Below are 72,089 nucleotides of genomic sequence, written 5' to 3' on the forward strand. Positions count from 1 at the left end.
AAGGGATGACTCAGTGAGTCGAGTGTGAAAGGACTCAGAGTTGTTGGACTCGGTGAGTCTCGGGGTGACTCGGTGAGTTGAGTCGCGGATTGGGGAAGTTATGTGCATGGGGACTCGGCGAGTAGAGTCAGTCAGGGGTTGACTTTGACTTTCACTTTGACCAAGGGTTGACCAGTTGATTTCCAGGGGCATTTTGGTAATTGTTGGCTTTTGTTTTGAGTTCAGAGTTTTGGTGTTGGCCAGTGTTGGAGATCGTATAAGTGGTCGGAGCAGCTTGGGTTTATCTGTTCAGTCGGCAGTTGAGAGGTGAGTTATCCTCACTTTATCGACAGGGTCTACGGCACCAAGGTCGGCCCTTTTATCGGATTGTGATCTGGGTATCGTTGTTATGTTTTGTTTGTTGTGTTGCATCCTGGTAGTTAGGATGGTATATGTTAGAGACCTGGTTAAGGTCGGTATCCTGGTATATAGGATGATGCTATGCTAGTGATCGGTTAGGTCGGTATCTTGGTTAGGATGATGTTATGCTATGTGATCTGTTAGATCGGTTTGATTGTATGTGATATGTTATATGATTGAATGTTTATGTGCGCATGGTTGTTGGACTGGGGTTGGGTTGAGGCGGGACCTGCTTTGTGCTGTAGGCCAACATACCCAGGGCGGACCGGTTATCCCGAAGGCCCAGCGAGCGGTCCGGATAGGCTGTAGGCCCCAAGAGGGCGGACCAGACGTGCCGAGGCTCGGAGAGTGGACCAGGCCGACTGAAGGCCCAGTGCGGGCAGACCAGTCATACTGTAGACTCAGAGAGTGGACCAGGTGGATTGAAGGCCCGGTGCGGGCGGACCAATCACACTATAGACTCGATGTATGTGGTTAGACTCGGAGGGTGGACCAGGTGGACTGAAGGCCAGTGCGGCAGACCAGTCACACAGTAGACCCGAAGTGCATGGTTGTTCTGTGTTCTGTTATGATATGGCATGTTATGCGTGTATGGTATATGTGGTTGGTATTTTGGGGATATCTCACTAAGCTTTCGGGCTTACAGTTGTGGTTTAATGTTTTTCAGGTTCTTCAGGAGACCGTGGCAAGGCAAAGGCGTGATCGTACCGCTCCTCATGATTATGTTTTGTGATGTGATTCTAGGAATACTCTGAAATAATTGTATTGAAAACCTTTTTGTAATAATTTTATGAAATCGAGTTGTTTTTGAAAAGTTTAAATTGGTTGGAATTTTATGGTCGTTACAGACACATAGGATTAAGACTGGTCATATCGTTACTTGCATCGTCTTTGTGTAGCTATGTGGTTATTTTAATTTTTCATGGTTGTTAATTAACATTAGAATCACAATTTTTGTAAATACTAACGAAAGAATACTAGCTTTTATAAAGGTTTTATAACTGGATAAAACTGAATGGTTTTAAAATAACAAGTTAAAGTGTTTTAACAAAATAAAGAAAAGAAAAAGAATATTTTATAATTTTTAATTAAAGAGAAACAACAAACCATTTTTCTTAAAACGTAAATCACATGTTACCAATGAAAACACACATTTCTTTATAATCCATTGATGAGGGGAAATTCATGTAGTGAATGCGTCAATCTGATTATATTTGAGGTGATGTGACCCTAGTGAAAACTTAACCGTAACTTGGCCTGAGTATCACGTGCTTTTTACTGATGTGTTTTGAGCACTACAACATTCCTATGGTGCACATGCAACCCTAATGCTTTGGATATAGGTTTTTCTCAAGTTATACATGCAAATTATTATCCAAAGCATAAACCCTAATCTAGCATACAATTTTCGAAATTGATAACTTAAACATGGTTAGAAGAGTACCTTTTCTTGTAGTTTGTTGATCTTGACCTTCAAGAGCTTAGTACCTCAATCGTTGCACCTCTAATGGAGTCACAAACACCAACTAGCAATAGATGAACAAGAGAGAGGATGTAGGCTAGTATTTTCGGCTAGGGTTTCTTCTTAGAATCAAGTGGCCGAAATCCTCATGCCAAGGGGTCTTTATATAGTTGTGCTGCTAGGGTTTTTAGACTGAAACCCTATTTCTCTACTTAGGCCTTAAGCAATCTATGGAACCCTTCTAGAAGGCCCTTTGGAATAATTCTTCTATGGGCTTCCCATAGAATTCGTCCACCCCTTTTATTAGGAGTTCACAGCCCAACTTGCAATTAATAGTAAATTGCAATATCAGTCCCCATTCTTTTAATCAGTCTCTTTTGATCACCAAATCTATTCCAAATCAACTTTTGATCAATACTAATTAAATAATGTGATTTCTCAATTAATATATTATTCTTATAATATATTAATAAATCATTTATCTACCTGTTGCTCATAATTCATCCTGTCAAATTGCTATGGTGAAGGCAACCCAAAAGGACCATGCTACTATCGGGTCAAGTACATACCAATTATAGTTATGGGCTTAGAAACCTAATCCAACAGTCTCCCACTTGGACAAGTCTAATAACTATAACTGCAAATATGACTTCAAAATCCGATTAGCAATCATAACTCTCAAAAGCCATTATCGAACTTTGACCTAGTCAATGACGCATCCTTTAGATAAGGTATCATATAATCCTCCGTTCTGCAAGATATCATATGGAGAATGAAATGGAACATAATCATTCTCAATGTCCAGCAGTTTGTTTCCCGACTTTTGATTTGCTTGACATAGAACTTAATTAATCACATCAATTCAGTCCTGACCGGGCCTGGCACATAAGTCAACACAAAATCATCGAGGGGCCCAAGATATCGCTTTTACCCTCCTAGGATAAAAGGAACAGATAAACTTTGACTTATATGCTTGTACTATTAATTTGTTAAATCGCACACAACAACACGTTTTATAACACCAAGTTACTGATGCGTTTACGCATTATCAATGCACAACCAACTAGTAAACAACAACTCATATATCTCGGTTAAAATATTATATGATATTATCGTCTCACAATCACTCGTAATAAATTCCATGAAGTGATTCATATGAGCATGGGTTTAATCCAATACTAAAATCTTATTTCAAGAGCACTCATGAACGTTGCAGCAAACCTTTGCTATGTCTAAATACTTAGACAATCTACAAACCAATTCATGACAGTCTAACCTCATAAATTACTCCCAAAGTATGAATGATTGTGGATCATTTGAATAATCTAATTATTCTGGAAGTAAAACATGCAAAAGTGAAACAATAGTAAACAATTAACACAAGACAGTAAACTTTACTCATAAATAAAACTCCTTTATTTAATCATCAAATGTCAATTACATTTATCTATTACAAGTTTCTAAATAACTATCTAATGACTAAAACTAATATTGTCCTTTAGGCCAATGCTCCTCGCATGTTGTAAGTGCTTAACCCAACTCAGACCCTTTATGAGGGGATCTGATGGGTTCTCCTCTGACGATACCCTCTTGACTAAGATGAGTCCCTATTCTACCCGATGTCTAATGAAGTGGTATTTTCTATCGATATGTCTGGATCTACCATGATCCCTTGGTTCCTTGGTTAAGGCAACCTCTCCTTCATTATCAAAGAAAACCTCCATAGGTTCATTTATGGTTGGTACAACTCCAAGGTCTCCAATGAAGTTCTTCAACCATATTGCCTCCTTCGATGCTTCGCTCGCTGCTATGTACTCTGATTCGCATGTTGAATCAACCATGGTCTCCTACTTGGAACTTTTCCAAGTAATCGCTACTCCATTCAGGGTAAATACCTAGCCCGACTGAGAGCGAAAGTTATCTCTGTCGGTCTGAAAGCTGGCGTCACTATACCCTGTCACTCTCAAGTCATCACTCCCACCAAGTGTAAGGACCCAGTCATTAGTCCTTCGTAGGTACTTATGAATGTTCTTCACTGTAGTCCAATGAGCTCTACCCGGATTCCCTTGATATCAGCTAACCATGCTTAGCGCAAAAGCCACATCAGGGCGAGTACATGTCATAGCATACATGATCGAGCGAACGGCGGAAGCATATAGCACTCGACTTATTTCCGCTATATTGGCATCAATACTCAGACTTTGAGTCTTACTCAGCTTGGTATTGCTTTGGATTGGTAGTTCCCCTTTCTTGGAATTCTCCATGCTAAAGTGTTTCAACACTTTGTCCAAGTAAGTACTTTGACTAAGTCCTATTAGTCTCTTACTTCTGTTTCTCAATATTCTTATCCCTAGAATATAAGCAACTTCCCCTAGATCTTTCACAGCGAAACACTTCCCAAGCCAAGACTTAACCTCCTGCAAGGTTGGGATGTTGTTTCCTATGAGTCGGATGTCATCAACATACAAAACTAGAAAGCTAACTATACTCCCACTAGCCTTGACATACACACAGGACCCATCCTTGCTTCTCGGAAATCTAAACTCTTTGACTTTCTCATCGAAACAAAGATTCCATCTGTGGGACACTTGTTTTAATCCATAAATGGATTTCTCAAGCTTGCACACCCTATTAGGGTATTTGGAATCCACAAAACCTTCTGGCTGACACATGTAAACATCTTAAGCCAGCTTCCCATTAAGGAAAGAGGTTTTCACATCCATCTGCCAAATTTTATAATCATGAAACGCAACGATGGCCAACATAACCCTAATAGACTTGATCTTGGCCACTAGCGAGAAGGTCTCATCATAGTCAACCCCATGGGTTTGAGTAAAGCCCTTCACAACCAATCATGCCTTGAACGTATCACCTTCCCATCTATGTCGGTCTTCTTCTTGAAGATCCACTTACACCCGTCTGTCTTGCGACACGGTACATTGTCAACCAAGTTCCAAACTTGATTGTCATACACGGACTGAATCTCGTTGTCCATAGCCTCCTTCCATTTTGCAGACTCTGGGCCCGCCATGGCGTCCTTGTAGTTGTTAGTTTCATATAAATTTATTAGTGTACTATTGTTGATAAATGTATCACCTTCAGTTGTTATATGGAAACCATACAACATAGGTGGAACACTAACTCTACCAGAACGTCTTAGAGGTAAGGACTCATCAACTGGTTCAACATGAATCTCTTCCTCAAGTTGAGTGCTAGTGTTAGAGGTTCATTCATCACTTGATTCTTGAAGCTATTCAAGATCAATTTGCCTCCCACTGTCCTCTTGGCATATGAGTTCTCTCTCTCTCGGAAAACCCCTCTCCTCGCTACAAAGACCACGTTGTCACTAGGTATGTAGAAAAGATATCCAAAGGATTTCTGTTGGTAGCCGATGAAAATACACCGCTCACTGCGAGGTTCAAGCTTGTTGTGAGTCTCTCATCTTACGAAAGCCTCACAACCCCAAACCTTGAAATGTTCCAATGAGGGAACGTTCCTTGTCTACATCTCGTGAGGTGTTTTGGAAACCTTCTTAGTTGGGACTAGATTAAGGATATGGGCAACAATCTCTAAGGCATACCCCCAAAATGAGATAGGTAGTGAAGCTCGACTCATCATGGAACAAACCATGTTCAACAAGGTTCGATTGCGCCACTCAGCCACACCATTGAGCTGCGGTGTCCTAGGTGGCGTCAATTATGAAACAATTCCAGATTCCTTAAGATAGTCGTGGAACTCGATACTAAGATACTCACCACCCCTATCAGATTTGCGCATCTTTATCTTCCTGCCCAATTGATTCTCCACTTCTTTTTTAAACTCGTTGTAATTTTCAAAGATTTTTGAATTGTGCTTGATTAAGTAGATATACCCATATTTTCTATAATCTTCGGTGAACGTAGCATAGAAGCGGTTAGCATCCCTTATGGTGGATCTGAAGGGACCACACACATCTGTGTGTATGAGATCCAACAATCCCTCACCTCTTTCACAAGTACCTTTGAAAGGTGATTTAGTCAGCTTTCCAAGCAAACAAGATTTTCACGTGTAATCCGACTTTAGGTCAAACGACTCCAACACTTCATCCTTTTGGAGTTGGGCTATGCGCTTCTTATTGACATGTCCAAGATGACAATGCCACAAGCATGAATTGTCCAAACCATTAGACGAATCGATATGCAACACATTATTCCCTAAGTTGTCTACAACCATCTCAGTTCATATACACCATTACAACCTAATGCTTCAAAATATAAAGTACCATTATAGAAAGCATTAATAGAACTAATTTCATTATTGAATGAAAATCTAAAACCTTGTTTGTACAAAACATGAAAATAAATAATATTACTCGTCATTTCTGACGAGTAGCAACAATGTAGCACCTGGTTCCCGGTACGTACTTCTTGTAATTTTAAATTCTTAATTCTTGCATTTTTGCCTTGGACTCGGCGAGTTGAAGGACCAACTCGCCGAGTAGGAGCGGGATGGGATACGGGGTCCGAGCCGTGGACTCGGCGAGTAGGCCCTGTTTGGGCAAAAACCCTAACCCGAGCATTGTCACCCTATTTAAGCACATTAACTCGGCCCCTTGTCCTTAACACTTCCAGAGAGCTGTAGTGAGAGTCCCTAGTCCCCCAAATTGTGCTTGTGAGTGAGTTCTTGCTTGGTGAAGGGAACTGGAGCTTAGAAGAAGAAAAGAAGAGTTTGAAGAGTGCAAGAGAGGGAGTAGATCCGAAATCTACTTTGGGAGAAGCTTTCATTCAGGTAGTAAAGTCTCTACCTTGATCTTTAGTTCATTAGATCCCATTTTTTTCCCAATTTGGTGGTTTTCAAGCCCTAAAACACCAAACTCCATGTGTTTGTGCTTAATAATCCGAAAGGACTTCAGATCTAGACTTTATGCACTTGTTAGAAGCATAAAGTTGTTGTGGTTGAAGTGATTGAGGACCCCATGGAGTGCATGACCAATTTAAGAGCTTGGAATTGCATTTTTGAGCTTATAGGGCCATGCATGCACGTAAAGTTTGCAACTATACGTCTTAGACATGCCCTAGGAGCATAGATCTGCGGTTTTGAAGAGTTGCATGTCTTAGATTTGGCTCATATGGGAAATGAGTCAAGGGACTCGGCAAGTCCAAAAGTGGAACTCAGCATGTTCTATGAATATGGCCTTAGACTCGACGAGTTGGATGAACAACTCGGCGAGTCCTATGAAGATTGTCTGGTACTTGACGAGTTGTTCTTCAAACTCGGCAAGTTGCATGAACTGTTATTGTGTACGAAGGGTTTAAGTGTCAGAAGTCCAACCCTTCTTGTTTGCACGTAGGATTAGCAATCTAACGTGTTCCGATAGTCCCAGAAACCCCAGATTCTCATGAAGGATGTTCGGATAAGGATCTGGAAGCGAGTGGGAAGTCTGCTCGCATGGACTCGGCGAGTTGTTCATGGACTCGGCGAGTCGGATCGCGAGCCGGTCCTATCGTCCTGAGTAGTGAGTTAAGGACGACTCGGTGAGGGGGAAGAAGGGACTTGTAGAGTGGAACCGGGTTAGTGGAGAAGGACTCGGCGAGTCGGTGCCATGACTCGGCAAGTCCAGTCAACTGGAAGTTGACCTTGACTAAGGAGTTGACCTTGGTCGAAGGGAGGGTCAGTCATCTGACCTAAGGGTGTGAATGAGAGGCTAACCTATGTTTATGATTTATAGCTGGAGGATTTCTGATTCAGCAGTCAGGCGCTTAGCAAGCAGACTTCAGCAGTTACTTTCGAGGTGAGTTACCTTCCAGTAGCGGTGGGTCTACGGCCACAATGCCGGCCCACCACTAGTAGTTGTATGTTAGATGATTGTCTTTGTGATATCATCTAGTTTTGCTACTACCTGATATGTTATATGCTGGCATGGTATGTTATATGTGATAGTGGTGGTAGGAGGGGATTAGTCCCCAAGTTCGGTCGTTAGGACCGAAGGGTAGATCGGACACCCCAGATATGTCTGATAATATGTTATGTTACGATATATGTGATAGTAGTAGTAGGCGGTGAAATAGTCCCCGAGGATCGTTTGTCAGGACCGACGGGTAGTCAGCACCCCAGAACGGCTTGACACGGGTAGGTCGGCACCCCAGAATGGCCGTACCGGGTAGGTCGGGCACCCCAGAATTGTCCGAAAGTATGTATGATATGTGGTTGCATGGTATGTGGTATGTTGGGGGAACTCACTAAGCTTCGTGCTTACAGTTTTTGGTTTTGGTTTCAGGTACCTCTTCTTCGAAGGGGAAGGAGCTGGCGCGGTAGCGGCCCATCACACACACACCTTGTATTCCGCATTATGAGATCCTCCTGGGAATTTGTACTCTGACTTTATTATGTTTTTATAAAATGTTTTCAAGACATGCGATAACTTTTATGAAATGATATGATCAGTGAACGTTTTATTTCTAAGGTTTGCTAAGAATATGTTTTAAAAAAAAAGAAATTTTTGGCTCGTATTTTTGGGATGTTACAAATTGGTATCAGAGCCCTGGTTTGAGGGATTCGGACACACCTTCGGGGGTGTCTGAAATCAAATCGAGGGATTAAAAGATTTTAAAGAAGAAAATGTTTTCTAAAAGCTAAGTAAAGAGTTTTAGGAAGGAACAAAATGTGTGATGTGCGCGACCGGCCGAGCTCAAGTAAGTATTCCCCAAAGTACCAATACAAGCTTATGTTATGTTTATCAGTTTCAGTAGAATAGCATGCTAGAATAGGACTAAGAATCTAGGAGTGATGCCTTATGTGCCTACTTTATGTGCCTCAGTGTATGAAAAATTACATGCTAGAATTGAGTAGACAGCAGTAGGATAGCCTGACTAGGTTATGCCTGATAGTATGAGCTTAGCATCGTATGCTAGTACAGTTCCTGTTATGAGGATAGAGTTGCTTGAGATTGTTTCCTTTTTGTCCGAATGTTGTTGCTTTGTGCTATGAGGGCCTTGAATGATGGGAGTTAGCTGTTAGGTGAATTCGTTAAAGTCACAGGTGATCAGGGTTGAATAATCTCAGAGTGTTGGATTCGACCCTATTGCGTAGCTCTTGTTTGAGTCCTAACCGTTGTAGTGATGAGTCCCTTACTTGAAGGATTATCTGAGCCTCGTTGCATATGATTGTATTCAGGTAATGGCTAATTGGCATTACAAAGAGACCTTTAGCAGTTGAGGACTGGTTGGGTGGAGTCAGAGGTTTCCTAGGGTAAGCCTAGGATGAGTATAGCAGTGATCAGCGGTAGTGAAAGGGACCTGGTGGAGTCAAGACAGTCCTTGGAGAATGTACGAATAGATGTGGAAGGTAGTATGGGCCCGTACTACTGAAAGCAGAGGATCTGTACCCGAACTAAAGAAGGCCAAGATAAGACCAGGGAACTTGTAGTAGGTGTGATCCCTCCAGAGGTATTAGTATCGCTAACGATTATTATGTATGTATTTCAGAATGGTGGTTCTACGCTCGAGGCCCGCAGTTGGCAGTACGGGAGAGGGATCGGGTTCGAGATCAGGTTCCGAGCCAGTAGATGAGGGACTACGCGAGTTCATCGCGTCAGAGATCACCAGAGGCATCCTTGATTCGACCCCCATCATCTTCGGGTCGATCAAGGAAGGGATATTGGAGCTGATGGAGGATCGCCTCAGGGCATTCAGAAGCGATATGGCATCTGGCCAGTCGGGATCTCGCCCACTGTCCTTCAAGGACTTCAGGGGCAGTGGTGCACCGGATTTTCACGGGGCGAAGGACCCCATAGCTGCCAGGAGATGGATTGCAGACATTGAGTCTGCACAGATGATTAGCTTCTGCCCTGAGGGGTCGAAGGTGAGGTTTGCAGCAGGGTGTTTACGAGATCGAGCTAAGGATTGGTGGGAGTCTGTGGGTGACTCATTGGGAGCCTCGGCTGTCGAGGCTATGACCTGGTCGGACTTTGCAACCAGGTTCAGGATAGAGTTTGCACCGGCTGTCGAGCTTTAGCAGCTGGCCAGGGAGTTCTTGGATATGAGGCAGACGACGGAGACTGTGGCGGAGATCACCGCCAAGTTCCGGGAGAGGGCATTGTTGGTGCCCCAGTATGCAGGCGATGAGGACATGAAGAGGACCCGCTACCATGACATGCTCTGAGTTGATATTCGAGAGCATGTCAGTTTTTCAGCTTCCCCTACCTTGGAGTCTATGATTGCCAGGGCGAGGGAGAGGGAGATCGATCTGGAGCACATCTGGAAGAGGAAGACAGAGGAGGGACAGGCAGGAGGGGCTTCGGGGAAGAAGCCCAAGGGACCATATGGTAGGCCGAAAGGCTAGTCAGGACCGAGCCGCTGCAAGAAATGCGACAGGCCTCATGAGGGGGCATGTAGGCTGGGATCATCGGGCTGTTATAAGTGCGGCAAGACAGGGCATTTCAGCAGGGATTGTACCGCCCCTGCACCTGTGATTCAGACATCGGAGTTGCTGTGTTTCCACTGCAACCAGAGGGGCCACAAGAAGGCCAATTTCCCCATGTTAATAGCATCAGCGCCGGTTAAGGCGCCAGCTCCAACTACCCTACGGATTACAGATGGCCGGCAGGGCAAGGCAGAGGCTCCAGTGGTGAGGAGCCGGGCGTTTCAGCTGACTACCGAGGAGGCATGCGCCGCACCCGATGTGGTGACGGGTATGATTCTTTCCCTCTATTTTATTTTTATGATGTTATGATATTGATATGTGCTCTGTGTGTGTGCGTTAGGATCGTTCCATGTGAACGGTATCCCTGTTCAGGTGTTGTTTGATTCGGGTGCCACCCGATCATTTGTTTCCCTTGCGCTTAGCAAGAGGTTTGCTAAGACTTCAGGCATGTTGGATTGCCCTTTAGAGGTAGATATCGCCGATGATCGATTGGTGTGAGCATCATCAGTATTCAGGGATTGTATACTAAGGTTATTTGAGGAGCGCTACTTGGTGGATTTGGTTCTCATTCCGTTGCGGGGGAACAAAGTGATTATAGGCATGGATTGGTTGAGCCCTAATGGGGCGATGATAGATTGCGCACAACAGCTAGTGCGGATTAGAACCCCAAGTGGGGGAGAGTTGGTGATCCACGGTGAGAGGCCACATCGTGGACCCACAGTATGTTCAGCAGCGAGAGCTAGGCGCTACCTTCAGCAGGGTTGCGCGGGATATGTTGTGTACGTTATGGATACCCGGGATGCGGGTAAGGCGACGATGAGCGAGGTTCCAGTGGTGCGAGACTACGCTGATGTGTTCCCGGAGGAGCTTCCTGGAATACCTCCAGAGCGTCAGGTAGAGTTCAGGATCGACCTAGTTCCTGGTGCAGCTCCGATAGCCAAGGCACCCTATCGGTTGGCCCCTTCCGAGATGCAGGAGTTGTCTACGCAGCTGCAGGAGCTGCTAGACAAGGGATTTATTCGACCGAGAAGTTCACCCTGGGGAGCCCCAATATTGTTTGTGAAGAAGAAGGACGGGTCGCATCGGATGTGTATAGATTACCGGGAGCTGAATAAGGTAACGGTGAAGAACCGTTACCCACTCCCGAGGATTGATGACCTCTTTGATCAGTTGCAGGGAGCGTCTTGGTTCTCCAAGATCGATTTGCGTTCAGGATATCATCAGATGATGGTCAGAGAGGAGGATGTACAGAAGACCACGTTTCGAACGCGTTATGGCCATTATGAGTTCGTGGTGATGCCGTTTGGGCTCACCAATGCTCATGCCGCATTCATGGACCTCATGAACCGTGTGTGTAGACCGATGATGGATCGGTCTGTGATAGTTTTCATTGATGACATCTTGGTTTATTCCAAGACGCAGGAGGAGCACGAGGAGCATCTGAGAGACGTTTTGGAGACCTTAAGAAGGGAGAGCTTGTACGCCAATCTCTCCAAATGTGAGTTTTGGTTGCGCGAGGTGCAGTTTCTTGGGCACCTTGTCAACCAGAACGGGATTTCAGTAGACCCTGCCAAGGTGGAGGCCGTGATGAGATGGGAGGTTCCGAAGTCTCCATCCAATATTCAGAGTTTCCTAGGATTAGCGGGCTACTACCGGAGATTCATTCAGGATTTCTCCAAGACAGTCGTACCTATGACGCGGTTGACTAGGAAAGTTGTGGTCTTTCGATGGGGGCCAGAGCAGCAGGCAACGTTCGAGATTCTGAGGCAGAGATTGTGCGAGGCGCCAATCTTAGCCCTGCCTGAGGGTGTAGAGGATTTGGTGGTATACTGCGATGCGTCTATCTCAGGTTTAGGCGCAGTATTGATGCAGAAGGGACATGTCATTGCTTATGCCTCGAGGTAGCTGAAGCCTCACGAGATGAACTACCCGACGCATGATTTGGAGTTGGGGGCGGTGGTCTTCGCCCTCAAGATTTGGCGGCATTACCTCTACGGGGTTCGATGTACCATTTACACGGACCACAAGATTTTAAGGTACCTCATGGATCAGCCGAATCTGAACATGAGGCAGCGTCGGTGGTTGGATGTGGTGAAGGATTATGATTGCGAGATCCTTTACCACCCGGGGAAGACCAACGTGGTGACCGATGCGCTTAGCCGTAAGGCGGCACCGATCAGGGATATGTGTATGAGGATGACGGTGGTGACTCCACTGTTAGAGTGGATTCGGGAAGCTCGGCAGGAGGCTATGAAGGAAGAACATCGGAAGAGTGAGCGAATAGTGGGTCAAGTCACCTCCTTCGATTATGATATCCGAGGGTTATTGACACTACACCGTAGGGTGTGGGTGCCATATCACGGGGGCGTGCGCCAGATCTTGATGGAGGAGGCGCACAAATCCCGATTCTCTACTCATCAAGGGGTGACGAAAATGTATAGGGATCTTCGTCTAGACTATTGGTGGCCCTGCATGAAGCGGGATGTGACGTGGTACGTCGAGCGGTGTTTGACCTGCAGAAAGGTCAAGGCCGAGCATTAGAGACCGCACGGCAAGATGCAGCCGTTGGACATCCCGTTGTGGAAATGGGAAGATATTACGATGGATTTTATCACAAAGCTTCTCAGGACTGCGCGAGGAGTAGATTCGATTTGGGTCATCGTGGATCGATTGACCAAGAGCGCCCATTTTATTCCAATCCAGGAGAGCATCTTGGCCGAAAAGTTGGCCGATATCTATATTAGGGAGATACTGGCGCGGCACGGGGTGCCAGTGTCAGTGATATCAGACCGAGATGTGCGGTTTACTTCCAAGTTCTGGAAGAAGTTTCATGATGAGTTGGGGCACTCTTCTGCATTTTAGCACCGCCTTTCACCCGCAGACGGATGGTCAGAGCGAGCGTACCATCCAGACTTTGGAGGATATGTTGCGGGCATGCGTGCTAGATTTCGGTGGTACCTGGGATACTTATCTTCCCTTGGCTGAGTTCTCGTACAACAACAGCTACCACACGAGTATTGACCGTCCTCCATTCGAGATGTTGTACGGACGGAGGTGCAGGACCCCGATATGCTGGGGTGATGTTGGCCAGAGGGTCATGGGGAGCACCGAGGTGGTGCTCAAGACGACCGAGAGAATCCAGCAGGTTCGGAGCAGGCTTCAGATTGCGCAGAGTCGTCAGAAAAGTTACGCCGACAAGCGCCGATCAAACCTGGAGTTCCAGGTCGGGGATATGGTCCTCCTGAAAGTGTCGCCTTGGAAAGGTGTCATTCGATTCAGGAAGCGGGGCAAGTTGGACCCGAGATACATTGGTCCGTTCAGGGTTGTAGCCCGGGTGGGCAATGTGGCATATAGGCTGGATCTACCAGCCAAGCTCAGACAGATCCACAACACCTTCCATGTCTCCCAGCTGCGGAAGTGCCTAGTGGATGATTCAGCGGTGGTGCCACTAGAGGATATACAGGTTGATGACAGCCTGAATTACATTGAGCGCCCAGTCGCAATCCTCGAACGGAAGTCGAAGGATCTTAGGAACAAGAGGTTGGAACTCGTAAAGGTGCAATGGTAGCATCGGAAAGGATCAGAGTGGACTTGGGAACCGGTGGAAGAGATGAGGGAGCACTACCCCGAGCTATTTCAGGATCGAGCAGTAGACTTCGAGCACGAAGTCTGAAATAAGTGGGGGAGATTTGTAGCACCTGGTTCCCGGTACGTACTTCTTGTAATTTTAAATTCTTAATTCTTGCATTTTTGCCTTGGACTCGGCGAGTTGAAGGACCAACTCGCCGAGTAGGAGCGGGATGGGATACGGGGTCCGAGCCATGGACTTGGCGAGTAGGCCCTATTTGGGCAAAAACCCTAACACAAGCATTATCACCCTATTTAATCACATTAACTCGGCCCCTCATCCTAAACACTTCCAGAGAGTTGTAGTGAGAGTCCCTAGTCCCCCATATTGTGCTTTGTGAGTGAGTTCTTGCTTGGTGAAGGGAACTGGAGCTTAGAAGAAGAAAAGAAGAGTTTGAAGAGTGCAAGAGAGGGATTAAATCCGAAATCTACTTTGGGAGAAGCTTTCATTCAGGTCGTAAAGTCTCTACCTTGATCTTTAGTTCATTAGATCCCATTTTTTTTCCCAATTTGGTGGTTTTCAAGCCCTAAAACACCAAACTCCATGTGTTTGTGCTTAATAATCTGAAAGGACTTCAGATCTAGACTTTATGGACGTGTTAGAAGCATAAAGTTGTTGTGGTTGAAGTGATTGAGGACCCCATGGAGTGCATGACCTATTTAAGAGCTTGGAATTGCATTTTTGAGCTTATAGGGCCATGCACGCACGTAAAGTTTGCAACTTTACGTGTTGGGCATGCCCTAGGAGCATAGATCTGTGGTTTTGAAGAGTTGCATGTCTCAGATTTGGCTCATATGGGAAATGAGTCAAGGGACTCAGTGAGTCCCAAAGTGGAACTCGGCGTGTTCTATGAATATGGCCTTAGACTCGGCGAGTTGGATGAACAACTCGGCGAGTCCTATGAAGATTGCCTGGTACTCGACGAGTTGTTCTTCAAACTCGGCGAGTTGCATGAACTGTTATTGTGTACGAAGGGTTTAAGTGTCAGAAGTCCAACCCTTCGTGTTTGCACGTAGGATTAGCAATCTAACGTGTTCCGATAGTCCCAGAAACCCCAGATTCTCATGAAGGATGTTCGGATAAGGATCTGGAAGCGAGTGGGAAGTCTGCTCGCATGGACTCGGCGAGTTGTTCATGGACTCGGCGAGTCGGATCGCGAGCCGGTCCTATCGTCCTGAGTAGTGAGTTAAGGACGACTCAGTGAGGGGGAAGAAGGGACTTGTAGAGTGGAACCGGGTTAGTGGAGAAGGACTCGGCGAGTCGGTGCCATGACTCGGCGAGTCCAGTCAACTGGAAGTTGACCTTGACTAAGGAGTTGACCTTGGTCGAAGGGAGGGTCAGTCATCTGACCTAAGGGTGTGAATGAGAGGCTAACCTATGTTTATGATTTATAGCCGGAGGATTTCTAATTCAGCAGTCAGGCGCTTAGCAAGCAGACTTCAGCAGTTACTTTCGAGGGTGTGAAATATGTTATGTTACAATATATGTTATAGTAGTAGTAGGGGGTGAAATAGTCCCCGAGGATCGGTTGTCAGGACCGGCGGGTAGTCAGCACCCCAGAACGGCTTGACACGGGTAGGTCGGCACCCCAGAATAGTCGTACCGGGTAGGTCGGGCACCCCAGAATTGTCCGAAAGTATGTATGATATTTGGTTGCATGGTATGTGGTATGTTGGGGGAACTCACTAAGCTTCGTGCTTACAGTTTTTGGTTTTGGTTTCAGGTACCTCTTCTTCGAAGGGGAAGGAGCTGGCGCGGTAGCGGCTCATCACAGACACGCCTTGTATTCCGCATTATGAGATCCTCCTGGGAATTTGTACTCTGACTTTATTATGTTTTTATGAAATGTTTTCAAGACATGCGATAACTTTTATGAAATGTTATGATCAGTGAACGTTTTATTTCTAAGGTTTTCTAAGAATATGTTTTAAAAAAAGAAATTTTTGGCTCGTATTTTTGGGATGTTACAAACAATCATTCAACTCTAAACCTAACCCACTACTAAGCACTATGTGACATCCCATTTTCACGGCTAGAAAAGACCGATTTTGTTTATGCTTTATAAAAATCATAGTACTTCTTTTAATAAAAATGTTGCGGAATTTGTTCCCAGAAAAACATGATAAATACGTTATCAAAACATTTTCGAAGAAATGTATTTTTATTCATTTAAAACATTTGGGATGTCATCGTCAATACAGAAACATAAGCATAAACAAAACTTACATTCATTTACACTAGTGATCTACATCTCTTTTAAATCTCTTAGTGCAAAGTAGCTTCGTATCGACACCTGTGATACAAATAAGCTGGAGTGGGTCAGGTTGGGAAACCTAGTGAGTACATAGGGTTTTCAACACACAATAATATAATTATTATATTTAAACATCAAACAATCAACCCGATTACCCATCCCCGTTATCTTCTTTAATATTCCTTAAAGAATTATCTTAAGGGTCATCTCTTATATCATATTTACCTCTCATCTTTTTACCTCACATTTCCTTATATGCTCGTTCCTAAGGCATGAATACATAGTTATAACGTTGCCTGAACTCGTAATTCATAGTAAGGATTAGAGTATCATCACATGAATATACAGTCGCAACATCACCTGGACTCGTAATTCATCACCTATAGGTTATAAGTCTGCTGGTGTTTCCACGAGTTGTCTAGAATAGTCTGTGGTCACCATCTATACTTTAATAGATGACTACATCTCCAAATTGCCGGACAAGGTTGTAGTATCTTTCATCCTACATCATCGATTCATCATCACCTAATTATTATCACCTTCCTATCATCACATATCTCTCATCATTTTATTTCATCACACACCAACTATTTCATCTACCCATGTTTTATCCCAACATATTTGTAGATATAAAATAAATATATATTTAAATCATTTAAAACATGTATAAAATCATTCATCCATCATAGACAACAAGTATTCAGATAATATGCACACATAGCACGTAATTTATATAAAATACTTCATATCTATGTGTAAGATGAAAAGGACCATGCACTCACTTGAAAAGGTGGTGATTCCGAACTCAAACAGCGTTTCGCTTCTTAAAAATAATTTCCTTCGACGAAACCTAATATTATTATTATTCGCCGAGACTAATTAATAGTCTAGCTATTATTAAAATTATAGAAGCGTTAAACAATACTTATATAACCTATAATAATAGCCCAAGTACTTATTATAAGTTCCTAATAACGTTACTATAATTAAATAAAAGCTATATTAAAGATAGCGTAGGCGTAGCTCACTTACAACGGGTTTTATAGAAAACCGGGCTTTGCTTGGAACAGCATTCCCGAGCCAAAAAGCTCTTCTTCTAGGAGCCGTTGAGCACTCCGGGGCTTCCGCCTCGTGCTAGGGAGGTTCCCTAAGCTTTTCGGGGGGTTTCGGGGCTAGAGAGAGGTTCTAGAGAGAGAGAGAGAGTAAAGAGAAGAAAGAATGGGAAAGGTGTGAAGAAAATGAGGGTGTGAGAGGTTTTATTTATAGGGTGAAAATGGCTGAATTTGGTGCCACATGTCACCATCTAGTGGCAAGACTTGGGGGAAAGCAATGGCCAAGATTGTGCCACATCACCCATTTTCGCACAACACATTTCCGACTTCTAAAATCCGTAACTTTCACATACGACCTCCGTTTTTTACGTTCTTTATATCCACGCGTAGGTAAAAATAAGATCTACAACTTTCATTTTGATTCTGTTGGCTAATTCTCGACCGATCTTAAATTTAACAGTACGAGGAGAATATACTGTTAAATGTCCGCGTAAAATTCATAGCTTCTACATACGGACTTTGTTTTCGTCTGTCTTTTTAACGTTGACTTCCTATTAATAAGATCTTCAATTTTCATTTAGGTCGCATAGGCCAAATACCGTTCGATCTAAAATTCGAGTTTCAGGTTGTGCACTGTTAAGCCAAATCTTAGAAAATTCATAACTTCCTCATACGAGACAGAGCCTTCCTCTTCTTGCCCCTTCCTTGCCCAATTGCCAAAACAAGAGCAGCTGGTGGATTGGGAGTTGGTGCAACAGACTTGTCCTTGAGGTTGCTCTCAGCAACCCTAAGGAGACCTTGGAGCTTACTTAGGGTGACCTCCTCTTTGTTCATGTGGTAGGTCATCCTAAATTGATTATAACACGTAGGCAAGGAGTGAAGCACCATGTCGTTAGCCAAGTTTTCCCCAAAGTCAACATTCAACTTGCGAAGACGATCGACATACCTTTGCATCTTTTGCAGGTGCACGGTTAGAGATTCTCCATGACCCATTTTAGCGGAGATCATGTTAGTGAAGATCTCGTAACGTTCCTGCCTCACGTTTTGATGGTATCTCTCCAACAAGTCTTGGTGCATTTCGTACGGATACATGTCCTCATAGAACTTTTGGAATTCAACGTTCATTGTGGCTATCATGATACAATGAACCTTCGTCGCATCACGTTCATGAGTCTCAAAAGCAGTCATTTCAGCCGGAGTAGCGATTTCTGGGTTGATCTTCTCGAGCTTCTCATCGAGGACATACTCCTTGTCCTCGTAGCGAGCAATCGTGCGAATGTATCTTATCCATTCACTAAATTTCGTCCCATCGAAAGTCACCTTTTGGCAAAGGCTCATCAATGTGAACGAGCTAGCAACAATGTTGTTCGCGTTCGACATCTACAAATAGAAAGGACAAAGATAGATTAGAATTTGAATCCCTAATTATCACCCAATAAGAAAAATTAGGGCTAGGATCCAACAACAATATTTACATATTAGAAAAGGGATGCCGTAATCTAACATGCAAACAATTTGAAGGTAAGTGAATGACGATTCACTAATTCTCCACCATGAAAACATAACTTTAAGTTCTAAATGTATTGAGAATTCCTAGGTTTCGATGAGATTCATTGAACTTTTCAATGGCATGTTTAAATCTCGATATGCCCCTCTCGTTTGTGACTGGGATACCGAGGATAACAAAGTGGGTGTGAATTACCATGCAAATTCACATGGTGCCTTCATTGTAACAATCACCTATTCGATGTGCCAGTAAACCACACACGCTCCATCGAACTATGATAAAAAATGAATCACCCTTTGCCACCTTTGCTTAGAACCAATTAGTGTGCCGATAAACCACACACGCTCCACTAACTTCTTAGCAAGGGTGCAAAGTGTAATTTCATGGGATTGCATCAATTCACTTTTCCTAAAGTAACTAGGATTGGGAATTTTTGAAAACATGTAGTTACTTTGTATTTCATATTATACTTTTAATGAGGAGATGAGGTTGCCCTATCCTACCCGTTCGGCTAACGACCCTCCACCGATCAAGCAAGCGGTGGGTGTGAGTGTACACCCATTAAGCGCCATTTTATAGGCCGCAACCTTATACCCACCTTATAGATCGGCTTCGTGAATGAGGCCTACTAACGGTAAGACTAGCATTTTTAATTATACATACATATATATATATATATATATATATATATATATATATATATATATACATATTAATCTTGTAATATTATATTAGTATAGGGTTGAATTTTAAACTTGTAAAATTCTAGGGTTTGAAATTTAAATTGTCCAAATTAAACTTTTAATCACAAAACAAAAATTTCAAAACTTGAGGGCAGGTTTTAAACTTTTCAAAACATAGGGGATCAAATAACAAATAATCCAAATTAACATTTAATCACATAATTATCCATATTTGATTTATTTAATTATTTCTTGCAAAACAATTTACCAATTTAATTAAAATAATTAATCAATTATCACATAAGGAAATTAATATTCAATTAATTGATAAATATCTTCAATTAGGTCAAGAATATACTCAAATATATCTCAAAATCGGATTTATATTGACCTATTAAGATTAAGGTAAGTTCCCAAAAGATAAACAACAAGAAATCCCGAAATTAGCTCTTTCTGACGCTCGAACTCGCCGAGTACCACAATGGACTCGCCTAGTTGAGGCCTTCTCGACGAGTCCACTATGGAACTCGCCGATGCATCAATTCAATAGAAACCAATCAAGGCTCTGATACCACTGATACCACTGATGGGTTTTGGCCATATGAACATTCCTATGTGCACATACAAACCCTAATGCTTGGATCTGGGTTTCTCTAATTGAACATGCATTGAATCCAAGACTTCTAATGACAATTCTAGTATAATAACATAAGAAATCAGATTTAGATGATTACCTTGAATCACTTGCTTGAATCTTCTTGTCCTTGGAGCTTTAAAGTCACAAGTGTCACTCCTCTAATGGTTTACAAACACCAACTAGCAAGAGGATGATTATAGATAGATGAGAGAGGAGGAAGAAATCGGCCAGGGTTATTTTAGAGACAAGGGTGCCGATTTTCCTTAACCCTTAGGGTCTATTTATACTAGTGAGGCTCCTAGGGTTTCACCCTTAAACCCTAATTGGATAACTTAAGCCCTAAGCAATCCAATCCCTCTATGATAAGCCCTTGGACGAATTCTAGGCTCTTCTAAACCCTAAATTCGTCCAACCCTTATCCTTAATAGATTATAGCCCAAAGTACAACTATCATACAATTGACAGTTTATGCCCTTCTATTTAATTAATCTCTTTAAGTCACCAAATTAATTCCTAATTAATTTATGACTTATATTAATCAAATAATAATATTATTACTCCTTATATTATTCTCATAATATATTAATAATATTTCTTCTCTCATTATAAATCATCCTGTCAAGTTGCTATGGTGAAGGCAACCCAAAAGGACCATGCACAACCGAGTCAAATATTTGCCTAATATAGTTGCAGCCTTAGACACTATTCCAACAGTCTCCCACTTGGATAAGTCTAGTAACTATATACACAAGTATAATCCGATTAGCAATCGTAGCTCTCAAAGACGTTGTCAAACTCTGATCTTATCAATCTTGTCCTTTAGATAAGGGATCGTACAGTCCTCTGTTTAGATATCATGCTGACAGTTCTATGGAACCAATTTGTCCAACAATTGGTTTCTCGATCTCATATTCATTCGACATAGAACCTAATCGAACACATCAATTCAGTTCTGACCGGGCCCGGCACATAAGTCAAATCAAATCATCGAGCGGTCGAGATATCGCTTTTACCCTCTTAGGATAAAAGTAATAGATAAACTTCGACTTATATGCATTTACTTATTCATTAATCAACTATACACAACAATGCTTTCTATAACATCAAGTTACTGATGCGGTTTCGCATTATCAATGTACAACCAATTAACAAATAACAAACCATATATCTAGGTTTTAAGACCATATGATATTATCGTCTTGCGATCACCCTTTTTATCATATTCCATAAGGTGATTCCAGCAAGCGCGGGTTTGTTCCAATGCTCAAAACTAGTTCATAAGCACTCATGAACGTTGCAGCAAACTTTTGCTATGTCTAATACCATTTAGACAATCTACACACCAATTCATGACAATCTTCATTCATACCTACTCCCAACATATGAACGATTGTGGACAATTCGAATAATTCGATTATTCTTAATAAACTCAATTATTCTGGAAGTCAAAACATGCAAAGTGAAACAATAGTTAAGCAATTAACATAAGATAGTAACATTACTCATAAATAATACTCTTTTATTTAATCATCAAATGTTAATTACATTTATCTATTACATGTTTCTAATACTATCTAATCTATACTAATATCATCCTTCAGCCCAATACTCCTAGCATGCTGCAAGTGTTTAACCCTGCTCAGTCCCTTCGTAAGCGGATCTGCTGGGTTATCTTCTGATGATATCCTCTTAACCACGAGTTGTCCTTCTTCTACTTGATGTATGATAAAGTGATATTTTCTGTCGATATGTCTAGATCTACCATGATCCCTCGGTTCCTTGGTCAAGGCAACCGCTCCTTCATTATCACAGAAAATTTCCATGGGCTCCTTTATGGCAAGTACAACTCCAAGATCACCGATGAAGTTCTTCAACCATATTGCCTCCTTCGACGCTTCGCTCGCTGCAATGTACTCTGATTCGCACGTTGAATCAGCTACGGTTTCCTGCTTGGAATTTTTCCAAGTCACTGCTCCTCCATTCAGGGTAAAGACCCAGCTCGACTGCGAACGGTAGTTGTCCCTGTCGGTCTGAAAGCTGGTGTCACTATACCCTCGCACCTTCAAGTCATCACTCCCTCCGAGGACTAAAAACCATTCCTTCGTCCTCCGAAGGTACTTAAGGATATTCTTGACCGCAATCCAATAGGCTCTGCCAGGGTTCCCTTGATATCTACTAACCATGCTCAAAGCAAAGGCTACATCAGGGTGAGTACAAGTCATAGCATACATGATTGAGCCAACTGCGGAAGCGTATGGTACTCGGCTCATTTCTGCTATTTCAGCTTCGGTACTCGGACTTTGAGTCTTACTCAACTTGGCATTACTTTGTATCAGTAATTCTCCCTTCTTCGAGTTTTCCATACTAAAACGTTTTAGTAATTTATCTAAGTGTTCTGACTAAGTCCTATTAGTCTCTTACTTCGTTCTCTCACTGTCCTTATTCCCAGAATATAGGAAGCCTCTCCGAGGTCCTTCATAGTGAAGCACTTCCCGAGCCAGGACTTAACCTCCTGCAGTGTCGGGACGTCGTTTCCTATGAGTAGTATGTCGTCGACATACAAAACGAGGAAGCTTACTATACTCCCACTGGCTTTGACATATACACATGATTCATCTTCGCTTCGTACAAATCCAAACTCTTTGACTTTCTCATCGAAGCAAAGATTCCATCTGCGAGATGCTTGCTTAAGTCCATAAATGGACTTCTCAAGCTTACACACTCTATTCGGATGCTTCGGATCAACAAAACCCTCTGGCTGAGCCATGTAAACATCCTCAGCCAACTTCCCATTAAGGAAAGCGGTCTTGACATCCATTTGCCAAATCTCATAATAATGAAATGCAGCAATCGCTAGCATCACTCTAATAGATTTTATCTTCGCAACTGGTGAGAAGGTCTCATCATAGTCAACTCCGGGAGTTTGAGTAAAGCTCTTCGCAACCAATCGTGCCTTATATGTGTGTACGTTTCCATCCACATCGGTCTTCTTCTTGAAGATCCATTTGCACCCAACGGTCTTACGTCCGGGCACATTATCAACCAAATTCCAAACTTGGTTATCATACATGGATTGAATCTCGCTGTCCATTTCCTCTTTCCATTTCGCAGACTCCGGGCCTGCCATGGCTTCCTTATAGCTATTAGGTTCATATAGATTTATTAGTGTACCATCACTAATATACGTGTCCCCTTCGGTAGTAATATGAAAACCATAAAACTGGGGTTGAACTCTAACTCTTTCGGAACGTCTAAGAGGTAACGACTCGTCAATCGGTTCAACCGGAGTTTCCTCCTCGGGTTGAGCGCCAGCGGTAGAGGTTCCTTCATCAATCGACTCTTAAATCTCTTCAAGCTCGATTTGCCTCCCACTGTCTCCTTGGCTTATGAGTTCTCGCTCTCGGAAAAATCCTCTCCTCGCAACGAAGACAACATTGTCCTTCGGTCTATAGAAGAGATATCCAAAGGATTTCTGCCAGTAGCCGATGAAAATACATCGCTCACTACGAGGTTCGAGCTTTTCGTGAGTATCTCGTCTTACGAAAGCCTCGCAACCCCAAACTTTGATATGTGCTAACGAGGGAGCTTTCCATGTCCACATCTCGTGAGGTGTTTTGGCAACCTTCTTAGTGGGGACCCGGTTAAGGATATGGGCGGCAGTCTCTAAGGCATACCCCCAGAATGAGATAGGTAGTGAAGCACGACTCATCATAGAGCGGACCATGTCTAACAAGGTTCGATTACACCTTTCTGCCACACCATTCAACTGTGGTGTCCTAGGTGGCGTCAATTGTGAAACTACTCCACACTCCTTGAGATAGTCATGGAATTCAAGACTTAGGTACTCTCCTCCTCGATCGGATCGAAGCATCTTGATTTTCCTGCCCAATTGATTCTCCACTTCATTCTTGAACTCTTTGAACTTTTCAAACGTTTCTGACTTTTGCTTGATTAAGTAGATATACCCATATCTACTATAGTCATCGGTAAAAGTCACATATAAGCGGTTCCCATCCTTTGTGGTTGATCTAAACGGTCCACATACATCGGTATGTATGAGGTCCAATAAACCCTCACCCCTTTCACATGTACTAGTGAAGGGTGACTTGGTCATCTTTCCAAGTAAACAAGACTCGCATGTGTCATCTTCCCTAAGGTCGAATGACTCCAACACTCCATCCTTTTGGAGTTGGGCTATGCGCTTCTTGTTGACATGTCCAAGACGATAATGCCACAAGGATGCTCTATCCATACTATTGGAAGAATCCATGCATAAAACATCATTTCCTAGGTTATCTACAATCATAACAGTTTCATATATTCCATTACATGGTATTGCTTCAAAATATAAGACACCGTTTAGATAAGCATAAATAGAACCATTCTCATTATTAAAAGGAAATCTAAATCCTTGTCTAGACAAACCATGAAATGAAATGATGTTTCTTGCCATTTCTGGCGAATAGCAACAATTATTCAAATCTAAACATAAACCATTCCTAAGCACTAGAGAATACACTCCAATCTTGGTCACAGGCGACGATCTTCTGTTCCCCATGATTAGATTTATTCTTCCATGCTCCACATCCATATTTCTTTTTAGTCCCTGCAATTCAGGACAAATGTGGTAACCACACCCGGTATCTAGTACCCAAGAAATAGCATGAGATGAATCATTAGATTTAATTGTGTATATACCTACAAAAGACGGATTGATCTTTCCTTCCCTGATGGCTTTCAGGTATTCTGGGCAACTTCTCTTCCAATGCCTTATTTTGTGGCAATGGTGGCACTCTGCCTCCTTTGGGTTAGGGTTGGGCTTAGCAGGATCAACTTTGGTCCCACTAGAAGAGGAACCATCTCGGGACTTTCCCTTGTGGTAGCTCTTAGACGAAGCCTTCCTCTTCTTCCCCCTTCCTTGCCCAATTGCCAAAACAGGAGCAACTGGTGGATTGGGAGTTGGTGCAACAGACTTGTCCTTGAGGTTGCTCTCAGCAACCCTAAGGAGACCTTGGAGCTTACTTAGGGTGACCTCCTCTTTGTTCATGTGGTAGGTCATCCTAAATTGATTGTAACATGGAGGCAAGGAGTGAAGCACCATGTCGATAGCCAAGTTTTCCCCAAAGTCAACATTCAACTTGCGAAGACGATCGACATACCTTTGCATCTTTTGCAGGTGCACGGTTAGAGATTCTCCATTACCCATTTTAGCGGAGATCATGTTAGTGAAGATCTCGTAACGTTCCTGCCTCGCGTTTTGATGGTATCTCTCCAACAAGTCTTGGTGCATTTCGTACGGATACATGTCCTCGTAGGACTTTTGGAATTCAGCGTTCATTGTGGCTATCATGATGCAATGAACCTTCGTCGCATCACGTTCATGAGTCTCAAAAGCATTCATTTCAGCCGGAGTAGCGATTTCTGGGTTGATCTTCTCAAGCTTCTCATCGAGGACATACTCCTTGTCCTCGTAGCGAGCAATCGTGCGAATGTATCTTATCCATTCGCTAAAGTTCGTCCCATCGAAAGCCACCTTTTGGCAAAGGCTCATCAATGTGAACGAGCTAGCAACAGCGTTGTTCGCGTTCGACATCTACAAATAGAAAGGACAAAGATAGATTAGAATTTGAATCCCTAATTATCACCCAATAAGAAAAATTAGGGCTAGGATCCAACAACAATATTTACATATTAGAAAATGGATGCCGTAATCTAACATGCAAACAATTTGAAGGTAAGTGAATGACGATTCACTAATTCTCCACCATGAAAACATAACTTTAAGTTCTAAATGTATTGAGAATTCCTAGGTTTCGATGAGATTCATTGAACTTTTCAATGGCATGTTTAAATCTCGATATGCCCCTCTCGTTTGTGACTGGGATACCGAGGATCACAAAGTGGGTGTGAATTACCATGCAAATTCTCTTGGTGCCTTCATTGTAACAATCACCTATTCGATGTGCCGGTAAACCACACACGCTCCATCAAACTATGATAAACAATGAATCACCCTTTGCCACCTTTGCTTAGAACCAATTAGTGTGCCGGTAAATCACAGACGCTCCACTAACTTCTTAGCAAGGGTGCAAAGTGTAATTTCATGGGATTGCATCAATTCACTTTTCCTAAAGTAACTAGGATTGGGAATTTTTGAAAACATGTAGTTACTTTGTATTTCATATTATACTTTTAATGAGGAGATGAGGTTGCCCTATCCTACCCGTTCGGCTAACGACCCTCCATCGATCAAGCAAGCGGTGGGTGTGAGTGTACACCCATTAAGCGCCATTTTATAGGCCGCAACCTTATACCCACCTTATAGATCGGCTTCGTGAATGAGGCCTACTAACGGTAAGACTAGCATTTTTAATTATACATATATATATATATATATATATATATATATATATATATATATACATATTAATCTTGTAATATTATATTAGTATAGGGTTGAATTTTAAACTTGTAAAATTCTAGGGTTTGAAATTTAAAATTCCAAATTAAACTTTTAATCACAAAACAAAAATTTCAAAACTTGAGGGCAGGTTTTAAACTTTTCAAAACATAGGGGATCAAATAACAAATAATCCAAATTAACATTTAATCACATAATTATCCATATTTGATTTATTTAATTATTTCTTGCAAAACAATTTACCAATTTAATTAAAATAATTAATCAATTATCACATAAAGAAATTAATATTCAATTAATTGATAAATATCTTCAATTAGGTCAAGAATATACTCAAATATATCTCAAAATCGGATTTATATTGACCTATTAAGATTAAGGTAAGTTCCCAAAAGATAAACAACAAGAAATCCCGAAATTAGCTCTTTCTGACGCTCGAACTCGCCGAGTACCACAATGGACTCGCCGAGTTGAGGCCTACTCGCCGAGTCCACTACGGAACTCACCGAGTTCATCAGGCAGAATGAAAAAATTCGAATTTTGCAAGCAACAAACAAGCAACCAATGCATCAATTCAATAGAAACCAATCAAGGCTCTGATACCACTGATGGGTTTTGGCCATATGAACATTCCTATGTGCACATACAAACCCTAATGCTTGGATCTAGGTTTCTCTAATTGAACATGCATTGAATCCAAGACTTCTAATGACAATTCTAGTATAATAACATAAGAAATCAGATTTAGATGATTACCTTGAATCACTTGCTTGAATCTTCTTATCCTTGGAGCTTTAGAGTCACAAGTGTCACTCCTCTAATGGCTTACAAACACCAACTAGCAAGAGGATGATTATAGATAGATGAGAGAGGAGGAAGAAATCGGCCAGGGTTATTTTAGAGACAAGGGTGCCGATTTTCCTTAACCCTTAGGGTCTATTTATACTAGTGAGGCTCCTAGGGTTTCACCCTTAAACCCTAATTGGATAACTTAAGCCCTAAGCAATCCAATCCCTTTATGATAAGCCCTTGGACGAATTCTAGGCTCTTCTAAACCCTAAATTCGTCCAACCCTTATCCTTAATAGATTATAGCCCAAAGTACAACTATCATACAATTGACAGTTTATGCCCTTCTATTTAATTAATCTCTTTAAGTCACCAAATTAATTCCTAATTAATTTATGACTTATATTAATCAAATAATAATATTATTACTCCTTATATTATTCTCATAATATATTAATAATATTTCTTCTCTCATTATAAATCATCCTGTCAAGTTGCTATGGTGAAGGCAACCCAAAAGGACCATGCACAACCGAGTCAAATATTTGCCTAATATAGTTGCAGCCTTAGACACTATTCCAACAGTCTCCCACTTGGATAAGTCTAGTAACTATATACACAAGTATAATCCGATTAGCAATCGTAGCTCTCAAAGACGTTGTCAAACTCTGATCTTATCAATCTTGTCCTTTAGATAAGGGATCGTACAGTCCTCTGTTTAGATATCATGCTGACAGTTCTATGGAACCAATTTGTCCAACAATTGGTTTCTCGATCTCATATTCATTCGACATAGAACCTAATCGAACACATCAATTCAGTTCTGACCGGGCCCGGCACATAAGTCAAATCAAATCATCGAGCGGTCGAGATATCGCTTTTACCCTCTTAGGATAAAAGTAATAGATAAACTTCGACTTATATGCATTTACTTATTCATTAATCAACTATGCACAACAATGCTTTCTATAACATCAAGTTACTGATGCGGTTTCGCATTATCAATGTACAACCAATTAACAAATAACAAACCATATATCTAGGTTTTAAGACCATATGATATTATCTTCTTGCGATCACCCTTTTTATCATATTCCATAAGGTGATTCCAGCACAACCGGGTCAAATACTTGCCTAATATAGTTGCAACCTTAGACACTATTCCAACAATTCCTTGTCGTCGAATCGAAGGGCCATGCGAATGTTGCAGATCCAATCATTGAAATTGGACCCATCGAAGTAGACCTTCCCACAAATGTTCATAAGAGAAAAGGAGCTTGATGAGTTGGAGTTCGAGCTAGAAGCGTTGTTTGAGCCAGACATATGAAAAAGAAAAGGAACAAAGTTTAGATTAGATAAGAGATCCTTAATATAACACCCAAAATGAAATATTAAGGCTAGGACCCAACACTATAATTCACAATTTGGAAGAGGGACGTCGTAATCCAATTGCAAATTATATGAAGGTAGATAAATGAGGATTTACCAATTCCACCATGAAAAACGAAATGAACAATTATGTTTTAAATGAAATGAAATTCCTAGATTCTTTTGAGATTCATTGAACTTTTCAATGACATGTTTAATCTCAATTATGTCCTTCAAGTTTGTGACTGGGATATCGAGGATCACAAACAAGGTGTGAATAACCATGCAAATTAGCTTGGTACTCTCGAGTCATTTACCACCTAATCAATGTGTCAGTTAACCACACACACTCTATTGATCTATGATAATTCTTGAGCTACCCTTCGCCACCCTTGTTAGTCCAAGTTAGTGTGTTGGTTAACCACACACGCTCCACTGACGACTTTGACAAGATGCAAAGTGCAATTTCATGGAATAACATCATTTTCACATTTTTCCTAAAGTAACTAAGATTGAGAATTTATGAAAACATTTAGTTACTTTATAACTTTCATTATACTTATTAATGAGGAATTAATATCCTATCCTACCCGTTCAGCTAACGACCCTCCACTAGTCAATAGTGCGGTGGGTAAGAGTGGATACCCAATGATGGTCATTTTATAGGGCACTTTCTTAAACCCCCCTTATAGACCAGCTTCGTGAATGAGTCCTACTAACGATAAGACTGACTCATCTTATACATATATGTAAGTATTAAGCTTTTAGTATTATAATAGTATAAGGGTTGTATTTTAAACTTTTAAAACACTAAGGTTTTTGAATTTAATATTTCAAAATTAGAAAAAAAAAGCTTTTAATCAAATTTAAATTCCAAAACTTGAGGGCAAGTTTAGAAACTTTTCAAAACTTCTAGATCAAATTTTAAAACAATCAAATTAATCATATAATTTTATCATTATCATGAAATTTGACCTAATCCATTTATATGGTAAGAAAATTCAAATCAAATTTTACAAATAATTAATTTATCACATCATCTTGTAATTATCTTAAAATTTGACAATTATATTTCAATTAGATGAGGATATACATTACCATATTATAAAATCCAAATTTAATCATTAAAAACAACTTATGGTAATTATCCAAATCTAATTTAGGTCAAAATCCGAAAAAAAAACTACCATTTGACGAACCAACTCGTCGAGTCAGGGCATGGACTCGTCGAGTCCACCAGTCAGAGACCAAAATCGAAAAAAATTAGCGTTGAAAACAATACAATAGCATCATATAACAGACAAACACCCTAATCTCCGATACCATTGATGTGTTTTGAGCACTACAACATTCCTATGGTGCACATGCAACCCTAATGCTTTGGATCTAGGTTTTTCTCGAGTTATACATGCAAATTATTATCCAAAGCATAAACCCTAATCTAGCATACAGTTTTCGAAATTGATAACTTAAACATGCTTAGAAGAATACCTTTTCTTATAGCTTGTTGATCTTGACCTTTAAGAGCTTAGTGCCTCAATTGTTGCACCTCTAATGGAGTCACAAACACCAACTAGAAATAGATGAACAAGAGAGAGAGGATGTAGGCTAGTATTTTCGGCTAGGGTTTCTTTTTAGAATCAAGTGGCTGAAATCCTCATGCCAAGGGGTCTTTATATAGTTATGATGCTAGGGTTTTTAGGCTGAAACCCTAATTCTCTACTTAGGCCTTAAGCAATCTATGGAACACTTCTAGGAGGCCCTTTGGGCAAATTCTTCTATGGGATTCCCATAGAATTTGTCCACCCCTTCTATTAGGAGTCCACAGCCCAACTTGCAACTAACAATAAATTGCAATATCAGTCCCCATTCTTTAATCAGTCTTTTTTGATCACCAAATTTATTCCAAATCAATTTATGATCAATACTAATTAAATAATATGATTTCTCAATTAATATATTATTCTTATAATATATTAATAATTCATTTATCTACCTCTTTCTGATAATTCATCCTGTCAAGTTGCTATGGTGAAGGCAACCCAAAAGGACCATGCTACTATCGGGTTAAGTACATACCAATTATAGTTATGGGCTTAGACACCTAATCCAACATTTACATGGTTGATTTACCATCTAGATTAATGATCCACGACATCCCTATCATGAATTTGGATGAGCGTGAAAGAGATAAAACATGTTATTGACATAAGCTAATAAATCTCGATAGATATATGAGTTTCTAGAGATTGAAATTGGTAATTAGTTTTCCTACCTAAATACCTTCTTGGTGTGACTATGATATACCTCTTCACATCATGGAGTAAAATATGGATCCTAGACTTAACTAAATTATTTTAAATTGGGTAATTACTTTTAAGTATTAATAAAACAAACTAGAATGGAACTTTATATTGAATGACGTTTACAAATGCTCAATTGTACACTATAAATTTTGGTGTTGTAAATCCTCTAAAAGGATAAGATAATTGGGCTAATCAATCTTAAATGTATTTGTAGTTTAAGAATAGTTCGTATTAACGAAAAGAAAGACCATAACCTAGACGAAGCTTTTCATGTTGTTCCTCCAACTATAGCACCTTTAGCTATAGGAAGGAACAAGTACCATGTGTACTTTATACATTGAGAAAATGAAGCAACATGTAATTTCATTAAGTTGGGAGTTGACTATGGGTATCATAATCAACTAGTTGGCATGTTCATATAATCCATTTAATTTAATTTTGATTTAATCAACTTGGAAAGATCCATAAGGGGTCGTATGGTATGTTGAGGGCTTCTGAGACTTACATGGCTAAGTATAGAAACTCTAGCTCCATTGATCTTATTTATTTTTTATAAAGTTAGTATACCCAACTCCAACACCAACGTAAAGGACAAAAGGAATGTTGACTCTGATATATATATATATATATATATATATATATATATATATATATATATATATATAAGACTATATGAGTCCACCACAAAGAGAAGGACTAAGAAAGCAAAGATGTCGAGTATATTGGAAAGAGTTGAAAAGCTATAAGCCAAAGAGTATGGCACAGTCAGATATATAAATTTGTAATACTATTAAAATATTATTTCCAACCCTTGAGTATATACTCATGATAAGGTACTAACATTTGTAAGGGAAGTAAGAGGTTGAATCATAAGGAAGAGAAATTAATAATTGATATCGATCCCTTGCTACTATCCATAAGATCAATAGTCAACTCGTTCTCTCCATTGTTTAGTCTATGGTATCTATGAAACTAGTATTATAATAATGGTTCAACCTTTCTTTAATTACATTTAAAAGGTTTGGATTAAATGTATCCGTTGAATCACCTTCTTGGGCATATTAATGTGAAATGTGTGGCCAAATATCCAAGTAGTAAGTATTTTGGAAGTCATTTGACCATAAATCTTATTGATAATTGCTAATATTGTTTATCAAGATAGATAACAAAAGCATCACTTAGTGATGTAGGTATTTGTTAGAATTAGTTACACTAATTGACTATTTAGATTCACAAGAATACATGGTTAGACCAACTTCATTACCTTTTGTAGACATGCATATTTGTTTGATAAGTTTGAATCCTTAAAAATATTTAGAGCTTCCACAAAAAATGTTAAGAATCAACCGGTTGAAAGGATAAGATGCTCAAATCATATAGGGATAGTGAGTATCTTAGTCAAAATTCGAATGATCACCAAAGGAATTGTGACATTGTTTCACAATTATCTCCACCAGAAACACTGCCGAAAGCAGTGCATTTGAAAAGATAAACCAATCAATGTTTGATTTGTTAAATGATAAGTCATACTATGCGTCTAAAAAGTTCATGAACTATATCATGAAGACCGTTACACGTAGTCTACGACCTTTCACCACCTCATAAGGTTTTCAAGACAGTCTCTGAAATGTAGTGTGGGGTTCATCCCTCACTAGCACATATGGAAGTATAGGATTGTGAGGCTTACACTCTTCATGAATCTCTAAACTAGAACCTAGAACAAAGATGTATTGCTTAGTTAGATATCATAATAAGTCTTTTGGGTATTTGTTTCACAAACCCCTAAGAACAAAGTGTTTGTTTTTTAAAAATGGCAGTCTTCTGAGAAAGGGAGATGATATCCAAAGAGGCTAGTGGCAACTAGATTGATCTTGATGAATTACAATAATTAAGAAACGAAGAACCTTGAAGTTGGCACTGGCTGTAAACAAGTGGTAAAAAGAACTACTGAATCTCAACAAAGAGTTGTTGAGGAATTTGAAATGTCTCCATCTCTTCTTCAAAGACATGACAAAGGACGTTATGCACCTAGTTATATAGATTTTATATTACTGATGGATATAAGTTAATGGTAGATGACGATTAGAGTCTACCAACTATCGGAAGCTATAGCAGGCCCAAAAGGATGCAAAATGGAAGGATGAGGTTTAGTCCATGAATGATAACCAATATTGGAATTTGGTTGATCATACAACTAGCCTTAAACAGTTGGGTGTAATTGGGTCTTCAAGAAGAAGACACAAATGGATATAAATGCACGCACATTCAAACTGAGATAGGTTGTGAAGGTCATGTAAGCTTAATATGTGCATTTATGGACGAAATCAAGCATCTCACATTTGGAATATTTGTTTTGATGGGAAGGTTAAAGAGCTTGGATTTTCAAGAAATAAAGATTATCCATTTATGTATCTCAAAGCTAGTAGGAGAGTTTTTTCACCCTTGTACTATATTTTGATGATATACAACTCATAGGAAACATGTTCTAACTTTGTGAAGTGTAAAATCTTGGCTTGGGATTTGTTTTACTATGAATCAGTTAGGAAAAGCAACATACATACTAACTGTTAAGATCTATAGAGATAGATCTAAGAGGCTCATTGGATTGAGCCATAATACATACTATGTTAAGGAAATTTAAGATGCAGACGTCTAAATAGCTTGTGCCTAAAAAGCATGGTATGGAATTTCACAAAGTTCAGTGTTCTAGTTCTAGTTAAGAACTAAAAGAAATAAGTTGAGTCCCATATTCTTATGTTTTATGATCGATCATGTATCCTCCCTAATAAATAAAGAACTTTTTGCCACATATCATCTTCTCCTTCATTTGGACACATGTTATTTTCTAGAATTTTTGAATTTTTTATTTTCCACTTGTCATTTTATTGTATTTTTCATTTTATTAAATTAAAATTCCTCATTTAATATGTAAGGTAATATATATATGTAAGGTATTTATTAAAAAAGATTTATATATGTAATGTATTCAATACATTAAAACCTCATTAATTTGAATAATTCAAAATTTTTCTCATTTTTCTTATAAATTCAAACTTTTCAAATTATTAAAATTTCATATTTAATTTTTTTCTAAATAAACTCATGTAATACATGGGTGTCACACCTAGTGTCATAATATATACTAGGTCTGCTATCTCATATGCGTTGATCATGAAAAGTCGATCAGATCAACTCTGTGGTCAATTATTGATTTAAAACCAAGAAAATTCTTAAATATCCTAGGAGGACAAGAGATATGTTCTTGTAAGTATCAAAGAGATAAATGTAAGGGTTACACTGAAGCTAGTTTCAAACTAATAAAGATGATTATGCTTGTAGTGAGAATTTGTGCCCTTACTGAATGGTGAAGCATTGACTTGGAGGAGTACCAAGTAATACATTATAGTGTACTTAACAACAAAGTTAGAGTATATTGCATTTATTGAGTCAAATGTGAAGACATCATAGTCACTAGAGTCATATTAGAAAAGATTCTTGTCGATCCATTCACTAAGCTAGTGACATTGACCAAGTAGGATTTTCATACAAGGTCATATATCTTAATTTAAAACCAAAATACAACTAAAAATACCTAGACATCACATAAAATATAAGAACATAAATGGCGATATGATTAGTCTTGTCCTAAATGCTCGTTTTAAAGAATGTAAAATAAAAATCTTTGTATTTTTCGAACAAATTATATATAAAGAGAATGCTATGTTTGATGAAAAATTAAGTAAGTATAATTTTAAAATCATGTTATAAATTCAAGTTAAATAAATAATCTAACCATCAATATATCAAAATATATTTCAAGAAATCTGAGTATCCTATTTAATTATTTTAGTTATAATTTATAATATAAATAGTTTATCAATGAGTATGAAAATACATAAATTTTACATATAATTTGCATACAAAAAAACATGATTTTAGTTCATTTTATTTTATACAACCTACTCTAAAATCAACGTTCAGAATTTTATGTTAATAAAATAAAAATAAAAAACAATTACTTAAAATATAAATTAAGCTATGCTTCATTTAAAATAAATTTTGACTAAATATGCATTGTTTTTATTTATTGCGTTGATTATTTTACTACAAAAGCATCTTAGTTTGTAGACCCACCCACCCTACCTCTACTCCAAACAAAACCCTTGTTATAGAAAAGTAAACCTATGTGGCTCAATGGGCTGCAACCCCCTACACCAAACACACACAAACACACAAAACACACAGTAAACAAAATATATGTTAAACATATGTCATCTAAAAATATTAATGGATCTCAAAGTCCATATCCAATCCGCTTTTATTTTTATTCCCTTTTGTGAATTGTGATTTCACATTTTTTACAAAGACCCTTATCGTCTTCTTCCTTGGCTTCCCCCAACAAACCCCAATTCCAATAGTCCAATTCGCTTTCTCGGGTTCAAGCCCAATCTCTCATCTTTCTCTCTCCTCCCAACTTTCTCTCTCCTCGAAGAACCCCTCTCCGGATCTCGATTTCGCCGGATTTAGATCGGTGTTTTCGCCGCTGCAGCTGCTGCTATCGGTATAATTCTAAACCATACTCTTAATTCGTTTTTTTCTGCTTCGATTGATGTTAATTTTGATGGGTTTCTGGTGTTTGACCTGTTGATTGATTAATTAGTATGCTTCAGTGTTAAATTGCTTGAATCCGAACATGATTTGTTGTTTTCTGTTTAATTAGTTGATTAATTGATTAATTGATCGTTGTATATAGCTCCATGTGCTATGGATTTTTGATGTTTTGACTTCTCTTAGCTTAATTCTTATGTTTCTAAGAGGAAACCCTAGATCTGTTCAGGATGAACTTGTTTCAGCCCATGGATGTTTAGATTCGTCATGTTTGACCCGGATTCCGAAAAAGATAACGGACTTCTCTATGTGCCCATGAAGGGTATTTATGTAAATTAGACTCTCTCCTTTAATTCAACTGAATTACATCGAGTTACATCGAGTTCTTATGGTGAAGATGGACTTAAAGTGGTTGGCCCGATTCGGTGTTCTTTAAAGTATAAGTCTTCATGCTATACGGGTTTGTACCATGTGCATACATATGTGTACTTAACATAAGATTTGTGTTTGTCTTCAAGTCCATGTACACTTTTGTAGATAAAGAATACAACCTGCAAATTATAATACAATATGAATTTGAACATTAAATAGTTAAAAAAAAATGGCAATTAAACCTTGTTTGTCTATTTGTAAAGGTATTCATGGAGTCACTTCCCACTGAAAACAACGCATTGGTCAACATGGAGATGCAGCCGGTCTTCCTAGACGCCCAAAACATGGAATCACAACCCAACAAACGCCGAAAGAAGAAATCAATCGTATGGGAACACTTCACAATCGAAAACGTGGGCCCCGGTTGTAGACGCGCTTGTTGTAAACAATGCAAACAATCATTCGCATACAGCACAGGTTCAAAAGTCGCCGGAACAAGTCACCTGAAACGCCACATCGCCAAGGGCAGCTGCCCGGTTGTCCTCCGTAACCAAAACCAAAACAACCACCCCGACTCGTCATCACCGTTCACCACCCCACAACCACCAAACACCGCCACCGAAACACCCAAACGCCGCTACCGGACCGCCGCTTCCGCCCCGTTCTTCCCCTTCGATTCCGACCGCTGCCGCCATGAAATCGCCCGTATGATCATCATGCATGATTACCCGCTCCATATCGTTGAACACCCGGGTTTCGTTTCCTTTGTTCATAACTTACAACCGAGGTTTGACTTGGTCAACTTTAGCACTGTGCAAGGCGATTGTGTGGCGACTTATTTAAGCGAAAAGGATAAAATCCAGAAAGTGATTGAATCAATGCCGGGTCGGGTTTGTCTCACGGTTGACTTATACGGGTCGTGTCAAACCACGGGTTATGTTTATGTAACGGGTCAGTTTGTGGATAGTGAATGGAAGATTCATCGGAAGCTTTTAAACGTGGTAATGGAACCGTATCCCGATTCCGATTCCGCCTTTAGTCATGCCGTTTCCGCTTGTCTTTCCGATTGGAATATGGAAGGGAGGTTGTTCTCGATTACAATCAACCAACCCGTGAGTGAAATCGGAATCGAAAGTCTCCGGAATCTTCTCTCGGAAAAAAACCCGAACATCCTCGGCGGTCAATTACTCCTCGGAAACTGTCTTTCCCGTTCCATAAGCGGAATTGTGGCGGAATCACTCGCCACAAATCACGAAACTGTGAAAAAAGTACGCGATTGCGTGAAGTACGTGAAAACATCGGAATCGTTAGAAGAGAAGTTTTTATCCCTTAAACAACAACTTCAAGTCCCAAGTACAAAAACGTTAGCAATCGACAACCAAACGCAATGGAATACAACGTACGAAATGTTACAATCGGCATCGGAATTGAAAGAGGTGTTTTCTTGCTTAGACACCACCGATTCCGATTACAGTAAGGGCCCGACTCGCGAAGAGTGGAATGTAATCGAGAATCTTTGCGCGTATTTAAAGATTTTATATGACACCGCGAATCTTTTAACAACCTCGAGTGTCCCGACTACAAACACGTTTTTCCATGAAGCGTGGAAGATTCAACTCGAGCTAGCTCGGGCAGCCGCCAGCGAGGATCCGGTCATCAGCGGGCTGACCAAACCAATGCAAGAGAATTTCAATAACTATTGGAAAAATTGTTGTTTGATATTAGCAATCGCGGTAGTTATGGACCCACGTTTCAAGATGAAGTTAGTTGAATTCAGTTTCACAAAGATATATGGTGACGAGGCGCAAACGTATATAAACATAGTCGATGAAGGGATTCATCAGCTTTTTCTAGAGTACGTCGCGCTCCCGGTGCCGCTAACAAACGGTGGTGGTCCGGTGACCGGAGAAGTGAAAACGGAGGATGGGGATGGTGGTGGTGGTGGTGGTGGGCCGGGGTTGACGGATTTTGATGTGTATATTATGGAGACGACAAGTCAGCAATCGAAATCTGAGCTGGACCAGTATTTGGAGGAGTCGTTGTTGCCACGTGTGCATGAGTTTGATGTGGTGGGGTGGTGGAAGTTGAATAAGGTGAAGTATCCGACACTTTCGAAGATGGCGAGGGATATTTTGTCGGTGCCGGTGTCGACGGTGGCGGCGGAGGCGGTGTTTGAGGTGGGGCGGCCGGAGATGGGGAGGTACCGGTGTTCGTTGAGGGCGGAGACGGTGGAGGCGTTGGTTTGTGCTAAGGATTGGTTGCGTGGTGAGATGGTGGATGCGAGTAATGCGATGATTAAAATGGAGTTTCCGATTTGAAAGTTTGGTGGTTGTTTGTGTTTTTAGTGGTAGTGGTAGAAAGTGGTGAGTTTGTAGACTTGAAATTGTTGGGATGCTTGTGACAAACTTTATTGTACAATTTGAGTTCAAATTTGTGGGTATTTCGTAAAGCTATTTTTTTTTTCTCGAGACTATTGATTTTTGTGATATATATTAAATTATTTAAAACTAGTTTAGTATTTTTCAAAGTTGTCAGGATCTTATGATTCTTCTCAGTTATATTTAGATCGCTTTGGGTAATCTTATGATTCTTGTCGATCGTTTTTGGGTTAGATTGGGATATAATTGTAGGATTGGATCATATCGTTATTATTTATTTTGTCTACAAGAATTCTAATATTTTGTCTTGTCTAAAGCTATGTTTGGAACATCACAAAAATAGTTTATTTTTCAAGCTTCTTTTAGATTTTTTGGTTTAAGAAATCAAAAATAATTTATAAGTTAGTCGGACCAGCATTTGAACAAGTTTATTGTTATTTAAAATTCTCCAAAATATATATTTTGTTAGTTATATTAAACTTCGATTTTCTACGTACACTTTTAGCTATTTTTATAAATTTTTTTAGTTAGCTTACAGCTAATTTTATATCAAACATTTTTTTTCATTAGATGGTAAATCAAGTTGCAACTAGCTTTTCATAAGTCATGAGTTCAACTTCAAGTCATGTTTGAGACATAAGTGTGTGCTAATGAACGAGACATATGTGGTGATAACTAGATTAGTTTGCTATTCAAAAAAAAAAAACCAACTTTTTCAGCCACCAAATAATTTTTTAGTTTAGTCCATTAAATACAATCTAAGTAAAAGAATACATACTTTTGATTTTTTTAATTGTTAAATAATATGTTGAAGAGGTATTTTTTATGTTTAAAATTATTTATTATTACTGATATGTTTCAATGAATTTTTTTATGTTTTAAATTGCTTGGGTAGAATATTACGATTACGATTTTACAAAACGGAAAACAATTCTATATATATAAAATCATACGGAATTTTTAATAATTGAAAAATAATAGAAAATGAAATATCATCCTATATTTTCTTTCTACATATCATTTTATTTATCTTAAATAATAAAATGTGTCATATTTAATAAAAATAATAATATATATTTTAATACAATTGTGTGACAAATGTCATCATTTAAGATGTATAGAATGATATATAGAAAGAAATATATTGTAAATCACTTAGGCTTAAGGGAGTGGGTGCAGTAGAGGGTGCACTCCATTGTCACATCAGCTTGGAATACCACTCCTTTCCTGCGGTAGAGACCACACTGTGGCACACTCCAAGGGAGTGCTCCTCTTTTTCTATTGTCATTCTAATTGATCGTTGATTAGTTAGGTTTTGGTGCGGTAGAGACCACACTGTGGCACACTCCAAGGGAGTGCTCCTCTTTTTCTATTGTCATTCTAATTGACCAGCTTGGAATACCACTCCTTTCCTGCGGTTTTGGTGCGGTAGAGACCACACTGTGGCACACTCCAAGGGAGTGCTCCTCTTTTTCTATTGTCATTCTAATTGACCGTTGATTAGTTAGATTTTTTTTTAAATGTTTTTGTTTTCTTTTTAAACAGATTTTTTTTAAATGTTTTTGTTTTCTTTTTAAACATTTTGAATCGATTGTGACACCACTCATTGGGTGTGACATGAAACTACACTTTTGTGGTGATTGCTGTGGCACACTCCAAGGGAGTGCTCCTCTTTTTCTATTGTCATTCTAATTGAATATCGTTGATTAGTTAGATTTTTTTTAAATGTTTTTGTTTTCTTTTTAAACATTTTGAATCGATTGTAACACCACTCATTGGGTGTGACATGAAACTACACTTTTGTGGTGATTGCTGACGTATCGCTTATGTGGCAATGAAATGAATACAACTATTGTGTCATCACTCCCTCTAGCTTATAAACCTACAAAGGGTTTTTTCCCATCAATGTGGGATAGAAAGACTTGTCAACTTGTAAGATTACATCAATAAAATATAGAATATTTAAAAATAATAATTTTAGTGTTTTTATTATTTTTGCTTACAGCCCCCAATTTTACACAAAATAACCTGTTATGTCCTAAGTCGGTTTTTAATGCATTAAAAACCAAAAATACCGGAAAGTAGGTTCATTTTTGCCCCAATCCCGGCTACACAACATAGGAGGCGCTGAGTAGGTGCTGATGGGGTGCATTTATGCAGACGTGGAGTGTTGTGATAGGTGCCACGTAAGGCCCTTAATTCCATAGACAATATTTTCAGAAAAATAAAAAGGAGATGGAGTAAAGAGATTGGAACTCGGGTTTATGCATGTGTGGAGTGTTGTGATAGGTGTGGAGTGTTGTGATATGTGTCACGTAAGGCCCTTAATTCCATATACAATATTTCAAAAGAATAACAAGGAAATGGAGTAAGAGATTCGAACCCAGGTCTCATATCTACAAAGCAATGAAATTTACCATTAGACTAGTATCAGCTATGTGATAGTTTACCTACCAAACGATATTTATTCACTAACGCTGTTGTTATTATTATTATAATTATAACTGTAATTATAATTATTATTGTTATTATTATTAAATATGGTTTTAATATGTATTATGATTTTTTTAATATATTTATATTTTCAAAAAATATATTGATATTTTTAAGATATTTTATACATACAAATATAAAATTGTCTTATAAATACGTATAAAAACATATAAAATGCTTTTTATATGCATAAAAACTTTTTTTATACAGACAAATTTTTTATATATATATAAGAACTTTTTTATACATATAAAATGTGTTTATATACATATAAATACATATAAAATGTTATTTATATGTATAAAACCATTTTTTATAATTAGTTTTATTATTATTATATTAAAAATAATTATTATTATATATATGTATAAAACAAATTAAGCAAATAATAATAATAAATAACGTGACATCTGGTAAGTATAATATTTTAGGATAAGTTTCCAACAAAAATGTTTGGTCTAGTGGTAAAGATCTTTATTTTATAAGGAGGAGCCCTGGGTTCTAAACCCTTCGGCTCCGATTAATATGACCGTATAACTAAGGTAAAATCCGATTATAGGGTAAAAGTGAACAAATTTTCACGTATGTTGAGATTTTATCACACCAAAAAACCCATTTACAACATAACCAGTAAAATTGGGCTTTATTGTACTATTGGTCCGCATGATATTGGTGTGGAAAAAGAAAAGTTAGACTGCGCTCAAGACAACAATCATTCTAATCCTCTTAATTGAAGTTGGCACTGGTAGCGAGAGTCGGAGATAGGAGAAGTTGAGCAAGACAACAATCAGGTTATATTCTGAACAAAGTTAGGTACTTGGGTATATGCTTACCAATTACTATTATATTTTGTTTTATTCAAAGCCCTAAACTCGATTTTCAGTTCAAAACTTAAACCCTAAATCGCCGATTTTCGGTGTTTTCTTACTGAATTTTGCATATCTTGTATGCTCATAAGCTGTTCGATTAAATGTTCCAACCAATGTTTATTGGGAATATTTATTACATCGACCATATATCTTTTCGCCGGACCACCTGAAGACCGGCGCCGCCGACGACCCACTAGACGAGCTACGTCGACTCACCAGATGCTTCCGCTGCTACCTCGCCTGATTTTCTCCCCAAAATAGGTTATTTTCAATTATGTAATTTACTATGTTGCTGAATTGTTATTTTCTTGTTGAACTATAAAATTATGGCTGAATTTTTTCTTAAATGGTTAGTTGTTATGCCTATTAGGTGTTTGATTAAATGCCACAGTGAATTCCTTTTTTTCAGATGGTTAGTTGCTATGCCTATTAGTTTCTTTATGCAATTACATGTGATTTGAATGCGATATGATATGCGGCTATTGTAAGTGGTGCACCATCTGTTAGGAAGATTAATATGCAAATCGAATATAAAGATCACTGTGATGATATGGTTTTTAAAGACGTTTATATAAAATAATTAAACATATAATTTGCTAAATAACAATAAATAAAATTGTTAATTTTGCAAAAAACATGATCATTTTTGTTAAATTTTCGAAAATGATGGTTATTTTTCAAGGTAGCTTCAATAAATATGGTAATTTTAGTGATTAACTTTATAATTTATGAATATTTGGTTATAGACAATCAATGTAACACAAAAAAAACAAACGGTTTTGAAATTATGTAAAATATACTCGAATTTTTTATAATTCATAATACTATTACTATTAAAATAATAAATATGTTGTTGAAACAAATTTATGTTGAATAATACAACTTAAAGCAAAGTGAGAAGTTGTTTTGAAGGTTATTAAACAATGTCATTATCGTGTTTTGATAGTTACACAATCTTAATCACTAGCAACAAACATCTTAATTTTCAGGGTCTTTTTTGGAAATACTAAAAAAAATTTAGACTCCATGGATCTCAAACCCTTTAGACTTGACATTGATGACCTTATCAATGAGTTTGCAAAGGTACTCAAAACAACTTCCCTTCCATTATTCTCTCTTTTATAGAATTCAAAGTTTTATATACTGTTTTTTATGGAATTTGGGGTTTAATTATTTATTTCAGGGTGAAATGACTACATTAACTGATATGAAGAAAATATGGCTTTCTAAAAAGTTCTCATGCATCTTTGAGGCTAAACCCAATTCAAAATTAGGTTTCTTTATGCAATCTCTTTATTCCCATTCCATAGGTATAAATTATAAATTATACACCCTCATTTTCTCAAATTAATTATTTAATAATTGACAATATACTGTATATATAAATATATATATTCTGATGCAGGTTACATGGTTTCTAATTCTTCCATATCACACAGAATCGGAGGGCTTTATTGTCTTTTCTGCCTACATGAAACACAACCATTCAAGCCTCCCTTCAGAATCTATTTATGTGCAAGTATGTTGTTTTTTATATAATCTTTTCTTTATTTTTAACCTCATGGGTTTAATTTTTTATTTGGTAGGGGAAATCAAGAGGCTTAAGGAACTTGTTGTTGATGCAAAAAAAGAGAAAATAGAAATTGTATCAATTTTAGTGAAAAGTATGTTAGAAAGGGATTTATTTCTATATGGAGCTACTGATTTAAAACAAGGATCTGTTGAAGAAAGGGTGAATGAATTAACAAACTTACAAGATGCACGTGTTCAACATGCCAATAAAAAGTAAATCTTTAAATCTTGAATTTAACATTGAATTTAAATCTTGAATTTAACATTGTTTTAAATATTAGGTTATTTAAAGACACGGAAATCGAACGTTACATTAACATGGACATGGTGAGTTGCTAATTTTTTTTTTGGGAATATTTCATAATGATTTTTTGTGACTTTTAAGAATTGAATAATCTTTTTTGTTTTTTTAAGGATAAAGAATTTGATGTTGATTCACTCAAGAAAATGTCAAGAGATTATTATTCGGCTAAAGAGCTAGCCATAAAAGGTTTGTGAAAGCTTATAAATAAATAACTTGAGGTGTTAACTGAGTACACGAGTGAGTGAAATGACTGTTTTGCCCTTTACAGAAGCGGAAAAGGTGGTGGATACACGTGATATAAAGCACATTGCTGAAAACCAGATATTGATTGGGGATGTGATTGGGAAAACAAGTGAAGATTGGAATGTTGAGAAAGAAATGTTTTATAAGAAAACTGGACACGTGGCAGAAATCCAGAGCAAAGAACAGCAAAATGGAAATGGAGAAGACTTTGAAGCAATTGAGTTTAATGAGAATTCAGGAGAGGAAGATTATGTAAAAGATGACTTTTGTGATGAGTTAGAGCAACAATTATTAGCCTTAACATAATATATCATAATCATAGCAATTGAATGGTTGTACTTTGTGATGAAGGGTGTTTTAGTCTTTTACTATGATGCATTGTGGCTAGTTGCACAGAGTATAATCAAGAGATTTTGTTGGTAAAATTTGATTACAAAAACTATTTTATAATCTAATAGTTTTATCAATAATTTTGTGCTAATTAGCACCGATAATCAAGTTAGTCAAGATGATTAAAAAATTGTATTGATGTGGGAAAAAAATATCATTTTGTTTTGGTATATAATTGAAAAGAGATTATTTGAAGCTACACATGACTTTTATTTTAATAGAAATAATATAATTATGTGGTGGATAAATCCAAAGGGTCACTCAAATCGTCACATTTGAGAACTTGTGTTTGGTGTGATGTTGGATTTTTGGTTATTAGTTCTTTTGAGAATCATATTTATTGGTTGGGAAATTTTAGAGTTTGCTTGATTTATATAAAATGTTTTTTTTTTCAGTCATAAACCATTTTCGAGTCGAGAGGTTTTGACAAAAAAAAAAAAAAAAAAAATCCTTATTGCTAGAAAAAAAAAGAGATACAACATATAAATGCAAATATAGGTTAAAATATCTAATATAACTATGATTCAAAATGTCACAACCATAAAGGTTTCAAAATCTTGCCTTGTTTCTATTGAAAAACAAAGTTAAAAACACATGAAATGGGCAATATACTTTTTTTTTCTAGTTTTATTTTTTATTATTTCTAGAAAGCAAACATATTGTTTAGAACAGATTTAACCGAAAATTCAAAGGTGTTAAACAAAATGTAAAATTTTTAGAAACCCTACGAAACAAATATATGAAATTTCTGAAAAATGTCATGACTATGTAATTTTTAAAAAAACCATAGGAACTATTTCTAAAATTTTGTTAAAAAAAATCATGAAATTTAAATAATTATTTTCATGCTTTATTGACTTTATTCTATCATAAGTAAGACGTAAGGTATAAGTTATTATTGGGCCAGGCCCTGATTAACGTTATTAAATGGGCTACAAGCTTTTTTCGAACATCTAGAAGCTCAGAAGTCGAATTGACGATTTTACCCTACAAAGATCTTCGATCAGCCATCTTCTATCGTCAACAAGAGCAGGGGTAGTTTCGTCTTTTGATCATTCGATGCTTTACCCTCTCCGCCTATATAAGGCCAGAGCTACAAAAACTAGGGTATAAAAAGCAGATCTCATTCTCCCTCTGCACCAAAGTTTCTACAACCTCAACGAGCGGAAAAAAAGTGAGTCCGGTTCTCTATAAATCATCAATTTAAAACTCAATTGATTTCATATTGAATGATATATGCGCGTTAACTGTGTTAATTTATGTCTATATTGAAGATTCTCGTGCGAAATTATGCGATGCCTGCTGTTTGTTTCAGATTTTGAGTTTTTGTTTGTTTGATTCAAAATTCTGACATCTCGCTTTGTTGATTAAGTCATCGTGATTCCGATTTCGGATTCGAAGTTTCAGATTATTTTTGGGTGTTTTCTTTGAATATGGTAGCTCGGTTGCTTCGTATCATAACACTACAAATGTCATGTTTAATTTGTGTCGTTTTGCAAATCGAAGTACGCATGAACGAACTTCATATTGTGTATGAGTGAATTTCTAATTCAGGTTCAGAATTTAATGGCAGGCGTGTATATTTCTGTAAAAGTAGTTGATTTTGATTTCTTTTGATAGATGAGAAATGAGAAATGGGAAATGAGTTTTTGCTTTCATTTTGTACAACATGATACTTATGTTGGGATTTGATTTAACAGGTTGTTGATTAAGAAGAGAAATCAAATGGCAACATTTGAGTTGTATCGTAGATCAACAATTGGAATGTGTTTGACTGAAACTTTGGATGAGATGGTATCAAGTGGAATTCTTGGTCCTGAGCTTGCTATCCAAGTTCTTGTTCAGTTTGATAAGGTCTCTTAACTCTTCAGAGCTTCTTCTTCTTCTTCTTCTTCTTCTTCTTTTTTAACTATGTGTTAATTCAGTGTGAATGTAGTGTGTGTATTGATGATTAATTAATCTGTGAGATATCATTATCATTTCATGTTTCATTGGTTGTAGTCAATGGCTGAAGCTCTGGACAATCAGGTTAAGACGAAGGTTTCTATTAAGGTAAATAATTTCCATCCCTTTAATTCTGGCGTGGAGGCAAAATGACCATTATACCCTTTACATTCCAGTTAACAAATTTCATAATATCCATCAATTTGAACATGAGATAAGTTACTTAAGGTAAAGAGTTAGTGTCTTGATATACATTCAGTCTTAGGCTTTGGCTTTAGCATGTAAGAGTTAAATGACGATTATACCCTTGGTGTATGGATGCTGATGTTTTTTTTTTTATATAATGACAGGGGCATTTGCACACGTACAGATTCTGTGACAATGTGTGGACATTCATTCTTCAAGATGCTCTGTTCAAGTATGATGAATGTCAGGAAAATGTTGGAAGGGTTAAGATAGTGGCATGTGACTCAAAATTGCTTGTTCAATGAGAAGATTATGTGATTTGGTAAATTTTTAAGCTTAGAATCAATGAATGAATGAAATATTATGGGGTTTGTTCCTCTGTTGTAAACTTATAATGGAACAGAGTGAATTCCAAACAATTTCCCCATAAACTCACTCACTTGTGTCACTCTAATTTCATTTCACTTTTTTTTTTGGCTTTTCAAAAGTGATTATTTCGCCCTTTTTGTAACTATTTTAAAGGTATAAATATTGGGAGAAAAAAAAAACATTAAATGGACTAATGAGGAAAGGTGGACATTTGACCATTATATACGAGTGTTTCCATAAAATGAGCTAATTCATACACAACACTTGAAAGAACTTTGATTTAAAGAAAGACCTTGAAATGAATATCACAAACACCACGAGATTTAACATTTCTTGCGATTTTTTTATATATTTTATTTATTTATTTATTTGTTGTTGTTGTTGTGTAGAAACTTATATTGAAGTCATTAGGGGCGGAACACGATCAATATAAATAGGGGGGCCAAAACATAGACATATCCGTAATTTTTTTTCTGGATGAAGTCATACTCTAATGAATGTAATTTCCTATATAATTAATAGTTCATTATAAAAAAAAAAAAAAAAATAGTTGCTCTCATGAATGATATCCAAATGGCAAACTGATACATTTTTAGTTTATATAACTTCATATTATAATAAAAATATTAATATAAATATAAAAAAAACATTAAGTTACAATTAAATAAAATATTACTTATGTGGTAGAGGTTTATATTGAAAAACTAATTAAAATAAACATAAAAGACTATGCTAATCAACACTAAGGATTTACTATATTTAAAAGAAAACGGAAATAGTACACTAGAAGACTAGGAGAAAGAATTAAAAATTAGTTCAAGTATTATTGTGATGCTGCAAGTTTTCCAAAGGCTATCCTCAAATATAATTAAATAATAAATTAAAAGTAATACTAGTGGACAAAACCAAAAAGAAGAAAAATGAACAAAAGCAAAACTCAAAAGTCAAAAAGCATTACCTTCATTACAGTTATCCTCATGGTTGCAAAATAAAACCAGACGGAGATGGCGATTGTGGAGGCTATAAGTGTGTGAGCGGTAAACAAGATCCATGAAGACGAACGACAGAGTGAGAGCAAAGATTGAGGATATGTGATCGACCAGATCCCATTTGAAGCAATGATTATACGGAATTGCGAGTTACCCGGTTATTGGATGCATTATCTCTTTTCCTCCTGTTTGATTTATGTATGTTTATATTCTTATAATTATGGAATCGATTCTTAAATCTTAAATTGGTATCTGTTTCGAAAATCCAGGGATGCCAATACAGTAATTATCTTTAAGTAACAAATTAATTTATAAAAAATTCAATATTACAAGGCTAAAAACCAGGGGGGCCATGGCCCCTCCTGGCCCCTTAAGGGATCCGCCACTGGAAGTCATATCATTATGTAATAAATTTTCATGAGCCGGTGATTTTGTTATGAGACCTCACCATATTTGGTTGATATAGAGATTGGTCTTAGTAATAGAAAGAACTTTATCAAATCCTTGCAATTAAATTCAAGGCGTATCAATAAAGTAATGCAATAAAACTGAAAAATTATTTATAGTATTTGACAATTTCGGCTTATATGATACCAAAATGCAATAAAGTTGAAAAATTATTTTTTAATGTTTGGCAAATTTCGTTTATATATGTAAAATGACCAAAAAGACAGTAGTGAAATGGTAAATTAGTTATGAGAAAAGAAATTTAAGGTTACAATCCATTTGTGTCTGATAATGTGGAATCGTTAGGGTTTGCATTAGTTTTGTATAAATAGATGCAAATGTTACATAAAACGACCATATATATTATACAATGTGAACAAATAAATAATACAGTGTTTAACACACCTCCTTAATTGGAGCAAGAGTTTACAAATGCTCAAATGTCCCAAAAGTTCAAAAATAATTGTATAGGTATTCTTTAGTAAATATATTTTCAAATTGATGAGTTGATGACACGTGCAACACACAAACTTGCCTAATAGCAACATGTTCTCTAAGAGAATGTAAATCGATATCCAAATGTTTGTTATTTGGTGTAGACTGGTTAGAGGCTAAATACATGACAATCATTATTACAAAAGAACAATAGTGACACGATATAAGGGGAAATACAACTTGAGAAGAAGGTTTCAAAGCCAAGCGACAACCTATTGGTGTTTAGATGATCACAAGATGAGGTTGTCGCCAAGATAGACCCAAAACTCGGACAACCCGATTAGTATTAGAGTAAGAGAACAAAAAATCAGTACGAAATAGATGAATCTTAAGATAATGGAAAGAATGCCCTGAATATAGCAAAGAATATGTTAGGGTAATGAAGTGGGGTTCCTATAGGTCATGCATGTAGAGGCATACTTCTTGAACTGCATACACAATATCACGAGTATGTGACATTGAGATATTGTAAGGCTCCTACAGGACTCTGATAAAGGGTTAGGTCCGAGGTAGGCTTGCTTTTAGAGGGGAGCTTAGGCTTAGAGTCTGTAAGGGTGTTGCAGGAGTTACATGTATCCATGTTAACATAAGTAATGATCTACCTATAAAATGAGGACCGAGAGAGAAATAGACAAATGGGGTTCGAGTCGCAACAATTGCAAGAATAAAGAGATAGATTCCAAGGCATGGGAAATTCATATTTAAGTCGACCAATGACATGAGTAAGTAAGGCGACAAGCAGTGAGAATGATATCATCTAAATACAGAAGTAAGTAGGTGGTATCAGACCTGTGATAATATGTAAAAAAGACGTATCAGAACGTGGTGCGTTTTATTTTGTGATGTGTAAGGGCAAGAAAATCATATTTTGATGTCCCGAGTCACAAAATAGTTAAATAAGATATGATTATTAAATTTGCGACCATTATCACATTGAAATAGTTGAATGCTTGATTGAAAGCTGCAAAACACATTAAAAACTTCAGACTTTGAACGCAAGTGAAACAAACACAAAAAAATGAGAAAAATAATCAAGAAACAACACATAATATTTTTAACCACATAAACTTGGAACATGTAGTTTGTGAATGAGTTCAAATAAGCATGTAGTTTGTGAATTAAAATTAAAAAAAATGTTAAATATACTGTTTTCCAAGTTGACAATCATAACAAAATAACAAATATAATAATAGAAAGCCCACCTACAACAGAGGGATTGTAGTTAATGGGTAGCTGCAACATTAGAGTGAGATAGGAGAGTTCACTTAGAGATACATCCAAGGGAGAGGGCAATGACAACGATGAAGGATGGCGGTTGCAAAGAACTTATGATCGAAAAAAAAAAAACAATGAATAATGTATAACCACTTTAAAATAAATAGATACATATGTCAGATGAAGGACCCTATATTATACAATGTGAACAAATAAATATACAATATTTAACAGCTTGGTTTCATGTATAATAAACACTTTCAAATAATGTATAACCACTTTTAAATAAGTTAGAAGAAAATAACTTATTAAAACCTTCTTACGTCAATAATCACTTTACTTTATTCCATCCATATACTAAATAATGTTTATGAACAGTACCATAACACCCTATTGAACATACAAATATATAATTTTTAGTTGTTTATCTATTACTTTATTAAAAAAAGACAAAAAAGAATACTATAAAAAACAAAATCAAAACCATAATAAACCTTCAATACTCGGGTAAGAATATTAAAACAACCGTTACAAGCGGAAATACAGTATTCGCCTCATTTATATAACTTCTGTACAAATCATATCATATATATATATTTTTTCCCTTTTTTCTTATACTTTGATAAACTCATAAACAGTATATTCAAATTTCAATGAAAACATATCACCTGTAAAGTCATGTCTTTAGTCTTTACCCATTCAGAACTCCAATTTTTCCCAATGAAGCACGAATATCACCACTTCCACACTCTTCAGATGTCTGAATGATATTACCACTTTCAGTAGGAATAACGTCTGAAAGCGGATAGACTCTATTCGCATGAAGCTGATTGCTGTTACTGTTTCCAACTCCTTTCATTATAACCACCTTGTGGACCCCACCTAGAAACCCTTCATAATCTGTGTCCCCACTTTCTCCAACAAATACCACCACTTTTGATAACTCCATACCCCACCTTAGATACAAATACCTGAATTATGCAAATACTTAATCTTTCTGCAGTTTTTATAAAGATAATTCTTTTTAAATAAAAATAATAAATACCTAAGAGCTTGAGAACGAGATGCTGATACTGGAATAACATTTATTTTCCTTCCATTTTGGCAATAAATAACATGACAACGAAGAGCTTGAATCCTCATTAACTTTTGAAGCTCCTTGACAGGTGGCACCTACAAATACAAATTTAAACACTCAATTTCCTTAATTTGTTAACAAACTACAAATACGAATTCATTTAAAAAAAAAAAAACTTACTAATCCAGGTTTGTGAATGTTAAAAGCATAACAATAATTGGTTGTGACTTCTTCATCTTCTGTAACAACATGTTCTTCACTTTTCTTCTCAGCTTTTTTATCAATTATGGAAGACGCCCATTTGACCAAAGTCTTCCGAAGTCCTTCACCTCCCCATCGATACTCAATATGCGAATGATAATATAAATCAAACACAAACGGATTATCTTCAGAATGAGAAGAAGAATAATACAAATCCGCTCCACTATTACAAATAAACGCATCAAAATCCGCAGGATTCACCCCTTTCTTCACCAAAAACGAATGAACTTCCGCAATTTGTAACGAAGTCGCCAAAATAAACCCAATCGAACCTTCGTTCTTCTCCTTATCAACCGCCTCAAAAATCTTCCTAACATTTCCGAAAATACCCTCCACGTCGTCGTCGTCAATCGCCACCACAAATATATGCGTCCTCCGTCTCAACGCCGGGAACTTCGGTTGCTCCGGATTTACCTTCGCGATACTTTTTGTGTACGATAAAACAGCGTTTTCTAATTTACTATTTCGGTCCTCGGGGTTTATAGAATTACCTTTTTCACCCCCGTCCATTGAGAACTTTAGGTTTAGAGAGATGTCTTGCATATCGCGTAGGGAATCGCTTGGTGAATCGGATTCAGAAGTTTCGTCATCGTCGTCGTTTTTTAGCCACCCGGGGTGACGTGGCTTACACGTGGCGATACGTGAGAGGTAGGTTTTACAGTGTTCAGTCCATGAAAAGAGATGAATGTTTCTTAATCCGTTTGACCGACATTTTGACCATAGTTGTTTGTCTGCAACGAGTTTTAGTAAAGCATCCGCTATCGATTTTTGGTCATGTGGATCGATGAGTAAACCATTGTCAAGCACCTAAAAAAAAAAGTTTGACTTTTGTTGACTTTTTAAATATTCAATAAAACATGAAATGAAAATAAATGTTTTAAACGAGACTGACCCGATGTATGTCTACTGGGCCTCCGTTTTTCGTGGCAACCATTGGTAGCCCATGAGCAGCAGCCTGTTTTATATAAATAAATAAATAAAAATAAATTAAGAAAATAAAAAATGGTGAAACTGTGAAGGATACCTCGATTAAAGTGAGTCCAAATGGCTCAATGAAAGCTGGATTGATGAAAACACCCTGAGAAAACAAAAACAAGTTTAAATAAAACATGGTGACATTATGTTTGTGTGAAAAGACGAAAATGCCCTTGACATACCTTGGTTTTTGCTGCTAATCGGTATATATCAGGGACATCACTCTGTTTATGATGTTTAGGGTAGGCGACTTGACCATAAAGATCATATTTATCAATCATTTTAATAATGGAAAGAAGCATCGAAGCACTTGTGCTTGACATCTCATCAATGTTATCTCTGTTACCCATAATTAATGTCTGCAAAAAAAAAGTATTAATATTAATTAATCACCAAAAAGATTGAATTTCAATAACAAAAGGGTAAATATGGGAAAATACAAGATTAGCAAGCTCTCTTAATGGGCGACACTCCCCAAATGCTTTGACCAAAGTTGTAAGGTTCTTTTTGGGATCTGGTCTAGCAAGTGCAAGAATCATGGGCTTACGTGGATTGGTGAAGAATCGCATTATCTGTATGGAATAGCAATATACTTTTATTTATTTTTTTTAATTAATAAAAAAATATATAATTTGGTAAAGAATTGAAACCTCTGTCCAAATAGGTGGATCTGGAGAAGTCTGATGATCTTCAGATCCTTCATTTTCACCATCAACATCATGTGGAACAATATGATTAAACTCCATCCCAGGTGGAATTACCTATCAGTAACTAAAACGGTTAATTCTCCCAAAAATAACAACATAATATCGGATTACGGATAAAGGGTATTTTTGGAAACTTACAACCATACGAGGCATGAACCTTCCATAACAGCTAACATTCCGCCTGATCCTAGCTCTAAGTTTCTTTTCAAGCACAGGGTCAAAACCGTCATATAATCTCCATTGTTCATCTATCTCTTGTCTAGTGCTTGTTATAACAATCTCAGAGGCATCAAGACTATTCTCTTCACCTTCAATTCTTCTCATGATCTTATAAGTAGCATTGATTTCATCTTTTGTCAATCTCCCCTGTCTCAAAAGCTGCTCCAACTTATCTCTTCCAAGTGAATGACCAGTAAAAAGCATGGGAACATTTAGGGCACCTGACAACCTGGCAGCTGAGTCACCAGCATCAGCATAATGTCCATGAATGGCAACAGGCCACACAGGGTATCCACCACCAACTTGCTCACCCAAAACTTTTGACATCTGGATGACGTGTCCAAGTGCTCCATCAACAAATTCAGGGATGTGGGGCCATAGAAGCTCTTTAGGGACATATTTGTCTTTTGGACCAAATGGGATACGGATTATATATGCTCCACTGCTTTCTCCTATTTCATCTGTCATTCCATCTGAGTTTCTTGGAGATAACATTTCTGTTGGTTCTCCATAACTCCAGTCTACTTCTGGTGATGCTACTTGTCTTGTAAGTAAATCAACTCTGTAGACACCTGGCATTGACGCTAATGCCCTTGCTAGTTCCACTACATACTTCACCTGATACAGAATTTACAAAAAAATTACTTCAAATCAACAAAAAGAAACAAAAAGGAACAAAAGGGTAAGAATGGAATTACTGAAATGTACCTGTCCACCTGTATCAGAATCACGACCTAGCTCCATGTTTTCACCACGTATTAACCCATGAAGACTGTAATATAAGTACATATGTAGGTTAGTTGATTGATAAGGGTAAAGAGGGAAAAAGAAATGTGATTGTACCTTATTAATACAAGATAGAGTTTTTTCCCTTTTTGTGTATTGGCCCATGCTTCCATGGCATCCAAGGAGGACATTCTGGGCAAACGACCTCTGTGGCTTTCACCATGAACAGATACATCGTTGATGTTTTCTCCTTTTTCCCCTTCGGATAAGTCTTCTGACATATCTGCAACTGCTTCTCTGCGACCTTTTTCACGTTCAATTCGGCGTTTGGCCACTCTATGGTTTTCCTCATTCTCAAGCTGATGAACAGAATGAAGATGTTAACGAAGTTGGAAACAAAAAGGTATGAGTAGTTTTTCAGCTTATAATTATGTAGGAAGTTCATCGATCTACATATGTTATAAGTCTACATTCGTTTCTATGGATATTATTAATCACCAACAGATGAAATTCACCAACTGAATCAACACCTAATTGCATAAGAAACAAAATTGAGGGGAAAAAAATTAACAATTAAGTAAACAAAAGTTGTAAAAACCTGTTTTTTCTGACGAGCTAAATTCCAAATCCTCCAACACATATTCTCGAGTCTGGTGTTCCTCTCTTGAGGACTCCTCGTCGCTTGGGCCTGCATATACATACGAGGATGTTTAATTCCCAATTCCAAAGAAAAAAAAAATAAACAAAGCAACATAAACACACACAATACACAATACACAGTACACAATACACACCACGATTCGATTCAATTCGATTCCTCCAAACGAAGTTAAAAACATAACAGAAGTACAGGACAATAGACAGACACATATACAGATTAATCAAAAATCAATGAATCGGACTTACTTTAACCCAGGAGCGATGAAGATCAGTCTCATCGAAGCCGATAACGTTATCGACGAAGTAGCGTGTCGGGCTAAAACGGCCTCTTTCACGGAGGAGCAAGGATGATTTTTTATCATCAAGTCCAGGACCTACATCAAGTATGGCTTCCAAGTAACTGTTTATCCAATCGTTTCCCGCCATTAAACCTCTCTTCCACTCTGAGATTTGGTAGAATTGTGTGTGTGGAGTGAGAGATTTATGGCTGGATTTGTGATGATGTTTGGCGAATGAGTGATCTTACGAAAATTTGGAGAGGAGAGAGAATCTGATACACGCGGAGGACAGAGAGAGAGCTGGAATATAGCGGAATAAACCGGTATAATTATAATATTATAATATTATTATATAAATATTAATATTAAAAAAAATATATATTATGGTCTTTTATTTGTGCTTTATTCTAAAATCTTCCAATTATTAGTGTGACAAGTGTTCGGCTGTGATATTCTAACATGTCGACAACTATTATAACCTAATTCAATAATTTATAAAGAAGACCTTAGAAAAATCCAAGTTAAAGCTATAAAAAATATAGTATTATATATTTTTATTAAAACCTTTTGTATAAATTATTCGTATCCTATGTTCTACTTTAAAGAAAAGCTTAAGGTCAGTCCTATGAGGTTATTGTACTGCATTAATAGACATTTTAATGAAAGCATGTTTATATATTATGGTCTTAATGAAAATACATTGTTGTAAAATGGTGACCAAGCATTAGCTTATGCAAAATTTAAAAATAATTCAAAATCCAAATATAATTTTAACGGACGATAAAATTTAAAAAAAAAAAAAAACATATTTTTTATAAAAATAAATGTATTTATATAAGAAAAATAAAGATAAATGAAAGTTATTAAATTATTTATAATACCCCTATACTAATAAAATGAAAGTTATTCTCTATCTATCTCATATAATTGACTACATTGCTACATGGCCGATTAATTATCTACTCTAATAAATAAAAGTTTTTTTTGTCACGTGTCACACTCTCATTCAATTTGTCAAATGTCATTTTGTGGTTATTTTGAATTAATTTCTTTTTCACATGTCATTTTATAAGCTTTTTCATATTTCAAAATTCCCAAAATTAAAGTTCATTAGTTTCTTCTGCTTATTATTTAAATTTAAAAGATAAAAAACATTTTCATTATAATAATTCATTATTTTTCTTATTTTCTTATAAATTCATAGTTTTCAAATACTTTGACATTTGTATTTAACTTTCTTTTTAAATTAACTTATATAATACATGAGTCTCACAATTAATAACCTAATAAATATCACAACTAATAACCTAATAAATAAATGGTTCTTACTTAAATCATAAATCAAAATGACTATTACCAATTCTTGAATTAGATGAATAATTTCATGTAGCCCACAAACAACTATGAGTGCAGCGTCAAAACGGAAGAACAACTCCCTCCCACAACTAGGGATGAGCATCATAACCGGGTACCCGCTTTCGGAATCGGAACTGCCTCAGAACTGTCGGTTCTGGAACCAGAACTACCTTACGCGGTTCTGATTCCGGTTCTTGAAGTTATGGAACTGCCTTAAGTGGTTCCAGTTCCGGTTCTCATTTTTCAAAATCGCTACCCGTTGGGTATCCACCGGAACCGATATATATATATATATATATATATATATATATATATATATATATATATATATATATATATATATATATATATATACTAGTTTATAACCCGTGAGAACCACTGTTATAAAATTAATTAAACTTTTATATAAAAAGTCAAAATTATTAATTAATTATATTAAATAAATTATTATTTAAGAGATATTTTTTTAGTTATATAAAATTATAATCGTTGATTTAAATAAATACATGAAGTTATATCATCTTATAATATGTATTAATTTTATTTTATTTTTCAATCTAATGTTATTAATTTAATATAATTAGAGTGGGAAAATTTAAAATTTGAAATTTAAATAAAAGAATCAATTATTAGTTTAATGTAATTAGAGTGAAAAATTTTAAAATTTGAAATTTGAAATGAATAATTAATAGGTTGACAAGTGGCATGATAAGGGATATATAACATTAATGAGATGTTCTAATTATATGATATTTGTCAATAGGAGATTAAACATATTCTTTTATTAGAATATGGATATATATATATATATATATATATATATATATATATATATATACACACACACACACACATACACTCACTTTTCTGTACATGATCGCGAAATATAAAATAAACAAAGTATCTACTTTAAAGCCTTAATATTACCAAAGCATCTTGTTGTAGTTTGATATTCAAAAAAAATGTGTGTAGTATTATTTAGACCGGTTTAGAATATATTCGTCTGATTTAATCTGTCATTGGTTCAAATTGATTCGATTTAGTCCGAACTAAATTGCGGTTTTTATTAATAAAAGTAAACAAATATTGTTGTAACCGGGTTACCTGGTCCTGGAACCAGAACCGCCAGTTCTGGGACTGGTTCCAAAAATTTAAGAACCGCCTAGACCGGTTCTGGTTTCGATTTCAACTTTCTAGGAACTGTCGGTTCCGGTTCCGGTTCTCGCAAAATGAGGCGGGTATCCGCCTATGCTCATCCCTACCCACAACCTGTCACACCCCCGAACCAGACTGCGAAAACGTCCGAGGGCTCACGTGACTTAAATTGAAATATCATCACAATGAATATACATGAAACATAACATAAACATCACCATGCATTAATATATTACAACTGACCTTGTTTACATCAAGTACATTGTCTAAATATTACATATCCATAGCATAAATTGTTTGAGAGTCACAAAACATAACATCCTAACACACTTGGAAATTTTCTTCAGCTTATTTGTTACCTGATAATACAAGTTATTTTGAAAACGGTCAACATGTATAATGTTGGTGAGTTCATAAGCAGGTTTGATATGAAAATGCTTTGTATACTTTGTAAAACCTAGAAAATCCGATATTTTCTGAAACGGCAATTGTTTCTACAATAGGTGTGATGATCCATAAGTATATGCGTGTATGATTTCAAAACGTGAAAAAGTGATATGTTTCTCACAATAAATTCTTGTATTGAAAGTGCAAGTGAATAATGTTGTTTCCCCGGAAAACCCGATGTTTTCCGATAAAATAGTATGATCGTTTTGTATTATAGTATCGTCACAACGAATGAATATGATTTCCCATGATTACTTAGATGGTATTGGATTTTTATGTGAGTCGTTATAATCATGCATAATAAGGACTAGTTCGTCTGTCTTGGCATTCTTGCGAATGCCGGTATTGAATTGAGATTTTGTCATCCTAGATTGGCTGAGTCTAACTGTAGCGAACAGCTTAGGTGGGGGGGGGGGGGTCACCCCCGTATAGATCTATACACAAACTCTCGCTCTCCCTCTAGGAGACTTTGATTATAACTACAGACTAGGACCGACACTTATTGGTGTCGCCCGTTATTACTCACTAAATCCAAATGAAATTGAATAACCTTGGTTAACGACCTGATTTTTGTTTACTTGAATAGAAGGTAAGCCTAATAGACGAAGAGAAGAGGATTACGGGGCCATACTAATCACGTATGTTATTAAAGGTTGTCGAGTATGCGAAGGACACGTTAACCCATCACGCATATGATTTCTTTGGACCTTACTAGCAATGAAAATGGGCCACTACGGTCCAATAGCATGTAAAAGTCATTGAGGGTCCACTAGGCATGTAATTATGTCACCTGAGGCCCAATAAACATGTGCATTTATGTTGGACCCAAAAATCATGATATTAGGCCACAAAGGCCCAATAACACGAGAATAATGTATTTGAGTCCAACCATTGAACCGCTTATGTTTTATCGAGTTTAAGTTCGTATTGTTGATATTTTGTTGTTTACTAAATGTTTATTCACAATGTTTTAAAAAATGATAACTTAACGTTCGAATTATAACGAAGCTTTATATATATATATATATATATATATATATATATATATATATATATATATATATATATATATATATATTAAAATCATGCGTTATAAACTTGATATTTTTAACCCAAACATTTATAATTGTTTATTTGGCCCAAAAACATTTAGATTGACCATTGTGGCCCCTTTTTCTATAGAAATGGCACTTTTAGTCCCTTTTTGTGAAAATTTACATTTTTGGTCCTTAAACCATTTTTCTTGACATTTTCCACCCAAACTTTATTTGAATAGAAATTTTAGCCCAAAACTATTGGATTTGTCATTTCCAGCCTTCATTTGTAAAAATTTTACATTTTTCACCAAAATTCCGTAAGTATTACAGTTTTGACCCCAAAATCAAAAACTTTGCATTTTTAGTCCAAATTTGGTAAAAAACTCATATTTAACCCCTGAAAAATTTTATTTACATTTCAGACCCATAGTTTGTTAAACTTTCCAATTCATCCCCTCAAAACCTCATTTTTTCGCAACCTTGGGCCCAAAACCCATTAGGCCCTCTTTTAAGCCCATTAAGCTAAAATTTATGTTTTTGACCCTTTGAAAAGTGTTATTTTCATAAAAATCAGCTTTAATACTAAAAAACAACTTATAACCCTCATAAAACCGAAAATTTACAATTTATACCCAATCTTTGTTATTTTTGCAAAAATGACACTTGTAAGGTTCTTTTGGTTTTGTTTTTCACTTTTTAAACTTAAGGACTCTTAGATCTATGGTGTATGCTGTATATTATGTTTTTGTTTATGATTATTTCACCCTTTTTGCTATAGATCACGAAATATAACAAATATTACATATTATCACAACCAAAAACCAAAGAAATCACATATACCATGCAAACACACATAGATCATCACATAATACTTGTATTCTCCCCCCAAAAACAAGTAAAAACCGAAAACAAGGGGGTATAAACTCACCTTGCTTAGTTGTCTCGGTTTTGAAGAAGGTGTGAAGAAGATTTTTTGTGACAACCTGAAATTTTTTTGCTTTGAAGACACATTCAATCAACTCAACTGAGTGTCAAACTCATTAGTACGGAGTTCTAGCCCGGTTAAAGGTCATTCTAAGGAGTTTTAAGCCTAATGCACTTAAGGAATAATTGTTAGAAAGTACCTGCTAGAACTACAGTGTAGCAAATCAAACCTTAACCTCATCAAAATGAGTTCACGGCCACAAGGCAATGAGTTTACGGCCGTAAACTCATGCGGCCGTAAACTCAAGGGCATATATAAGGCATTGGGTCATTTCTAGTCATTCTTTCCTTTCCTTGGCCGATTTTCTTCAAATCCTCTCAACTATCATCAAGATTTCCTTCCAAGATCTACATACAAGTAAGTATTCTTCCTAGATTTGTTGATACATTTCTTAATCTAGTATCCTTCCATGATTTCATCCATAGAAATCACTCTTTTCTTAGATCTTCAAGTTTCACCAAGAACACGCACTAGTGTTCTTGGCCAATATCAACCAGTTCAAGCTTCTGGATCGTAAGTACTCTTCCCTATACTTCATATCCAGTTAGGACTCATTCTTAGAGACTTGAAACACACATTTTCCCCAAGAACACCATGAGTTTACAGCCCAAGATCTTCCTTGGCCGTAAACTCAATGTTAGGGCATGTTTGAGCCCTAAACCCTATAAGATGCAAAGCTAGTGACCCAGAACCCTTCCTTGATGTTTGTAAGACCTTAAACTTCACTCAAATCCATAAATGGTCATGATTTTACTGCTGTAAACTCCTTAGGGCCGTAAACTCATCAAAGGCCTCAATGAAGGTGGTATTTCTCATCCTAGTGTAGAGAAAAAGTCCCTAAAGCTTCTTTAGCCTTCAAACTTGCAATTATACATGAGTGACCATGAGTTTACGGCCGTAAACTCCCTTGGGCCGTAAACCCATGTTAGTAAACTCATGTGAGTGCCATTTTACCTTCCTTTGTTGAATCACATGTGATTCCAACACTTGGTCAGGGTGTTTCCTAGCCCCGAAAGGTGTTTCCTTTCATATAGTTCTTTATAAACATTATATTCATGCCAATATGTGTCATTATATGTCATTTAGGACCTATTGTGTCTCGGGACTTCATTCGTGGAACTTCTCATCCTTACACGCATACCCGTTTGAATCACCCACATCAAGTGTGTTCATACCCCGTAATGAATCTTTTAACTGTTTTAAATGCTTTTAAGGGGGGGAATACAAGTTGAACACAATGATAATTGTGTAATTGTTTGTTATAAACATCTTTCAAAATGTTACTTATGTCTTCTATAAGTGGTCAAAACATTTCAAAAGCTATTTTACAGTTATGTTGCTTTATAGTTTAACAAAACTCCGTTTTTTAAAGTACAAGCATAACTTAGTAGCAAAATGAGTCTTTTCAATAACAGTTCAAGTAGTATACTAGTAAACTATAATAGGTATAGTTTAGAGGTTTAGTTCATATTAGATACAATACACGATAACATAAAGAACATACTAAGATACTGTAACAAGAGAAATTACTAAGGTACTATAACAAGAGAAAGAACTAAGATACTATAACAGAACGAACATACTAAGATGCTATAGCATGGAACACCTACAGGATCTAATTATACCAATGAATCACTAAATCATTGTTATAAACAAAAGGTGATAGTTATATTGGGTATACATGATCATATAATTTTAATGTGGATGTTCACGGCTTACAATTATTCACAGAGGTCGCGTTTGGATCCCAGAATCTTTTGACAGGGAGAGCATTTAGTATGGGATCTAGCCATCACATTATACCTTAATAATCAATTTAAGGCAATTAGTAGTAGTTACTATATACAATACTACAATACTTACATTTTACAAACGACAAATAAAACAGTCGGGTCTAGTACATTCAGTAGAAAAAGGACCATAATGCTAACCTTATGATTCCTTAATATATACATCAAGAGATACATATAAATAGGATCCGATGGGTAATAGGATGTGTGCTTTCCGCTTCATTTCCCGTTCCTTGTTTGGTTGTGGGCTTAGAGCAGATTCATCCAGCCAATTATCTATTTGATCTTAGTTATATATATGTTTCGTATACATTAAGTCATCATAAGGGGTACCAGGTATGGGTCAAGTCATAGGACATTAATTCAATGCACAGTTTTCTAGTACAAAGCATACTTTTCAAATAAGAACTTTTGGAATACAAAACTAGAAACTTACCAGTAAAGGGTTTAATCCATTTTATTAAACCAGTGTAGACTTAAAGGACTTTAGGTGATTGACTCTATAATACCTTAGTTTATACATCATGGTTATATATCATTAATACCCAACAGGTAGTTGGATGTGTGTTTTCCGTCTTATTTCCTGTTCCTTGTTTGGTTGTGGGCTTAGGGCAGATTCATCCAATCAACTATCTATTTGATATTAGATTATATATAGCCAGCATAAACTAAGTGATTATAGAAGTAGTCACTGTGGTCACTATTTTATTATAAGAAATAAGGGTTTTCTTAAAGGATCTTTTCTTTAAATATAAAGTAACTATTACAATTAACTCCATGAGTAACAAGTGAATACACCAGGGTTATATACAACGAGTACCTAACAAACAATGGGATGTGTGCTATCCGCCTTACCTCCTGTTCCTTGTTTGGTTGTGTACTTAGGGCAGATGCGCACAATCAATTGTTTGTTTACTCTGAGTTTTATATAACTTGTATCCATTTGGTACTCATAGAAAGGATTGTAGAATCATTTTTACGTATCTTTCATCAAATTAGGAAATATAGGATTTTCTAGAGGAACAGGCGAACTTTTCTAAAAACAGAACTTATAACTTACTACATTACAAATACATTTTTCAACAACTTTCTGCAACTTACTTACATCACTAAGATCTTGTGAACTCACCAGCTTAATTGCTGATAAACTCCTTCAAATAACTTGTATTCTCAGGAAACTAGTAGACAGGTACTCGCGCTGGGAATTCAGAAGATGGAGCAGTATAGCTCAAGTCTTGTTTTGGTTATTTGCTTATGTATTATATGTTTTGTGAACACATACTTTGTAAACACTTTCTTTCTAATGAAATGGTTGTTCATTACTTGCTTACTATGATACGTGTCTTGTGATACTAAATATGACGTCCTCCACCCCTGAACGTTTCCGCCGTTCCGGTTTTGGGGTGTGACATTTTTGGTCCTAGCAAGCCTCCTTGAGTTCATTTCAAACTTAAGAAGCTTCTAAGGTGTTCATGGAATAAAGCTTTGTAAGAAAGAGTTCTAGATGTTGTAATGGAAGAAGATGTTTGTGTTTGATAGCACTTACCAAAGATTGACAACACTTGATGAAGATCCTTGAATCCAAGCTAAATTTTTGAGATTCCTTTGAAAGAAGAAGGAAGATGATCTTTGAGGGTAATGGAGAGAGTTTGTATAATGTGTGTGTGTGTTCCTTCCTTCGGTCGTAGATAAGAAGAGAGGGGAGAGGAGAGAAGGTATTGAAGTGACAATTATGGATGTATGTTGGACGATGCATGTTTATTTGGTGTATAATAAGAAGGTGGCACACAAAAATCAACCCTTCTTATTCTCTTTTTTTTATTTGGGCCGAGAGGGAGAGGGAAGAGAAAAGATTTGGGCCTTTAGTGCTTGAGTTCCATAATGTGAAGCCCAAATTGATGGTTTTTGGCCCATTGGGTCTTTTAGAGGGTTTATGGCCTAATTTGCATAAAAGAATGAGTTTTATGGCCCATTAGGTCTTATTGGGTTTGTTATGGTCCAATAAGGCCCATTAAGGTAAACCAATTCATTTTGGATTCGTTATGGCCCAAAATGTTAATTTTTATGAAAGTGGGTCCAATTAAGGTCCATTTAAGGGTCCTAAGCCCAAAATAGTGAAATTGGAAGCTTATTGGTCTATTAGGCCCAATAAGGAAATCCTAGTCCATAATGGACTTAAACCAGGATTTTTAGGGTTTCTAATCTTTTGTTGACCATTTGAAGTGTTTGTATAGAGTGTTTGATGGAATTTTGCTGTCATTGAATAAACATCTTGCATACTTTCAAGTTTTAGTCACAAATGTTACTCTTGTTAATGTTTACAAAACCTTAGAATTTCTAGTTGTGACACAAGCAGTGTCACTAACAGGAAGGGACAAGATGGCCAAGATTTGCAGATGGGCAGAATTAGTCCTTATGGTTTGGTCATTTGAAGAGTATAACCCCTCAACCTTAAAGTTTGTTCAAAATGAGTCCTAAAATGCACCAATAATCTTTTATAATTATTTTTCCCTTTATAAAAGTCATTAAATTATATTACTATTATTATTTAATTAATTAATTAGATAACTATTAGATGGAACAATCTTTTAAATTCCTTTTCGAAATTGAAAACCTTAATGTTTTCCTCAATTATTTATTATAATAATATTTATATTCATCTTGAGAAATAATTAAATAAAAATAGAGTGTTACATTTTCTCCCCCACTTGAAATAGATTTCGTCCTCAAAATCTCGGCTAGAATGAAAGATAATTGATTCGCAGATCCCCAGGGCTTCCCAAGCTTGACACTAAAAGACATGATACTCCGAAAAAGGATCTACGCAACCAATTGGAACTGGGTTAGTGTCTCTAGAATAACCCAATCATTTTTTTAACTATTACAATTTTCTCTCTTACACTGATGATCCCATCGATTTTTTAGCGAAAACACTTAAAATAGAACTCTGATATAGTAAGCACGAACCAAAACCAACGATAACTTCTCAAAACCAAGAACTCATCGGTCATCAACGCAAGAAATCATACTCTTATACTATCGATCACTTTCTAACATACATATTCCCTAGTCCTCACGACTTGAACACCAAGTTATGCCAAAAGACTAACGAACCAAACATACGAGTCTATGTTACACAAGTGTCGGGTCTAACTTACATAAGTCGTGTCCACGATGGTTCATGATACGTTATGACACCATCCAACCATTGGAATTATAAGCTCATGGTTCAACACCATCCTTGGCATCCTCTAACCACAAACATGAGGACTCACGAATAGCTACTAAGTGGACCTAAAGGCACACGACCATCATCCCACTGACCTGCAGGAACCCAACCAACATCCCACTCAATAAAATATGTTGAACTGCCAACCTTTTACACTGCCCAGGAGAAAACACAACGGTCCCATAATGATGGTGCTCCTTCTTCAGCATAACCTTACCCAAGGGTGAGGTACTAGTGGACCAAATTAAATGACGAACCTCAACCGCTAATAGAAACACCCTCCTAACAACCAAATAAGATCCCACATCTTAAATGAAGCTGAATAGATCCCGCCAATGCGCAAATAAACCAATAAAATTTCCAAATTTGGGGAAAAATTCCAAAATTATCAAGAATTGATGTAACACCCGTTTATTTATTGGTTAAATAAATAAATAAATGAAGGAATAGTAGCCCTAAAATTAATAATTATATAGCAAGGTATGATTTCGAGGAGTTAACTGACATAATTTAGAAGTTGATGGTTAAAAGTGTAAGTTCCGAATTGGTATTGTAAATAATTAGGAAGGCAAGGACTACTTGGTAAATTATTGGGACTTAATCTAAAAGGATTTTGAAGACTAAGGGCTATTTGGGTAATTTCGGATTTAATTTGAAAAGAAAAGAGGTGGAAGATTTGAATATATCATAATTGAGATTTTGGGGGTTAAAAAGGTAATATCTGGTCTAGTTTTGCAAAAGATTTTCAAGGCAAGGGTTGAATGGTAACTTAGAGATTGATTTTGAAAAGATTATTGATGTGAGGGGCTGGAAGTGTCAAAATCTTATGTAGTTGTATGGGACACGAGTTAGAACCCGCCACCTTAATTTGCAGCCTCCATATATATATGAATTATTCCAAACCCTAACCCTAAGAAGATTCAGCCGCCACCACCTTATGCCTCCCTCTTTGCAACCGCAACCATCACCCTCATGTCTCCCACCTCCGGCGCTGCCACCCCTCTCCGCTGTCAAGGTCACAAATATTGTCGCCGGTGAGAAGGCTCTTTGCTACTATTTCATTGCCACCTTCGTCGCTCCATCAACCATTGAAGACAAGGGCCGCCAATGGAAGCTTTGACAGCGAACGATCGGAAGAAGCAAGCGTATGGTTGTCGTGTTCGTTGCTCTCGGTGACGAAGTGTGTCGTTTTCCCTTTCCCGTCCTCCTGTTGCTACCTTTCAGTCCCGCCGATGCCACCGTAGGGCTCGTTCAAGCTACTCCGGTCAACATCCACCACCCCAAGGGTGGTTGTAGTGGGCATTTCAGCTTCTTGGCTACGTTTCGGGAATCTGTCAGCCAGCAGTCGGGGTTGAGTCTGCAGGACTTCAGCAGTGTGAGGTGAGTTACCTTCCAGTAGCGGTGGGTCTACGGCCACAATGTCGGCCCACCAGTAGGAGTTGTATGTTATATGATTGTCTTTGTGATATCATCTAGGTTTGCTACTACCTAATATGTTATATGCTGGCATGATATGTTATATGTGATAGTGGTAGTAGGAGGGGAATAATCCCCAAGTTCGGTTGTTAGGACCGAAGGGTAGTTCGGACACCCCAAGTATGTCTGATAGTATGTTCGTGTTATGATATATGTGATAGTAGCTGAGTGTGGGCGAGGCCCGTATCTCAGAGATAGTGGAGTGTGGGTGAGGCCCATATATCCCAGCTAGCAGAGTGTGGGCGAGGAGAGGCCCGTATCTCCTAGCTGTTCATTATATGATTGTATATACCGGTATGTTATGGTTTAGTAGTTGAGTGTGGGCGAGGCCCGTATCTCCCAGCTAGCGGAGTATGGGCGAGGCCCGTATCTCCATGAGTGTGGTAAAGGCCTGTATCTCCTAGTTGTTCATTATATGATTGTATGGTATGTGGTATGATGGGGGAACTCACTAAGCTCTGTGCTTACGGTTTACAGTTTTGGTTTCAGGTACTTGTTTTCAAAGGAAAGGACTCGGCTTGATCGCAGCGCATCACACTATGTTTTCCGCACATGAGATCCTTGGGATTACACTCTGATATGGTTTCATGTTTTGATTACTAACATTTTGGTTTGACACGAGATGTTATTATGAATGTTTTGTACTGATGGTTTTATGTAATAACTTATTTAAAAACGAAATTTTTGGCCTTGAAATTTGGGATGTTACAATTGTTGCCAACTCTTTAGCCGAATCATGAAAAAAAATCAATCCATCCGACATGACATGACAAAATTGGACTCTATTTAGGCCATGGGAACACCTGAAAAAACTGAACAACGTCGTCCTGACATCCAAACTCCCAATAACCAAGGACAACTACCAAATCAAGCCTATCAGGGACAATAATTCCACAACCAAGCAGTCGAAGAGTACACACACAGAGACCAATATATACATCTTACAAAACTTGATAAAGGATTAACGCATCAGTTGTACCTTCAACTTGTACTGCTCAGAGACCCTCGAACAACTCCCAGATGCTAATGAGAAAGGAAATGACTAGTCGATCGAAAATGGATCGAAAACTAAACCCCATGATCCCACACATACAAAATAAAACCCACACGAATATACTTTTACCGAACTCTAAGGACGATTGACCAATCAACAATTCCCCTCTCAACCAAAGATAACCAACCGATACGTGAGCTAATCGAGTCCTCTATATCCGATGTACAACTTGAGCGACTCAATGCTCCTCTATCAAGATATCTGGCACTTTCAAAAGGAACTATTGACCATATCGAGTTCCTTACCCATCAGCTTCTTTTGGTGAGGATAAAACATGCATCCTTGAAGACATAAACCTAACGGAAACTTGCGCTGCACCCACAATCTGACCAATCCTGAAATTTTGTACGACCATGGGGGACTCCGATCAGTTCTCGAGAATGCAACGAGAAACTTCCTGACCATGATTACTTCTATGGTAATCCACCTTCCTTCTCTTATGCAACTATAAACCCAAACAAAAATCTAGCATACTGTAACATCCCAAAAGTACGAACCAAAAACTTCATTTTTGATATAGCAATTTATAAAAAAAAATTTATAGAAAACATCATCAAGTTATTTCATTTCATAAAAATCCACAGATCATAAGTCTCAAAATCATGTCATCACATAGTAACAATGTCAGAGTACAAATCCCAAGAATCTCGTATGAGGAAATCGTGTGTGTGTGTGTGTGATACGCTGCTACCATACCGACTCTTTTCCCTTCCAAGAAGAAGGACCTGAAACAAAAACTGAAACTGTAAGCACAAAGCTTAGTGAGTTCCCCCATCATACCACATACCATACAACAACATACTGCCAGACATATTTAGGTGCCCGACCTACCCTACTGAGCATATATGGGTGCTTAACCAACCCTTGTCAGGCATACCAGGATGCCCGACCTACCACTTGTCAAGCATATATGGGTGCTCGACCTACCATGCCAGGCATATATGGGTGCCCGACCTACCCTCCGGTTATTCTAACCGGCTACGGGGACTATTTCACCCCTACCACTACCACATGATAACATAGCATATCATACTGTCAGACATATCTGGGTGCCCCAACCTACTCTGCCGGTATATCTCAACCGGGTCCGGGGACAAGTCCCCTATCTACCACTATCACATAATCACATAGTATACTAGCATAACAGATAGTGGCATACCGGACATTATCACAAAGACAATCATCTTAACAAACAACTCCTACTAGTGGGCGATCATTGTGGCCTTAGACCCACTTATACTGGAAGGTAACTCACCTCAATGTCGTGAAGTAGTTAAATCGTCCTTGATGTTGGGATCAACTGTCCTCAAAATCCTACACATAACATCTCTTTAATTACTCTTTCAAACTTATAACCCCTGTAAGGGTCAATTCTGGTCAATGGACAAGTCAAAGGTCAACACTCTGGTCAAAGTCAACCTTCTAGTCTAAGTCAACATTTTGGCTGACTCAACTCGCCGAGTTGGTTTGTCAACTCGCCGAGTTCCATGATTCAGAGAATCTCGAACTATCGATCTAACTCATCGAGTCACCCTATAACTCGTCGAGTTTCTCCTCTTGACAGAATTAGGACTTTCCGTTTGAACTCGTTGAGTCTTTCCTTGGACTCGTCGAGTTCTCCTTCATACAGAGTCGGGGTATTTCACTCACAACTCGACAAGTTCATCTTCATGTATGTTGGGACATTTTGCTCATCAACTCACCGAGTTCATCCTTGAAGTCGTCGAGTTCCTCTTCATACAAATCGGGCCATTTTGCTATCAACTCGCCGAGTTCATCCTTGGACTCGTCGAGTACTTTGATCTTCAAGTCCATAAACACGTCCAACTCGTTGAGTCATCTTGTAGACTCAAAAAGTTTGTTCAGTAACAGAAAAAGGTTGGGGAACCACGACCCAAGTCGTCGAGTCCTATAAATGACTCCTCGAGTCCCCCAAATTCTAATTCCATACAATCGATTTTAGTCAGGCTTAATGCATCCAAAACATAGATCTGGCCTCCCAGGGTCTATATAACACGTAAAGTTAGAAACTTTATGTAACACAGTAAATTTTCAAACAAAATTTTCAATTTAAAATCACATAATTCTCAATGACACAATTCACAAAAACCCCAATTATCAAGTTATCAAAACACATGTCCATAATTGTTTGAATAAAAATCCAGGATCCTTTAAAACATAACTCCGTCTCGTGTGTACAATCAACTCGGTGCCTTCCCGCGATCCTGAGAAGTACCTGAAACACATATCACATAACACAGTAAGCACAAAGCTTAGTGAGTTCCCCCAAATACCACATACACAAATAATAAGCCTCTCATGGCTATTGCTCGACATGGACCCTCCGGTCATGCGTCTCGGTGAGGGCCATCCGGTCTCACGGCTCGGTGTAGACCCTCCGGTCATGTGTCTCAGTGAGGACCCTCTGGTCTCACAGCTCGAGTTGGACCCTCCAGTCTTGTATCTCAGTGAGGACCCTTCGGTCTCACAACTCGGGTTAGACCCTCCGGTCCGATCTCAAAATGCACAAAATAATATATCATATATCACAAAGAAAATGCATAATATCACATAACTCAAATAAGACCCTCCGGTCACTCAGTAGTACCACTCAGGTATGTATAGTGAGAAGACTCACCTTGTAAGCCAACAAATAAACCTCGTACACAAATCACTGGTCTAGCCTTCGCCTAACACATACGATAATTATCTCTAATTAGTAAACGACCCTCAAGAAGCTAGGCTAAACCCTCTATAAACTCACAGAAGGATAAAAGACCATTGTACCCTTCCATGGCCTCTATAGTCCAAAGTTGACCAAAACCTAAAAGTCAACTGCAATGCGTACGCTGGGCGTACAATCCCTCTACGCTGGGTGTACTTCCTTGCCATGCATGCATCGTGGATCCTCGACCCTATGTTGCACGTACCGGGATTACGCTCGTCGTACGTCCCAGACTTGTTATTTCCACTCTCTTGGTCTTAATCCGTTAAGACCATAGCTCCACTCTCAGATCTGGACTCCCTAAAGGCTCATACTCCATAAAGTTTGTGACTTTAAGCCTTTGCATGGCTGAGAAAGTCCCAAACCCAAAAATCTCACTCTTTTCTCCCAAAAATGCTCATATCTCATGCATGGGGTGATTTTGGCGTCCAAGATTCCATTTTTATGAATCCACTCCATTAAAAACACTCAAAAGGACAAATATTAGGCTCTGGAGCTCAACAACTCATAAAGCTTCAAGCTTTGGGAACAAAAACCCTAAAATGGACCATATTATGCACAAATCAAAAAGGATGAGAAAGCTTTGAGATTTATACCTCCAACCACATAAAAGCTCAGATACAAAGCCTGGACTCCAACTATATTCTCTTCAATGCTCCTTCTTCACTCCAAGAATACCACAAGAACACTTAGAAGCTCACAATTGGACACTCACGCTCACGGGACGAAAATTAAGGTTTTGAGAGGGTTGAGGGCTGGAAATGGTGGCCAAAAATGAGGCCATCATGTTCCTTAAAAAGGGACACACCCCACAATTAGGGTTTTCACTCTGAGCCTAGTACGCCCAGCGTACCCTTTGGTACACCCAGCGTACTAGGTGGCTTCCGCGTCCAAATCATGCACATGAGTACGCTGAGCGTACACAAGCGTACGCCCCGTGTACACCCCGCGTACTCAGCTACCACCTTTTCTCAAATAAAGTGTCAAGCTTGACAATTACAATAAAACAAGGGCTTATAAGTTATACCTGGTCTTGGGATGTTACACTCTACGTTCATGCATGGGCTATTTAGCTCAAATAGCCCTAAAAAGTGGTTCATATGATGCATGGGACTCCTATGGCCATAAAGTTGGCACCTTTATGCCATGGAGTCCCTCAAAGGATATGGATCTGGAGTCTTAGCCCCAAACATGCTTGCATCCATGAATGGTTCCAAAAATGGTTCCATAAATCCCTACACTGATGGGTTTTATACCTACCAAACAATCATATGTGTGCATGCAACCCTAATTTGAGGATCTATGTTTTCACTATTAGACATACAAGCATTGAACACAAAAATTAGAAACCCTAGGAGGCACATGTAATTTTCAAAATTAACATATAATTAGGGTTAGGATACATACCTTTATTGTTATATTGTAATAACAATAAAATCCTTGATGATCTTCAACCTTGGTAGCAAGCGCCACAAGTGTCGCGCCTCTAATTGCTCACAAACAAACCTAGCAACCAAGGATTACTATGGAGAGAGATAAGGGAAGTAAATCTAAGCCTTTCTTGGAGTGCATGGGACGAAATCCAACCCTATAGGGGTTTATATAGGTGATAAGGAAGGTTTAGGATAAGACAGGTGTATCTTAGATAACCCTAATCCCTTAACTTCCTCCCTAAGGCTTCTAAGGCACCCTTAGCTCCCAAGGAAACCTTAGGTCACTCTAGATTTCGTTCCCCACCTATAAGGGAGGTTCTAGAATGCTCAATGCTAAACTTTTGAACATTGTCACCTTTAGTCCCTGCAGTTTCAATTAATTCCTTTAATCCTAAAATTAATTCCAAATTAATTTCTGATTAAATATTAATTAAACAATATGCTTTATAATTAATATATTATATCCATAATACATTAATAAATCATTTATCTTGATTTCAAATTAATTTATTAACGAAGTAATAAATTAATAAATCATTCTTCTCTCTCTAACAGTTATCATATTCAATTGTCAGGTTTAAAGGCAACCCAAAAGGACATTGCTACTATCAATTCAAATACATACCAATAATAGTTATGGGCTTAGACACCTAATCCAACATAAACTACCCTATGAAGGGATCTTATAGATGAATAGACAAGGTATAGACTTTATACCT

The 72,089-nt window shown here is 37.6% G+C and overlaps 4 protein-coding genes across 6 annotated transcripts; 3 read left to right on the forward strand and 1 right to left on the reverse strand.

The window, feature by feature from the left end:
- Positions 1 to 35,185: 35,185 nt before the first annotated feature.
- LOC145061440 (zinc finger BED domain-containing protein DAYSLEEPER-like) lies at positions 35,186 to 38,334 on the forward strand. The gene is made up of 2 exons (XM_079008911.1): positions 35,186 to 35,466; positions 36,149 to 38,334. Exon 2 carries the CDS (start codon positions 36,155 to 36,157, stop codon positions 38,201 to 38,203), a length of 2,049 nt encoding a protein of 682 aa, XP_078865037.1. The 5' UTR covers positions 35,186 to 35,466; positions 36,149 to 36,154; the 3' UTR covers positions 38,204 to 38,334.
- A 3,067-nt stretch (positions 38,335 to 41,401) lies between these two features.
- LOC145062956 (Small nuclear RNA activating complex (SNAPc), subunit SNAP43 protein) lies at positions 41,402 to 44,115 on the forward strand. Of its 2 annotated transcripts, none has more exons than XM_079010549.1 (9): positions 41,402 to 41,547; positions 41,715 to 41,886; positions 42,615 to 42,708; positions 42,809 to 42,935; positions 43,031 to 43,144; positions 43,212 to 43,410; positions 43,479 to 43,524; positions 43,612 to 43,687; positions 43,770 to 44,115. In XM_079010549.1, exons 3-9 carry the CDS (start codon positions 42,652 to 42,654, stop codon positions 44,048 to 44,050), a joined length of 900 nt encoding a protein of 299 aa, XP_078866675.1. In that variant the 5' UTR covers positions 41,402 to 41,547; positions 41,715 to 41,886; positions 42,615 to 42,651; the 3' UTR covers positions 44,051 to 44,115. The 2 variants fall into 2 exon arrangements, with proteins under 2 accessions (XP_078866675.1, XP_078866676.1); XM_079010550.1 differs by having other exon boundaries at positions 41,410 to 41,569.
- A 1,082-nt stretch (positions 44,116 to 45,197) lies between these two features.
- On the forward strand, positions 45,198 to 47,135 carry LOC145064814 (transcription initiation factor IIA subunit 2-like). 2 transcript variants are annotated; one of them, XM_079012182.1, is made up of 5 exons: positions 45,198 to 45,308; positions 45,835 to 45,988; positions 46,136 to 46,186; positions 46,429 to 46,586; positions 47,023 to 47,135. In XM_079012182.1, the coding sequence occupies exons 2-4, from the start codon at positions 45,860 to 45,862 to the stop codon at positions 46,567 to 46,569; spliced, it is 321 nt and encodes a 106-aa protein (XP_078868308.1). In that variant the 5' UTR covers positions 45,198 to 45,308; positions 45,835 to 45,859; the 3' UTR covers positions 46,570 to 46,586; positions 47,023 to 47,135. The 2 variants fall into 2 exon arrangements, with proteins under 2 accessions (XP_078868308.1, XP_078868307.1); XM_079012181.1 differs by lacking the exon at positions 47,023 to 47,135 and having other exon boundaries at positions 46,429 to 46,699.
- Positions 47,136 to 50,265: 3,130 nt separating this feature from the next.
- Positions 50,266 to 54,976, reverse strand: LOC145061475 (putative sucrose-phosphate synthase 1). The gene is made up of 13 exons (XM_079008956.1): positions 54,652 to 54,976; positions 54,344 to 54,433; positions 53,863 to 54,104; positions 53,728 to 53,791; positions 52,939 to 53,637; positions 52,744 to 52,854; positions 52,534 to 52,665; positions 52,276 to 52,452; positions 52,143 to 52,196; positions 52,011 to 52,073; positions 51,038 to 51,925; positions 50,825 to 50,952; positions 50,266 to 50,750 (listed from the first exon to the last, which is right to left on the reverse strand). Exons 1-13 carry the CDS (start codon positions 54,829 to 54,831, stop codon positions 50,471 to 50,473), a joined length of 3,108 nt encoding a protein of 1,035 aa, XP_078865082.1. The 5' UTR covers positions 54,832 to 54,976; the 3' UTR covers positions 50,266 to 50,470.
- Between the last annotated feature and the right edge of the window lie 17,113 nt (positions 54,977 to 72,089).

The sequence above is a fragment of the Lactuca serriola genome, chromosome 7, assembly GCF_051521515.1.
Source record: "Lactuca serriola cultivar US96UC23 chromosome 7, Lser_US96UC23_V15, whole genome shotgun sequence".
In the NCBI taxonomy this organism is placed as follows: domain Eukaryota; kingdom Viridiplantae; phylum Streptophyta; class Magnoliopsida; order Asterales; family Asteraceae; genus Lactuca; species Lactuca serriola.

What these genes read in the sequence shown, in the direction of transcription:
- LOC145061440 (XM_079008911.1), top strand. Translation starts at nt 36,155, where the DNA reads ATGGAGTCACTTCCCACTGAAAACAACGCATTGGTCAACATGGAGATG.
- LOC145062956 (XM_079010549.1), top strand. Translation starts at nt 42,652, where the DNA reads ATGGATCTCAAACCCTTTAGACTTGACATTGATGACCTTATCAATGAG. An exon ending in TTATCAATGAGTTTGCAAAG is followed by an intron (nt 42,709 to 42,808) that starts GTACTCAAAACA and finishes TATTTATTTCAG; the next exon opens with GGTGAAATGACTACATTAAC. An exon ending in GTTCAACATGCCAATAAAAA is followed by an intron (nt 43,411 to 43,478) that starts GTAAATCTTTAA and finishes TTTAAATATTAG; the next exon opens with GTTATTTAAAGACACGGAAA.
- LOC145064814 (XM_079012182.1), top strand. Translation starts at nt 45,860, where the DNA reads ATGGCAACATTTGAGTTGTATCGTAGATCAACAATTGGAATGTGTTTG. An exon ending in TTCTTGTTCAGTTTGATAAG is followed by an intron (nt 45,989 to 46,135) that starts GTCTCTTAACTC and finishes CATTGGTTGTAG; the next exon opens with TCAATGGCTGAAGCTCTGGA. An exon ending in AGACGAAGGTTTCTATTAAG is followed by an intron (nt 46,187 to 46,428) that starts GTAAATAATTTC and finishes ATATAATGACAG; the next exon opens with GGGCATTTGCACACGTACAG.
- LOC145061475 (XM_079008956.1), bottom strand. Translation starts at nt 54,831, where the DNA reads ATGGCGGGAAACGATTGGATAAACAGTTACTTGGAAGCCATACTTGAT. An exon ending in ATTCTGATACAGGTGGACAG is followed by an intron (nt 53,638 to 53,727) that starts GTACATTTCAGT and finishes ATTCTGTATCAG; the next exon opens with GTGAAGTATGTAGTGGAACT. An exon ending in TCTCGTTCTCAAGCTCTTAG is followed by an intron (nt 50,751 to 50,824) that starts GTATTTATTATT and finishes TGCATAATTCAG; the next exon opens with GTATTTGTATCTAAGGTGGG.